This window comes from Amborella trichopoda, chromosome 3 (assembly GCF_054954075.1).
Source record: "Amborella trichopoda isolate Santa Cruz 75 chromosome 3, AtrichopodaSantaCruz75HAP2 v2.0, whole genome shotgun sequence".
NCBI classification, from domain to species: Eukaryota; Viridiplantae; Streptophyta; class Magnoliopsida; order Amborellales; family Amborellaceae; genus Amborella; species Amborella trichopoda.
Window position 1 is genome coordinate 47,605,910 of NC_142338.1, and position 60,925 is coordinate 47,666,834.

At 35.1% G+C, this 60,925-nt stretch overlaps 3 protein-coding genes across 13 annotated transcripts in view; all 3 read left to right on the forward strand.

Annotated features, from left to right (window-relative positions):
* LOC105421400 (bark storage protein B-like) overlaps nucleotides 1-2,592 on the forward strand; it is a 10,888-nt gene extending 8,296 nt beyond the window's left edge. Inside the window, exons 3-6 of one of the 2 annotated variants that reach the window (XM_088861005.1) lie at nucleotides 491-687; nucleotides 1,897-2,062; nucleotides 2,293-2,298; nucleotides 2,356-2,592. In XM_088861005.1, coding sequence (XP_088717131.1) covers nucleotides 620-687; nucleotides 1,897-2,062; nucleotides 2,293-2,298; nucleotides 2,356-2,571 — 456 coding nt within the window. In that variant the 5' untranslated portion in view covers nucleotides 491-619 and the 3' untranslated portion in view covers nucleotides 2,572-2,592. Of the gene's footprint in view, nucleotides 1-490; nucleotides 688-1,896; nucleotides 2,063-2,292; nucleotides 2,299-2,355 lie in introns of those variants that run through there. The other variant, XR_016051385.1, reaches the window with a different exon arrangement.
* Nucleotides 2,593-21,259: 18,667 nt separating this feature from the next.
* Nucleotides 21,260-40,254, forward strand: ATS1 (phospholipid/glycerol acyltransferase family protein). 9 transcript variants are annotated; one of them, XR_016051386.1, is made up of 13 exons: nucleotides 21,972-22,911; nucleotides 28,272-28,369; nucleotides 29,365-29,451; nucleotides 29,616-29,713; nucleotides 30,236-30,293; nucleotides 31,707-31,808; nucleotides 31,906-31,967; nucleotides 32,305-32,415; nucleotides 37,360-37,438; nucleotides 38,523-38,894; nucleotides 39,256-39,375; nucleotides 39,618-39,731; nucleotides 39,967-40,254. XR_016051386.1 is itself a non-coding variant. In XM_088861008.1 (12 exons), the coding sequence occupies exons 2-12, from the start codon at nucleotides 22,773-22,775 to the stop codon at nucleotides 40,099-40,101; spliced, it is 1,083 nt and encodes a 360-aa protein (XP_088717134.1). In that variant the 5' UTR covers nucleotides 21,260-21,415; nucleotides 22,673-22,772; the 3' UTR covers nucleotides 40,102-40,254. The 9 variants fall into 9 exon arrangements, 7 of the variants coding, with proteins under 7 accessions (XP_088717134.1, XP_088717133.1, XP_088717135.1 ...); XM_088861008.1 differs by lacking the exons at nucleotides 38,523-38,894; nucleotides 39,256-39,375 and adding an exon at nucleotides 21,260-21,415 and having other exon boundaries at nucleotides 22,673-22,911; XR_016051387.1 differs by lacking the exon at nucleotides 30,236-30,293.
* A 4,000-nt stretch (nucleotides 40,255-44,254) lies between these two features.
* LOC18443832 (Target of Myb protein 1) lies at nucleotides 44,255-56,109 on the forward strand. Of its 2 annotated transcripts, none has more exons than XM_011628620.3 (4): nucleotides 44,255-44,467; nucleotides 45,686-46,218; nucleotides 46,574-46,846; nucleotides 55,404-56,109. In XM_011628620.3, the coding sequence occupies exons 2-4, from the start codon at nucleotides 45,697-45,699 to the stop codon at nucleotides 55,809-55,811; spliced, it is 1,203 nt and encodes a 400-aa protein (XP_011626922.1). In that variant the 5' UTR covers nucleotides 44,255-44,467; nucleotides 45,686-45,696; the 3' UTR covers nucleotides 55,812-56,109. The 2 variants fall into 2 exon arrangements, with proteins under 2 accessions (XP_011626922.1, XP_011626923.1); XM_011628621.3 differs by having other exon boundaries at nucleotides 44,255-44,345.
* Nucleotides 56,110-60,925: the final 4,816 nt, after the last annotated feature.

The following is a 60,925-nucleotide window of genomic DNA, read 5'->3' on the forward strand; positions in this document are numbered from 1 at the left end:
CAGATCATCCAGTTCCTAGACAGAACCGACCAATTATGTTAGATAACCAGTTAGTTATGTAGAGGACTGGCTGATTCCTAATTCCGAAACAGACTTCTGCCCCATTGATTCTCAATCCAGATTGGTTTTTGGTTCCTTAGTGTACTCCTTTTTATTTAGCCATATAAGGGCGCTTTGTGAAGTTTCTTAAGGGCAGGATTTCACTAATTGAGACATTTTCCTCCTGCTTACAATGCCTGGGGCGTTCCAAGCTCTAGATTGCCTGACCTATTTACCAAAATGCCCTTGAGTTTCTTGTGGGCCGATGTGTATATTTTATTTTTGGATAAATCGTCATCATCATAGTTGTTTTTCAATTAATTGGGGTCGGCTCTTTTTTGGATAAATATGTTTCAAAATTTGTCAGTTAAATTTTAGTTTAGTTTTTCTTTTCTTTTCTTTTTTTTTTTTAACACCACGACCAAGTTGTGATTATTCATTTATTTTGCAGAGATCTTCTTCAGATTTTGAGGATCAATTGCCACAATTAAGGTTTGGGGAATACGATTTGCCAACAAAAGGAGAGAGACTATTAAGTGGTGCAATTTAAATCTGAGGAGTTTTATGAGAAAACAGAGAAATGGAAGAAGTATTTTGGCTCAAAATGGAATCGACATGGTTGGAAATGGGAGAGGAGCTGAAGGTAACATTTACAAAAAATAAAATAAAAACTAGTGATTGATTTTTAAGTAACTATCACATTAATGGCCATTAGCAAGCACCCTTTTTTTTTCTTTTTTTTCTTCGTTTTTGTTAACATTAACGAAACTTTTATTGTCAAAGGCTACACGGCGAGAAAGGTAGCAAACACATTTTTTACTTTGTGTGATTACAATTTGAAGAGGGTAAAAAAGCATAAGAAATTTTTCTATATAAAATTCCACTGTGTTTAAAATATTTATACTTTTAACACAAGAAGGTCACAATCACTCATGTCTTTTAGATTTCAAATTAGGTGGTTGTGAGCATATCCTTTATTAGACTTAAAGTGCGAAAAAAATAATCGAATTTTATGGTATACCTTAAGCCATCCAATTTAACATCTAATGGCTAGAAATAATCGTGTCCTCCTTGTAAGAAAGATAAATTGTTTCATAGTATACAATCCTTTTACTTTATCCAATATTTTTAGGATCTCATTGGGCCAGGAACTCCCCACCAGGTCGAGGCTCGGGTGCATGGAAAAAGGTTAAAAAATAAAAAAGAGGCGAAATAAATTTCTAAAATCAGCAAAAACTAAAAGAAGCAATAGAAATCATTAAAATAGAACTGATGCATAGAAACATAAAAGTTGGAAAGCGTGACAAGAAAAGTTCCCCCAATTAATATTAGAAACCACTCAAATCATCTAAAACTATATTTTTAAATATTTTTTATTTTTTAAGCTAAATCCAAGTAGACTTTGCCAAATAGTTCTTCAAGGACTTTACCTTTTATTTTTAAAAAATATAAAATATTTATTAAGAGGTCTTTAATTAATTCGATTCTTTTTATATATTTATAATTAAATAACCAAGGAGGATATTTATTACAAGAAGGCATCCAAAATGAATTGGATTGTAGGGTAGAATAGCCTAAATGCCATCTCATAGAACCCCCTCAATATGCAAGCCAACTTAAAATAGTTTTTTTTCCATATCCTGTAGTTGCATGCTACAGGCCCCAACCCTCCACTATGTAAATGCAGATAAATTGGCTAAAATAAATTGTTAAAAAAATGTGTGGAATTTGTTATTTCATTATAGAATAATAATTCACCGGACTAGCTAATCAAATGTGTTAATTCGAAGAACTGGCTAAAATAAATTGTTAAAAAAAAAAAAAACATTTGGATTTATGGTATTTTCAGGACTTGGAATTGCAACGCTGCATAAACGCGACGTTTTGCCTGCCTAAAACTCCAAAAGTGGTGCTTGGGCTTAGGGCCTCAACAGCTGATATCTTTGTTGATAATGCGGCATTTCGGAATTTCATGTTTGACCAATTCGGGGTCTCCACTGTCGATGAAGAGAGCTTTGTTGTCGTTATGGATCGTAACAATTTCAACTCTCCCCCCTCTCCTCCCTTTCTTCATAGGAACCACCTGGAACCGGACTTATTTCTTTAAAAATCAATCTGGATTGGGCTATTCTGATCCAAATTAGCGTTTTTTAAAAACATTGATATTTTTACAACTTGATCAAGTTCTTTTTCCTTGTTTTTCATGCATGTTCTCCATAATTAGATCATTTTATTGTTCCTTTTCACTGCAAGTTAATGGTTACTCAATTAATGGGAGGGGTGCTCACTAGCTTCATTACCGCTGTTTTTTTGTAGACATGTATGTCAAATAAAGTGCCATCAATTGTATTTCGAGGGGGGTCGGACCTAGCAGGAGGGGGAGGTGAGTCATGGTCATCAACAACTCTTAGCTCCTTGGCATCCATTAATGCTGTCAAAGCTGCCATTGAATTCATAAAGCTCATTAACATTTCAAAGTTGAGCAATGAGTTTGAGTTTTTTAGTGAGTTTTCTTCATGGGAAGTTCATTAAAACAAATAGCTTTTGAATAACACTCCCCTCTCATATTGGGAAATGATATCACGTCACCATGTCACTATAGTATCGTGAAACCACACTTCTAAACCATGTTTATGGCATTTGTGTGACCTGAAATTTTTCACGCACACTTTCATCATCTCAATAATCAGTCTCAAATAATAATAATTTGCATCCTATATATGGTCAAAATGAGTCCTCTCCAACACTGAATCTAGACTGTTCATTTGGTAAATTTCAAATCTAGACCTTTATAAATTCAAAATCAAAATTTTATTTTTTAATGTTGTTAATCTAATGATAATAAAATTATCTAACAAATTTGAGAAGAATAAAGATCATTCTAAGGCTTAGATCTACACATCTCACTAAAATGGATGGCCTATGTGAATTGTACTAACAAACACTTTTTGGGTTGTGTTTTCATTTTTTTTTTTGTAATAGTTCATTAGAATGAAAAAGTGTATATTTAAAAAATTGGGTCAAACAAACGGCCGGTCTTTGTTTCATTATGTTACCATACTACAACAATTGCGTGAAATTACTCTCCTTTAATAGTTTATCCTTTTTCGACTATTTCAAATATTGAATATTTAAAAATTAAATTAAATAGAGATTGTAGCATGCTCATCTTTAGGCAGACGGAGAGAGATGTCAAACCATTTAGAGAGAGAGAGAGTATATACCTATTTGATGAGAGCAAAATTAGAGAGAAAGACAGTATCTATATTCAAAGGAATAGAAATATTTTTTTTATGGAATATTAAGTTATACTAAAATAAACCCTAAAACATGCGTATCGACGGTAGAGAGAGATGTGAACGATGCATGCACAAATACAAATAGGAAGAGAGAGAGATTTTATTTCCTACAATATCTATGCATATAACAAGTATCCTAAAATAAATAGTAAATCACTCTCCAAAAATATTTCTTAACATATTCAAAAGGTTTAATATTAAGCACTCTAAAGTTGCATAAAGGTGTTGGGCTTGACCTATGTCTTTCTCTCTCGGGCCTGGTAAGACATTGATCCCTCTCTATTAAGCGTAATTTATGGTTTATCTCTCTTAGAAACTCGATTCCGCGATATTCAATTGTCCAGTGCTCTTGATTTCCATATTATCATATCATATCATAGTTTTTTTTGTTTTTTAAAGAGTTTCATGCAATCAATTTGTTATCAAACGGGTGTTTCATGGTGTTACTGATTTTTGTTCATGTGTTTCGGCTTCATTTGATGCTTTAGTATGTTATCAAACAGATGTTTACATTCCCAGTTGTTTATAGTTTTATGGCTAATGTAGATAAAATGTTTATAATCAATCTCTTATAAACATTTTCATAAATTTTCCCATCTTTTATGAATGAAAAGATTAGGGAAATTTATAGGGACCTTGAGAATGGGGGATTTATAGTGGGGTACATCTCTAAATCTTTAAAGAAGTCTGACTTGTTTCTCATCAAGCCAATGCAAGCAGCCTTCATAGGAAAGGGGTTAGGTCGAGGTGGTAGCACCCCTATACCTGGTTACCATTACCTAAAAAAAAAGAAGTTTATTTTAATAGTTGTTCTCTCTTTCCTATATTGTCTATCCTTTTTCGAGTTTTCTTAACCCATTTCTAATATTCTTTCTCGCAACTCATTTTTTTTGGAAGATTCATTTAATAGTTTGCCCCTTTTTAAGTATTGCAACTTGTGATCACATGTATTTTGATGGATGTTTTTTTAAATTAAATCAAATAACATGTATAAATTACTAAATAATTGATCTCTTATGAGTATTTTGACAATAAATTGTATACTATAAGACCATTTACCTTTCTCGTAAGGATGTCACAATCACTCGTAGTCATTAGATGTTAAATTGGATGGCTTAAGGTGTGTCACAAAGTTCGAGAAGTTTTTATTTTTTTAACTTTGAGTCTAATTAATAACACACCGTAATCACAAGATTTAAAATCTGACGGACAATAGTGATTGTGACCTCACAAGATTTAAAATCTGACGGATACCAGTAATTGTGACCTTTTTTTACTTTAAATAAATGATCTATTTGTATTTTTCCCTTTGATAAACTTCCCTTTTTCTTAAGGTTAGCCTCTCGCGGTTTCATAGGTTGTATTTCAGTCTACTTTTAGATTCACATCCCAAATCCAAAGGAACCTAGAATGGGCATCTTGTTTGTATCTTCTTCACATAAACACACCTATATTTAAAGAGGTTTGAACCTTTGACCTTCTTCATCCAAATTGATGTCTACCACTTGGTTCAAAGAAACCTAGAGATTAAAAAAACATGGTTAGCACTAAAATGATATGACTACCACTAAGCAAATGATGGGGATTATCATTTTCTCCAACCTCACAATGGAGGTGACATAGTTGTCGATTGGATGGCCTAGATTGAAGCATCTGACGGCCCACATTCACCAACAATGATTGGCATTTTTATCCCTTTTTTTTTGTGCAGGACTACCTTAGTTATGGTCCTTGTGCATCTTGCTTCAGTGCACCTTTATCCAAATTTTGAGTTTAAAAAACTTAATAAAAAATATAAAAAAAATAATAGAAAAAATGCCCACACATGTCCACATTTGGATTTATCAATATTAAATCTGAGCTAACCAACTTATACTGTTCAATACCACCTCTCGAGCATATTTCCTTTTAAATTGAGTATTGGGCTCTTGGCTTAGTAGTGGGGGTGAAGTTGCAGTGGACGTCTAGGGTTCAAATCTCAACATTCTCCCAACAAAAAAGCTTTCTTATTAGCAAATGAGTTTTGAGAAAGTGAGGTCCCAAATCAGTGGTGAAACGTTATCTTTCAAATAAGATTTGATTTGAATTTCCAAAAGAGGTTCGCATCCATTAGATTCACTATCCACTTAAAATGGAGCATACACCCATTTATTTCATGAAATATTTTTCTGGTGGCTTCCCTTGAGAAATTTTGACTTGGAACTCAACAGAAGCTCTAAATTCTTTGGACCATTCAGATTGGGAACCCAACTTTGAGTTTAGGGGTGGCAATAAATTTGAAGTATTTTTAGTTCCAAATCATTATGTGATTTTGGGTGTGCTTTTGGAGAGGATATTGATGTGGAGCCTTTATATGTTCTCACCCACCTAAAGGTGCCTTTTGAGGTGGGGAACACCAAATATCAGGATTGGACCATGTATTGAGGTGATAGGTCTTGTCCAACTAAAATGTTTTGACTGTTTGTTGGACTGGATTAAAAACAATAAAGACAATATCAAGAACAGTTTTTAAATATAAGATATTTTAAAAATTTGTTCAACTTTGTTTAAACCAGTATAACCCATCAAAATTGGCTAGTCCCTAAGATCAATCTCGCATTGGTTTTTAATCAGTTTCAAGTCAAATTTGTTTTTTATTTTGGACTAGACTGATCAAAGCATTTGTAAGCGGTCCGACTGATTGGACTAACCGATCCCGTCTAGATGACCATAGTAAATGTTCTTAAAGATGCAAAAAGTTTACCTTCTCCAACAATGCAATATATATGAAAAATACACATATGGGATAGATGTTGAGAACTTTTCATCTTATTTTATTTTATTTCAAACAATCAAATATCCTAACAATGATAGGTCCACGAATCTTTGTGCTGTAAATTTCCAAATCAATATATATACCTCTCTCTATGCTTAGTAATTTTAAAAAGAATCTAAAATATTGGAAAAATTATCTTTTTAGTTTCATTTAGTTTTCTTCCCCCCCCCCCCAACTTATATCAATCAAACTCACTCTTTGTCTAAAATTTTTGAGACATTTTTCCAAATCATCACATATCATATATACTTGTGTCACAAGGTGCACCTATTGCTGTGCACGTATATACCCTCTTTTCTTTTGAATGATAATGCTGTGCATTTAGATTTGGAAAAAAAAATTATATAGTGCCGAAGCTCTAAACAATCAAAGTAGAGCCCACCTCCAAATTTTCATTAGAAGAGGTTCCCAAATATCGTCAAACTGATCATCTAGACATCAAGATACATGGTCATGAGAAACAAATGGATTTTAAGTTTTGAAAATAGTGCATCTTGTGATGCATTTTTAGACCGTCAATTTTCAAGATTTTGAAGTTTTCATAGATCTGCTCAATCTACACCATTTTTTAAGCTTTAAAGATGAAAATATATTTTAAGGCTATCATAAAGATTTCTAGTATTGAAACCACATTTCTCACCACTATTTGAAGGAGGGATTTACTTGGATTGTTTAGAGGCTCGGCTCTATACAAATGTCACCCTTTAAATTTTGGAAACTATGAGCGGGAACATGGATGTTCATTACACTAAGGCATAGATTTACAGCAATTATAGTAGTAGTGGCGATTTCTAAACGTTTGTTTCCTTTCCTCTGTGCATTCCATGTCTCTTAGGATTGAGACTTTTGGGTTTGCTTTGGGATTAAGAAAACTAGTTCTTAGAGGAGGAAGAAGTGTGTGGTATTAGGTTTCCTGGCGTTTTTGGTATATGGTTACTATTTGGGTAGTTTTGAAACTGGTAACTTGGTTTGTCCCATTTTTGCATGCATAGAAATTGATTTCCAAAGCAGTTTTTGTGGAAGTGTAAATTCAGTAGGTTGACTTAATATTACCAAAGTTGGTGGAATTAATATTTTCAAAAAATTGAAAGAGAGTGATGGGACCCAAAAACTTGTCGTAAGTTATATTTTATAGAGGAGGTACAGGTCTCATAAAAAAGAAAAAAAAAAATCCTCAATAATAATGATAAGAATTAATATATTAATTATATGTAATAATTCTAATAATTATTTATAGTTATAATATTTATATATATAATTAATTTGTATATTATAATAGAAATGCTATACATATATAATGTAACATATACTATTCTATTTTATAATATTATAAAAAATTAATATATATAATAACTAAAATTAATTATATATAGTAAGTATATAATATTATATACATTAATTAATGTATTATATACAATAATCAATATATATTTTGCATATATAATACTATATAATATTATAATATAACATAATATAATATTATATTATTAAATAATATTATAATATCGTAATATATGTTTTTTAGGATGCATATCTTCTAGGCAATCCACCCTCTTACGGACATTTACTATGTCTCCTACTGGATGCTATCCAAACAACAACACCTATACTTTAGGAAGAGATGCGACCTTTTGGAGATACCAATTTCAAGAGAGGCATTTTCCGAGGATACCGATTTCTATGAACCAAACAAGGCCAAGGAAAACCCGATTTCATTTCACTAATGAGCAAATTAAATTGACAAGAAAATAGTTAAAAACTTGGAATCTTGTTACTATTCTTGTTCATAATAATTTAATGTTTTATATCACTATATATCCTCAACATTGTTTTCACAATTTTTTTTCTTTTAAGTATGAACAATTGTTTCATGAATGCATTTGTACAATATACGGTCCAGAGGTATAAAACGTCAATCTTAAAGATGGATGCAAATAGGTGGTCCATCTAAAAACAATTGTAACTAACAGTCCAAATGGTTTTTTAATATAATTATTATTTATAGTTTTCAATTTTTTTTTTTTTTTCATATTCATGATCTCCATGGTAAAGATTATATATTCTCTAAAAATTAAAATCAAATTATATTTAAAAAATCTATTTATTACCAAGCCTGCATTTCTACAATATGCAGGCTGGCCGCATGCTAACCTCGTCCTTTAAGTATACGGGCGTTATTTGTAAGGAAAGTATAGAATGAGACCATGTGTTTTAAAAATTGGCGACTCCATCCGGAGTTGGGTGATCTTGATTGGTTATCGGTTGGACCGTTCCGGATCCAGCAATAAAACGGGATCTAGGCTATTAGCTACACGAAATCCAGTTTAGTCACCAATTGCTTGCCTACAAACCACATGTGCATGGGTATGGCGCTTTAATAGATGTTAAACGTTTACTTACTCTTCGATGTGGAACAATTCTCCATTCCTCCCATTTCAAATAATCCCATATTATCTTTCTCTCTCTCTCTCTCTCTCTCTCTCTCTCTCTCTCTCTCTCTCTCTCTCTCTCTCTCTCCCGTCGCCACGCCCACTTTATGATAACATAAACTGGCTACTCTCATCGATGACGGTGGAGGTCACCGTTTGTTTACTTTTGAAATTCCATTGCGGAGGAGTTGCTCTTCTTTGCCATTAGATACAAGGACGAATGGTAGATGGCTGGATATAAAATCAACGGTAGATGGCCATTATATTATTTTCATATTTAGTTTAGATTGTATTTATAAATAATATATTTTAACTTTTGCAAATATTAATAAATAATTTATTGTTAATTTGTTATTATTGCAAAAACTAATTTTATACAACAATAAAAATTTAATATAATTTTCGAAATGTTATATTTAAATTCTCGAATCATGTTTATTATAAATAATAATTATACACCCAAATCTGATATTATGTTTATTAATTTATTTGCAATATAAATTATGTAATGTATTTTTTTTCCTTGTACTTGTAAACAATATTTTTTAAAGGAAAATTGTTTCATGCGGGCTGGACGGCATTTCTACAATGTGCAGTCCAGAGGTATAAAGCATTTATCTTTAAGATGGATGCAAATAGGTGGTCCATCTAAAAACAAGTGTAACTAACGGTTCAAATTTTTGTTAGTATAATTATTATTTCTAGTTTTTCAATTTTTTTTATTTTTTATTTTTTTATATTCATGATCTATCACGACCCTGCCTACTACCCCCTACCGTATTTGTCGGAGGACAATAGGGTGTGAGACCGCGACCAAATGTAGCAACTGCCACTCAAGTGGGAGAACGCTCAACGCTTCAAGAATAAGGAATCAAAGAAAATCACAAAAGAAAAACAAACTCCAACCACCAAAAAAACTAGAAAACCAAGTTCCGGATATATATATATATATATATATAAAAGAGATCCAAAGGTATTACAAATATGTCAAAGGCTTCAAGGGCCCAATAACATTTACATGACTTCAAAATAGACAAGAACTACATGGCCACTGCCATCTAAAACAGAAAATTGAAAAAGACTTCCACAAAAAGCACAGAGCTCCAACCGCCAACCGCGATCACCAAGCCGCTCGTCCTCCACCTGCGGCTTTCGCTCTACATAGATGAAAGATGAAAGAGTGAGTTGTAAAGCCCATTAAATAGATCAAGTTGTCATGCATTCGTGCCTATGAACATTATCTCATAACAATATTCAGGGTGTTATGCAATTCTTATAAAACATGAGCCATGTATCAAAATCATCTCTACTAGTGTGTAGTGCATAAATCATAGTAAAACAATGACAAATCAAATCAATCATATATGATACGAATTAGAGGTCAATTTAGTCATTCAACTGTACAAGTCTTAACAGATCGACGTATTTAGGCAAGTAACAACAATTGTCAACTAACTCACTCCCTAGTTCCCTTACTTCTGAAGTAGAAGTCATATCCATCAGGCCAAGCCAATCTCATTGCTTAAAACTTCTACCATCACTTAAGAGGGAAAACAATGACAAATGGGTAGCCCATTTCGTAATGCCTTCACACACACATTCTCCATTGCACTTTAGCGCTTTTGATAGGCGGAGGCATTGCAACACACGACTCTCAATTGTTCTCTAACTGGAGGGCGTTACACTACCAATTGATGACCAATTGCATAGTGCCCTACATGCTTATTAGGGGGTACGACCATCCCATGTGACTCACATCCTAACACCCTTTCTATCATTGGGAGTCAGGAAAATATATCAACTGTCGATACAATTTTCTCATCATATCACATTACACTACCAACGGATGATCCGTTGTGTAGTGCCTCATACATTTCTTATCATATCATATCACACTACCAATGGATGATCCATTGCATAGCGCTTCATATCACATTTGTGGCATGTCTTATTACAACCATGCACAATCATCATTGCATAGGCATGTCTTATTACAACGATGCACATTTATCATTTCATAACAGAGTAGAAGTTCATTTCATGAATTTTTTCCATAACAAAGCATGTCTTATCATAACATAGCATATCAAAACAAAGCATAACTCAAGCACACATATCATCAAGCTCATTAGCTCAAAAGGCATCATTAGATTATTTTTTTGGTGTTTCACAGTGAACACAGTCCACCTTTAATGGCATAACATGAGATTCATAAGTCATTTAGACCCAATACAACATTCACAACAATCTCGGCTCATGAAAACACAATTTTTGTGAAGGGGGTGACCCTAAATTTTGGCTTAAAACTTATCAAACTGTTTGATATTATTTGAGTATAGTTCCTTGTAACAATCCCAAAAAAAAAAAAAAAAAAAAAAAAAAAAAAAAAGGAGAAAAGATGCTTTTAAATAGGTGATGGTCTGTTTGAGTATGATGGTCCTTGGGGACCATCACTATTTTCAAAAATTTTACTTCGTTTAACTTTTGTTTGCCTGTTTTGCTTGCTTGCTTTTGCCTCCTGCTGCTTGCAGCTGGCAACGTCCTTTAGCGGACGTCGTTTTCGTACGATAAAAGTCTGCTTTTAACGCGACATCTCAGGTATGAGGTAGAGCGTAATAAAACAATATAATAATACGTTATAAGAATTTAAATAGGGGATGTGAGCACTCCCACCCTAAAACAAAATTTTGAGATCTCTCTCTCTGGTCGAAACACAGTGAACTTCTCTCTCGAACCGAATTTTTTTATCGGAAGCTCCCTCTCAAATAATTGTGGGTAAGTGACATCGTCATTCTGAAAAATAGTCTATTTTTAATAAATAGTGATATTTCCGTCTAGGATCTTTATTTTATCAGTTTTATGTGTAAGTGACCTCATTGTCTCGAAAATTAATCCATTCTTTTTAAAAATAAAATGAAATAATTATTTCTGCTTATTATCATGAAGTTTAGGCGCGATAAATTTTATGTGCACGTGACCTCATTATCTTGAAAAATAATCTTTTTAATAAAAATTGTGATATTTTATCTATGTTAGAAATTTTGAATGCTGTAAATTAGAAAAATAAATTTATTTATTTTTCTTGTCTATTGTTAGAAATAAATGTGATATTTCTGCTTTTAGTAAAATTGTGATATTTCTTTCTACTGTTTTGAAAATTTAGACATTGTAAAATTCATGTGCAAATGACTGCCTTATTATTTAAAAATTGACATTTTTGCAATTGATTATAGTATTGTTATGAAATGTTTATTTGTGAATTGTTATTCCATAAATTGTGATAATTCCGTATTCTTGAATTTTTATAAGAGTTTTTCTATACATATTAAATTGGCAATTATGCTAGAATGCCTTTACAAACTGCTACCTTTCTAAATTTGAATATTTGATTGGTTATTTTTGAAATGTTATAGAGAGTGACTGTTATTAATGGTTTAAGTGAAATTCATATTAATGGTTTCAGTGATATGTTGAGTACATGATATTGCTGCTTTCGAATGTTTAAAGAGATTTAGAAATAATTTAAGTATGCAAGTGGACTCGTCCGGTTCGCCGGTGAGGTATAAGTGGACCTATCTGGGACGCCGGTAGGGTTTAAGTGGACTCATTCGGTACGCCGGTGAGGTATAAGTGGACCTGCAGGGATTAAGTGGACCTATCCGGGACGCCGATAGGGATTAAGTGGACCCATCAGGACGCTGATGGGGTATATAGGTGACCTACTTGGGACGCCAATAGGGTATTTTGTGAAATCCTTTGAATTATGTACTGTCGTTAAAAGTGTTATAAGCATTTCAATTACTCGGATTAGACTTAATTATGCATTTATTGAAAGTGAAACTGTTGATGCATTTCTGTTAATAGATCTCATTTTGGAAAATATTGATATCTTTCAATCATGATTATTTTTAGGATTATGATGATCACTTACTGAGTAGCCAAACTCATCAAACTATGGTAAACATTTTTTCAGGATAACTGCGGATTCATTTTGAGTGATAATCAAGATCAACCTTGGAAGATACTGTTGTTATACAAGCTTTCTTTATTTACTTTGTAAGACCTCGCCACTGTAAATTTGTCCTATCAATAGATGTATATATGTTTTGTCCGTCACATCTCAGGAATAATAGTATTGTAAATTCTTGGGGTGTGACAATTATGGTATCAGAGCAATAGGTTTAAGATCCTTAGGAAATTTAAAAAGAATGTACTTAAAATCACATTTATTGTGTGTACAGACCGTGATAAAGTCAGGATCCAGAATAGCTGAAGCCAATATGGAAGGAATTCACAAAGCCTTGGAAAATATGGTTGCTCTAATGCAACATCAGATGGAAAACAACAATCCACCCAGGCAGTCAGTTACAGGAAATGGTGGGAGCAATATCGAACAATTTAAGAAATTAAACCCATCTTCTTTGAAGGGTGCTGTAAACCCACTGGAAGCCGAGGGATGGATTATGCAATTGGAAAAAATATTCGAGGTTATGGAATGTCCTGATGATAGGAAGGTGGCCTTGGCGGTTTTTATGTTAGAAGGTGAGGCACAACACTGGTGGCGAATGGTAAAAGGAGTATTGGTCAAAGAAAATAAAACCTTGACTTGGGAAGTATTTCTAGAAGCAGTTAATGAAAAGTATTTCCCATATTTTAATCGAGACAAAAAAGAAATGGAATTTCTAGAATTAATCCAAGGAAATAGGACAGTAGCACAGTACGAGGCCAAGTTTACTGAATTGGCCAGGTTTGCACCACATATGATTAACAATGAGGCAAGAAAGGTGAATAAATTTGAAAGGGGTATCAGGCCAGCCATTAGAAGCAGAATATCAGTCTTGAAATTAAGAACTTATGCTGAAATAGTGGATCGTGCCCAAATTGTCGAAAAAGATTTTGAAGATTACCAAAAGACGAAAAATCAGAACAGTCATGTTAGACCTACATCATCTAATCGACAACAGTTTGAAAGGCCAAACAAGAAGCCAAGGCCCTCGCCATTTCAAAGCCCAATAGAAACATGTAGAAAATGTGGGAAAAATCATGGATCAAGCCCTTGTTATTGGAATACCGGAGCCTGTTTTAAATGTGGAAAATTGGGACACCAGATTAAACAATGTCCTAGCTTACAGACACAACAGCTTCCAAAGAAGGGAGAGATAGCTCCAAAGCCTCAGATGAAGGGAAGAGTATTTGCGATTACCGAGCAAGACGCTTAGGCCTCAAAATCAGTGATCCAAGGTACTCTTACTATCTTTCAAAAAGTAGCTCATGTTTTGATTGATCCTGGATCTACTCATTCATTTGTGTCACAACACTTTGCATGCCACTTAAAGGTAGAACCAGAACAATTAGAATATATTCTAGAGGTAGCCACACCGATGGGAGATTCAATTAACACCAATATAGTGTACAAATCATATGTAATAAAGATGAAAGAAAAGGAACTGTTGGTTGATTTAATACTCCTAGAAATTCAAGATTTTTATGTAATCTTAGGCATGGATTGGCTTTCTGCATACCATGCAAGTATTGATTGTTATAAGAAAATTGTTACCTTTAGTATTCCGAATCAACCGGTATTTTACTTCAATGGTGTCAAAGAAGACTCCCCATCATATTTAATCTATTGTATTCGAGCTAATCGCCTCCTTCGAAAAGGGTGTCAAGGCTTTCTTGCCTATATCAAAGAAGATAGGAAGGAAGAAATTAATTTGGATACCACTCCGGTTATCCGAGAATTTCCCGACGTTTTTTCTGAAGAATTGCCAGGATTACCGCCTGACAGGGAAATTGAATTCTCCATTGAATTATTGCCAGGGGTAGCACCAATTTCTAAGGCACCTTATAGAATGGCTCCTGCAGAACTTAAAGAACTGAAACAACAATTGGAAGAATTATTAGATAAAGGTTTTATCAGGCCCAGTGTGTCACCTTGGGGTGCTCCAGTACTGTTTGTCAAAAAGAGAGATGAGACTATGAGATTGTGTATTGATTATAGACAATTGAACCAAGTGACAGTGAAAAATAAGTATCCATTACCTAGAATTGATGATTTATTTGATCAATTACAAGGATCACAAGTATTTTAAAAAATTGATCTTAGATCTGGATACCATCAGCTTAAGATTAAAGGTGAAGATATACTCAAGACAGCTTTCAGAACAAGGTATGGCCATTATGAATTTTTAGTTATGCCTTTTGGATTAACTAATGCACCGGCTACATTTATGGATTTGATGAATCGAATCTTTAGGCCCTTTTTGGATAAATTTATTGTGGTATTCATCGATGATATTTTAATTTATTCCAAGAATCAAAAGGAACATGAGCAGCATGTAAGAATGGTATTGCAAATATTAAGAGAAAATAAATTGTATGTCAAACTTAGTAAATGTGAATTTTGGCTTGAACAAGTGACATTTTTAGGACATGTCATATCAAAAGAAGGTCTATCAGTTGATCCTTCAAAGGTCGAAGCCGTTGTTAATTGGAAATAACCAAGTAATGTGACTGAAGTTCGAAGCTTTTTGGGATTGGCAGGATATTACAGAAAATTTGTAGAAGGATTTTCTGGAATCGCAATCCCATTGACTCGATTGATACAGAAAAATGTCAAATTTGAGTGGACAAGTGAATGTGAGGAGAGTTTTCAAGAACTAAAAGTTCGATTAACTTCAGCATCTATTTTAACTATTCCTGAGGGCAGTGGGGGATTTGTGATTTATAGTGATGCTTCACATAAAGGTTTGGGCTGTGTATTAATGCAATATGGGAAAGTATGGCATATGCATCCAGACAGTTGAAAGAATATGAGAAAAAATATCCAATTCATGAATTGGAGCTAGCCGCAATAGTATTCGCTTTAAAAATATGGAGGCATTATCTATATGGTGAGCAATTCGTAATATACACGGATCATAAGAGTTTGAAATACCTTTTCTCTCAGAAAGATTTAAATATGCGGCAGATAAGATGGATGGATTTCTTAAAAGATTATGATTGTACAATCCATTATCATTCAGGAAAAGCTAACGTTGTGGCCGACGCTCTAAGTAGAAAATCTACGGGAGTCTTAGCTCATTTAATGATCCAAGAAATACGATTGTTAGAGGAAATAGTGGATTGGCATCCAACTCCGTCCATTAATGGTGTGGTAAGTATGATTGCCAATATTAAGGCGGAACCCTAATTAATCCAACAAATTCGATTGGCACAAAAGAAAGACCATCAGCTTATAACAATTATAGAAGAGGTGAAGTAAGGAAAAAGAGATGAATTCTCTATATGTAGTGAGGATTTGCTAAGATTCAAAGGTCGGGTTTGTGTCTCGAATGATGAGAGTGTTAAGAAAGCTATCTTAGAAGAAGCACATCATTCTCGTTATACAATACATCCCGGAAGTATTAAAATGTATCAGGACCTGAAGAAAACCTTTTGGTGGAATAATATGAAAAAAGAGGTAGCACTATTTGTGTCTAAATGCCTAACATGCCAGCAAGTAAAAGCTGAACATCAAAGGCCCGCTGGGTTGTTGCAGCCTTTACCGGTGTCAGAATGGAAATGGGAGCACATCTCTATTGATTTTGTCTCTGGCTTGCCTAGAACAAATTCAGGACATGATAGCATTTGGGTCATTGTGGACCGGTTAACCAAAGCTGCCCACTTTCTACCGATTCGCACGACGTACACTTTGGATCGACTGGCTCAGCTGTACATTAAGGAAATAGTGCGGTTGCATGGAGTTCCTGTCAGTATTGTATCGGACAGGGATACTCGGTTTACTTCTAAATTTTGGGCTAGACTACAGTCAGCCATGGGGACGAGACTCACCTTTAGTACTGCCTTTCACCCCCAAACTGGTGGACAATCGGAGATGACCATCCAAATCTTGGAAGATATGCTGAGGGCCTGTGTTATTGACCTTGCAGGAAGCTGGGATGACCATTTACCCCTGATTGAGTTTGCTTATAATAATAGCTTCCAAGCCAGTATTCAGATGGCACCATATGAAGCCCTGTATGGAAGGAAATGCAGGTCACCCATATGTTGGGACGCGGTTGGTGAAAGAAAGCTTTTAGGGCCCGAAATTGTCCAGGTAACCACAGATAAAATAACATTAATTCGTGAAAGGCTCAAGACAGCTCAGTGTCGGCAAAAGAGTTATGTCGATAACCGAAGGAGAGATCTTGAATTTGAAGAAGGTGATCGAGTTTTCCTAAAAATCTCACCAATAAAGGGTATTATGAGATTCGACAAGAAAGGAAAGTTGAGCCCACATTACATCGGACCATTTGAAATCCTATAAAGAATTGGAGGTGTCGCTTATAGACTTGCCTTACCACCCGAATTGGCAAATGTCCATAATGTCTTTCATGTATCTTCACTACGAAAATATCAGCCCGACCCATCCCATATCTTAAAATATGAACCTTTACCAATCAGGAAGGACCTATCTTTCATTGAGTAGCCAATTTTGATACTGGATAGAAGGGTGCAAGTGTTGCGTAACAAGGAGATTCCTTTAGTTCGTGTATTATGGCAGTACCATTCAAGAGAAGAGTCGACTTGGGAACGAGAAGACGAAATCAGAGAAAAATACCCCTATCTTTTTCAGTAATCAGGTACACAAATTTAGAGAACTAAAGTTCTTTAAGGGGGGAAGAATGTAACAATCCCAAAAATAAAAATAAAAATAAAAAAATAAAAAAAAGGAAAAAAGATGCTTTTAAATAGGTGATGGTCTGTTTGAGTATGATGGTCCTTGGGGACCATCACTATTTTCAAAAACTTTTACTTCGTTTAACTTTTGTTTGCCTGTTTTGCTTGCTTGCTTTTGCCTCCTGCTGCTTGCAGCTGGCAACGTCCTTTAGCGAACGTCGTTTTCGTACGATAAAAGTCTGCTTTTAACGCGACACCTCAGGTATGAGGTAGAGCGTAATAAAACAATATAATAATACGTTATAAGAATTTAAATAGGGGATGTGAGCACTCCCACCCTAAAACAAAATTTTGAAATCTCTCTCTCTGGTCGAAACACAGTGAACTTCTCTCTCGAACCGAATTTTTTTATCGGAAGCTCCCTCTCAAATAATTGTAGGTAAGTGACATCGTCTTTCTGAAAAATTGTCTATTTTTAATAAATAGTGATATTTCTGTCTAGGATCTTTATTTTATCAGTTTTATGTGTAAGTGACCTCATTGTCTCGAAAAATAATCCATTCTTTTTAAAAATAAAATGAAATAATTATTTCTGCTTATTATCATGAATTTTAGGCGCGATAAATTTTATGCGCACGTGACCTCATTATCTTGAAAATAATCTTTTTAATAAAAATTGTGATATTTTATCTATGTTAGAAATTTTGAATGCTGTAAATTAGAAAAATAAATTTATTTATTTTTCTTGTCTATTAGAAATAAATGTGATATTTCTGCTTTTAGTAAAATTGTGATATTTCTTTCTACTGTTTTGAAAATTTAGATATTGTAAAATTCATGTGCAAATGACTGCCTTATTATTTAAAAATTGACATTTTTGCAATTGATTATAGTATTGTTGTAAAATGTTTATTTGTGAATTGATATTCCATAAATTGTGATAATTCCGTATTCTTGAATTTTTATAAGAGTTTTTCTATACATATTAAATTGACAATTATGCTAGAATGCCTTTACAAACTGCTACCTTTCTAAATTTGAATATTTGATTGGTTATTTTTGAAATGTTATAGAGAGTGACTGTTATTAATGGTTTAAGTGAAATTCATATTAATGGTTTCAGTGATATGTTGAGTACATGATATTGCTGCTTTCGAATGTTTAAAGAGATTTAGAAATAATTTAAGTATGCAAGTGGACTCATCCGGTTCGCCGGTGAGGTATAAGTGGACCTATCTGGGACGCCGGTAGGGTTTAAGTGGACTCATCCGGTACACCGGTGAGGTATAAGTGGACCTGCAGGGATTAAGTGGACCTATCTGGGACGTCGATAGGGATTAAGTGGACCCATCAGGACGCTGATGGGGTATATAGGTGACCTACTTGGGACGCCAGTAGGGTATTTTATGAAATCCTTTGAATTATGTACTGTCGTTAAAAGTGTTATAAGCATTTCAATTACTCGGATTAGACTTAATTATGCATTTATTGAAAGTGAAAATGTTGATGCATTTCTGTTAATAGATCTCATTTTGGAAAATATTGATATCTTTCAATCATGATTATTTTTAGGATTATGATGATCACTTACTGAGTAGCCAAACTCATCAAACTATGGTAAACATTTTTTCAGGATAACTGCGGATTCATTTTGAGTGATAGTCAAGATCAACCTTGGAAGATACTGTTGTTGTACTAGCTTTCTTTATTTACTTTGCAAGTCCTCGCCACTGTAAATTTGTCCTATCAATAGATGTATATATGTTTTGTCCGTCACATCTCAGGAATAATAGTATTGTAAATTCTTGGGGTGTGACATTCCTGTTTTCACAACAGAAATTTCAGTGTGACATTCTCATAAAATGATGGGCATAACTTTCAAATTATAGGAAAGTTTATCATAGTTTCAAGGAGAATTTTTAAAATAAATTCATTTATCTTTCATTTAGAAGTGGTTTGACCTCATTCTGATATATTTTGGTTAGTGAACAACTTCATACAAAAACACATAAAGTTTATGGAAATGCGTTTTACATTTATGAAAATGGCTCATAACTTTCAAACCAAAAGAGATATTGACAAGATGTATTTTTCATCTTAAAATAGATTTGAATGGGTACTTTCCCACAAAATTTCATGATCAACAGAGATGTTTTCAATACTTAATCGATTACACAAATGAGAATCACAGTTATGGAATTTTCATGTCTTCACAACCGAAATTCCAATGTGACATTTTCATAGAATGATGGGCATAACTTTCAAATTATATGAAATTTTGTCATGTTTCCAAAACTATTTTTAGAATAGACTCATTTATATTTCGTTTAGAATTGGTTTGACTTCATTCTGATATATTTTGGTTAGTAAATAGTTCCACACAAAAACACATAACAGTTCTGAAAATTTCATTTTACACTGGCATACTTTAGAAAATGACTAATAACTTTCAAACCAAAAGAAGTATTAACAATAGGTATTTTCCATATTAAAATAGATTCAGATGGGTACTTTCCCACAAAATTTCATGATCAGCAGAGATGTATTCGATACTCAAACTATCACATAAATAGGAGTCACAGTTATGAAAAACATGACATTTTCTAACAAGATTTCAATAACATACATCCACCCTCGTATTTACAATTACATCCATATTCATGCCTGAATTTCATACTTGATAAGCGAAGTAAACATGCATCAAACAAAAGCATGAAAATATGGACACTAAATCTACTTACATGCACTAAAATAAATTCCAAGATTTCAAGCTTAAGGTTTTAAGTCTAGAGAGGGAGGACGTGGGTGAGAGAGGGGAAAACTCATGGAGGGGTATTAAGGAGGTACAAATAAGGAAAAAAAGAAAGGGGGTGGCAGCAAGCAACACACAAATGACACATACAAGACGTATGCATGTGTCACGTGGTACACAAGAGGTATGCAAACAATCATGAGAGAGAGAAGAAGAAGAAGTTCCCTTGGACTGCCACGCTCAGCAGCGTCGTACTCGACAATGTCCTCGTGCCGATAACTCGTTGGTGCACCACAAAATGCCAAAAAAGTTCTAGTCCTTACATGATCTCCATGTTAAAGATTGTATATTCTCTAAAAACTAAGATCAAATTATATTTTAAAAATATATTTATTAAAAATATATTTGTGAGGGTCGTACCTTTGTTTTTTGAGTCATGTTTATTATAATATTGTAATTAATAATTATACTAATTATAATAATCATCAAATATTATATTTTATTTATTAATTTATTTACATTATAAATTATACAATATATTATTTTTTGTTGTAATTGTAAATTAGATTTTTAAATTAGATGATATTATGAGCAAATTTCATTTTTATTTTTATTTTTATAGTAAAATGATGATAAAATAATAAAATACAAACTAATATTTATAATTTCAATATATAATATTGTATTTAGTTTAGGTTTAATAAATATTTGATGAAAATTTTCAGAGAGGAAAATAACATCTCAATATCAGTATATTAATGCCAAAAAATAAAAATTATTAATGTAGTATTCTCATTGCTTATTAAATTGTTAAAAAATAATATTTATAATAATTTATAATAAATTTTTAAAACTAAATCTAACCGATTCAGACTGATTTATGACTCAAAATGCCAATTACCGATTCTGATGGAATTTTAGGCCCGACGCCAATTCGTTTTTTAAACCAATTTTTTGAACGATGGTTTCAATTAAAATTGAAACTTAGGGCCTTATCCTTACAAAATCACTACTCCCTATGCACACGCGCACTGCTCTTTAACAAGTGTCTCCTCCTAATTCGCCTAGCAGATTTCAAAGACAGATAAATTTTCTCTCCAAAATCAGACATGAGAGAATAAAAAAAATTAAATTTTGTGCGGCCCTATGAAATCCAGGTGAGTGGCTCAGGAAGAATGAGTACAAAGAAGCCCATATCCAATGCACACGTGTCTTTATGGGAATCAATCTTGTGTACAATCAATCGCCTATCTGCACTTGTGGACCAGAGAGAGAGAGAGAGAGCGTACTCCCCTCTTCAAATCTGAAGGGCGAAAAAGCTAAGCTCACTTGCTTGATTTAGTAAGTCACGAATATTGAAAGAGAGAAAGTAAGTGGAACGTCCAAAGTTTTTATTCAATCGATTGAGATCGGCTACACGGTAAATTTAAATTTTTTTAAAATTAATTGACATCAATATTAAAAAATTTTAATAAAATTTTAAATTGATTGTATGCCTAACCATTTAAGGCACAGGACGAGTCAAATGAAAATTTAAGATTCTCACTCTTCAGCTATATTTTTTTCTCCATAAAAAAATCAAGTGGTTGGAGCTTTGAATTTAGACCCTCTTTGCAAAAGGCTATATTTTTTCTCCGTAGAGAAGCAGAGTGGTTGGAGTTTCTAATTGAGAGAGAGCATTTAGACTGTTTTTTCCCTAGGGGAAATAAAGTGTTTGGAGTTTCGAATTTAAAGAGAAAAAGAATTTAAAAAAGACGTTAAACCGGCACACTATTAGCGTATAAATGCAACTCATGTTGCACTGAGTCCACATGATAGAAGAGGGAGAGGATTTTTTAGCCTTTTCTCTCTGTTTCTATAACACTGTCAAATCACCACCCTCTTTCTTGATTTTTTCAATTTCTCGTTTTTCTAGATCTTTTCTTAATCACACAAATTTCACATATAAATGGTTGATTGAGGGAGGAATTTATCCCGTGAATAATGATGCTTTTTAGAACAAATTCATGACCGCCTAATACCCGCCGATAAATTTCCCCAAATTCCAAACGTTTCCTTATCTCTCATCTCTCTTTTGGGCCTGCAATTTCCATGGTTATTCCCTGTTATTCTTTCTCTCTCATCCTCTGTTGCTTTTGCGTAGTTTCAGTTTTTGATTCCCGTTCGTATAAGGCATCCTCTCTCTCTCTAGTATTTTGACGTTCTCGCTCTAGTATTTTGAGGCTCGCTCCAACTCTCTCTCTCTCTAGATATCTTGAGGCATTCTCTGGGTTTTTTTTTGTTTTGTACTCTCTCTCTCTATCCATGGGAACATGAGGCTTTTCTCATCTCTCTCTGTTACCTTTCTATTTATCTTCTGCACAATTTTCAGTGCCTTCCATTAAGGCTGCGAACTTTGTGATCAGTAGTTAATGGACTTCTCTATTTCTCTTACCACTATGGGTCTCACTAATTGGAAAATATCTAGCTAAGCCACGGCCATTTCATCGTGTTTCCCTCTCTAGATTCACGGTCATTTTCTTGTGTTTTCTCTCTTGATTTTTGGGGGTTCTCTTCGGATTATGTTGATCCTCTCTGCTGCAACGCCGGTGGTTTATGGGCTTAATTCTAGGTCTAGGTTTTCAACTCTCTTCTATTCTTTTAACACTTCTTTTCACTCCCTTTCTCTCTCTTCCAGCTTGCTGTCTCTCTCTATCCAATCAGGGGCTCGGCCTTCCCCTTGCCTGGTCTTCTCTGCTTTAACTTCTAGCTCCAGATTGAGGTCAAAGGTTAGGGCAATGGAAGAGCTCATCGATAATAAGAACACAGGTGAGCGTGCTTGCAATGCAGGAGCAAGCTCAACTAAGAGCTCCGCTGTTCTTTCTCCAGATTTTAGTGCAACAGAGGCTGGATTTCTTCATGTTCAGAGTGAAGAAGGTAGGGTTGCATGAACTTTTCTCAAGTTGTGTTATTTATTATGATTTACCAGTAATTATCTGATTTTTGCCTTATTAGTGGTACATGTTGGTGTTACATGACCTTATACATATGCACACACGCACGCATGTATGTTGTGTGTGTGGAAGCTCTAAACCAGATGGATTATTTTTGGCAAATAAACTACAAGAAAAACAGAACTGACATCAAGCAAGAAAAATAAACAGAACTGACATCAAGCAAGAAAAATAAGGAGGGAAAGAAATAACAAAACAAGAGAACTTAAAAGATTTATACGGTTCGTCGCAGATGTAACTATATCCACGCAACAAACTCAAATCCACTATACCGATGAAAGTTAAGTTAAGTTAAAGATTTTTGACATTTAGCCTCAAGATACCTTTTTCGACTAAAAACTGAAACCACCCAAAATCTCCATGGGAACCAACCAGCCTCTCAATCTACTACTTCTCTACAAAAAAATCAGCCTCCCAATCTAAAGGAGGCACCATCACAATGTTTCTCCCTAAGGAAGCTCTCTTCTCTCTAAAGGCAGGAGGCACCATCACAATGTGTCTCTCTATAGGAAGCTCTCTTCTCTCTAAGGGGAGGCTTGGCCTCTCTTCTCCAAGGAAGCTCTCTTATTTCTAAGGGAAAGCCTAGCCTCTCATTCGCATGAATTTACAGGATTGGCCTCTCATTCATAGGATTTCTCTATAAGAAGCTCTCTTATTTCTAAGGTAAGGCCTGACCTCTCATTCACATGAATTCACATGAAGCTCTAGCCTCTCATTCATAAGATTGTCTCCATAGAAAGCTCGCTTCTTTCTAAGGGAAGGCCTGACCTCTCATTCACAGGAAGATCTCTTCTTTCTAAGAGAAGGAACATGAAGCTCTCTTCTTTCTACGGGTTTCTAAGGGAAGGCACATAAAACTCTTTTCTTTCTAAAGGAAGGCCTGGTCTCTCATTCATAGGAATTCATAGGAAGCCCTTTCATCTATCTTTAGAGGAAACCATCTTTTCCATATGGTGACCCAAATAGGGCATACACATTCTTTTCTCTTTCATTTCATCTCATATATATAAGATTAAGAGTACACACTAAATAGGAAACTTCTTGTAAACGTTACATATATCTCAAAAACCAAGAGATATATCCAAGAGTCATAATCTTTTTGGATTTCTATTGCTTTAGGAAACTTATAAATATCAATCCCAATCCCAATTCCACATTATGTGGGATTTCTTTATATGTGAGTGATTTTGGATATCACCAAATCCAACAATCTTCACTTTAATATCAAAATTACCTGCTAACTATTCCAACATCCAATGGATAGCTTTCCGAATTCATCATATTTTACCAAATAAATTTCTTCATAATTCTTGCAAAAAATAGTGCTTGCCATCATCTTTCTCCACCTCAAATAAAACAACTCGCATACTTTGCCATGGGTGTTTCTTCAATCGAATGCCCAAACACTAGCCTTGTATTGAACCATGTGCTCTGATACCACTTGTTGTGGGTGGAACCTATAAATCCAATGGGTTATTTTTGAAAAATGAAGTATGAGAGAAATAGAACTTGCGATGAGAAAGAAAAATAAAGCAGGAAAGAAATAACAGAAAAAGATAATACAAGGATTTACGTGATTTGTCATAGATGTGAGTACATCCACGGGCACGACAAACTAAAATCCACTATGTCAATGAAAGTTACATCAAAGGTTTTTGGACATAAAGTTACCTCTTTAACCCTTGACAAAACCCAGTCGAACTATCCATTTTAGACCTGCTCTCTTGACCGACACCATTGTTGATCTCTCTTCTCTATTTCATAGTTAGGCCAATGTCCAGTAAGAGAACCTTGAGAGCAACCGAGACTTTCTTCAACTAAAAGGGGAAACCACCTAGAATCTCCATGGGAACAGTTTCTCTACAAGAAACCATCCTCTCAATCTACATGAGGTGCCATTACAATGTTTCTCTCCATAGGAAGCTTTCTTCTCTCTAAGGGCTCTCAATCTACAGGACGCACCATCACAATGTTTCTCTCCATAGGAAGCTCTCCTCTATAGGGGGAGGCTTTGCCTCTGATTTACAGGAAGCCCCTACCTCTCTCTCTAGAGGAAACCACTTTTCCCATAATAGTAACTCAAATGGGGCTCACATGTTCTTTCCTCTTTCATCGACCACACTAAATAGGAAACTTCTCATAAATGTTATATATATCTTAAAATCCAAGAGATATATCTAAAAATCCTAATCTTTTTGGATTTCTATTTTTGTTAGGAAACTTATCAATATCAATATCAATCCCACATAATATGGAATTTTCTTATATGTGGGTGATTTTGGATATCACCAAATCCACAATATATATATTCTAATATAACGAAACCACACTTGTAAAAAACCATGTTTGTGGCATTTGTTAAACCCCTGATTTTGTACTTGCACTCTCCTCATCCCAATAATTAGTACAAAAAAATAAATCCAATTTAAACTTTGGATATGGTCAAAATGAGTGATCTCCAATAGTGAATCTAGAATAATAGCGATATTTGAAAAGATACGTAAAATACCAACATTTTATTGTAAGCATAATTTGTCACGTCCCCACCCCCTACTGTACTCGCTGGGCCCGTCGGAGGACAATAGGGTGTGGGATTGCGACCACAAGTAGCGAATGTCACTCAGGTGGGAGTGCGCTGAACGCTTTGAAAAGAAGGAATCAAAGCCAATCAAGAAAGAAAACAAAACACAAAGCACGTAACCACAAAAAGCTGGACAAACAAGTCCCAAACTACATATAATATACCAATGCATTTGACATCATTATGTCATATTATCGTGCTCATTAGTGATAAGAACAAAAAGATTCATATAACATGACATTTGTAGGTAATGACGAGGAAAAGATTAAGATAATCCTAGTCATTATTTGTAAATCGTACCAGAAAAGGATTCATGTAACTAATGAGAAAAACATTTCAACTAACTCAAATATTACAATGAATCTAGAATAATACTGATATTTGAAAAGATACATAAAATACCAACATTTTCTGGTAAGCAACAAGAACAAAAAGATTCATATAACATGTCATTTGCAGGTGACGGAGAGGAAAAGATTAAGATAATCCCAATAATTATTTGTACATCATACCCGAAATGGATTCATATAACTAATGAGATTTTTTTTTTCAAATAACGCAAAAATATTTACAAGTAAAAAAAATCCCTCTAAGGCCTAGATCAAAGTATCTCACTAAAATGGATGACCTATATTAATTGGGCTCAAAAACACTTTCTGGAGGGTTTTTTCAATTTTTTTTTTTTTTTTGTGATTGTCCATTAAAATGAAAAGAGTGTATATTTAAAATTGAGGTCCAACAAATGGCCCTAACATAGTTTTTGAAGATTAAGTATTTAATTGTTGGTGTAATATGAATGTTTTTCTAGTGTTATCTATATGTATAAATGTTGGAGTTATGAGTGTTTAATTGTTGGTATAATATGAATGCTTTTCGTATGATTATTAGTAATTTGGTGGCATATGATTCTCTTTCTTATTCTTACTTGTAAATATTTTTGCGTTATTTGTAATTTTTTTCCCATTAGTTATATGAATCCTTTATTGGTATGATTTACAAATGATTATTGGAATTATATGAATCAATTTGCACCCTATCCGATCTCTTCCTTGTTTTCTTTTTATTACCAGAAAAAATTGGTGTTAGATAAATCTCTTGCGATGGTGGTGTACATGAATCGTTTTCATGTAATTTGCTAGTAATTGGCACCATATGAATATTTTTCTTGATATTAGTGTTATATGGATCTTTTATGTTTTACTAGAAGTTATTGTAGTTATGTGATTGTGGTACATGAATCTCTTTCTTGTTTACCAGTATATGTTGGTGCCACATGAATCTTTCTTTTTTGTAAAATTTCCCATTAAATTTTGGTGTTATATGAATCTCTTTCTTGCTCTTACCAGCAAGTATCGGTGTTATATAAATGTCATATACTCAAATATATTATATACCTATATTTTTATATTTAATATATTGGTGTTATATGGATCCTTTTCTTTTTATGTACGATTAAATATCTGCAAGAATGTATTCGTGTTGGATGAATCCTTTTATTGGCATTCAACTTATATATTAGTGTTATATGGATCATATATCTTTTTCTTATTGTTTTCCATTAACTATTGTTCAAACTAATTTTTTATTGTTATTCACTAGTAGATATTGAGTATCAATGGTTTTTCAGTTGAAATATGGCATACATGGAGTTTTTTATGTATATTATTTCTTAAATTGTGGGGTTTTAAATAAATTTGGTGCTATCAGATGTTTTTTTTTGTGATTTGCACTCTTTGGTTGATGTGTTTTTCAGCTGGTTACAATTGAATCTTTTTGTGAGTGACATCTGAAATATAAATGAGATCCGGAGAATGGAGGGAGCCTGTGCAATTAATTTTCACTTTTGGTTACTTAGTGAGGGATTTGATGCTGAAACCTTGGGCCTAAGAGTTAGGCTGCAAACTCCCAGTTTTGGCAATATTACAAACCTATAATTCTATAATATTTTTTATTAATTTTTTTCTTGATTTTTATTTTTTGGCTTGTGTTTCCTTGTTTCCCTATAAGATATTTAGAGCATGTTTATGTTATGGTAGTTGTTTTTTTTTTGGGTGAATTAGTTGTGATAGTTTCTATATTTAGGTATGACACTGTTCATCTAACCTTTTGAGAAAGTGCATGTGTATGAATGGTATTTCCTAATGTCTTGCTGTTTTGGATTGTTTTATGATATTTTGTTCGATAAACTTGTACGATAATTGTGTAGCTATATCTATTAACTCATATTGGATTTGTGAGCTTATAATCTGATCCATAAGATAGTTTTTCTCATGATGATAATTAACTTGAGATTCGTGTCTTCTAGAAACTGGTTTTGATGTCTTCGAGCAATTGACCATGAATTTTAGATTTCCAAGGAAGATGCTAAAATGAGTAAAATATAATGAAATAAAAATATCGGCTATCATGTCATCATGCCCCATAAAATGATGGACAGTGATGGAAAGAGAGTGGGAGCTGCCAAGGGATCATTTCTTATTCGTGGCTCTCAACATCGTCACCCATCTTACTGATACTGATGCAGTAGTCCTTCATTACAATGGATGGTGATGAACTAATTTACTATGATTTTTGCATATTCCATTGGACTATAGTAAATTTTCCCTTCTCAAAATACACACTTGGTAGTTCTTAATTGAAATCATAAATTTTTTTATTAGCAACACTCTAATGTTTTGTTGTGACCGAGATTTTAATTGCAGATATGCTGTTGCGTATCAAAAAGGAAAAAGAAGCCAATAGACTGCCTGAAAATGTTGCTGCTGTGATGGAGGAACTGTATCATAATTACCGGGATGCAGTAAGTAAATAATTTGTAAGGCATAAACATTTGCATTCAGCATATGTATGTTATGTTAGTCTTGCTGATTCAATAGTCCGAAGGGAAATTATAATTCCAGTGGCCCATGCTATGTGGTTCTCTGAGTAACATCCACTTTCCATTCCAGCTGATGGATGGTTGGAGCTCTACTATATGTAGATAAATGCCCTTGTAGGCCCCACTCTGGTTATTCTCCAGCAATCCACGTTGTGATGAATGAATTGTTATAATGTACTCAGATCTTGCTTACTGACTAGCATTTTTCAGTGCATACCTACTTTTCTGATTTCTAATGATGATTTATGTAAAATTAAATCTGATTTTGGCATTATGGTTAACACATGAACTAATTAGTTAAAGACCTGATGAATTCCCTAATGGTGGTTAGAGATTTAGCATATGTAGATAAATATCCATGTGGGCCCCACTCTATTTATTCTCCAGCAATCCCTCTTATAAGGAATGAATTTTTGATGCATTTGTCAATGCATATCCTCATTGCTTTCTGATTTCTAATTATGATTTGGCCTAAAATTAAATCTGATTTCTGCATTATGAGTGACACTTGATTAGATTTGCAATGGGACTTCAGGTAGTGTTAATATAGGTGTGTGAGTTTGTTTTCAAGTGATATATACCATAAATTCTTTATGTATGGTATCAGACTGTGTTATACATGTGATACATTACCCCAGTTCATACTTTTTTTCAAGCAGCAGATGAAATTTCTTTTATTGCTTCTTTGTAGATGCTAAAAATGTTACATTTTATTTGATATCCGCTGTCATCTTTTACAATATCCTGCTAGGGCATGTGTGATGAGCAACTACCCTGATAATTGCAGGTGCCATGAGGCTATTGAGATTCAAAGCTTCTTCGTAGGGATATGCCTAATGTTGCATTTTTGTGTGTTCTCAGTGGTGATGAATTTTGCATTTCATGTTTATGTTCTCCATGAAATTGTGATTTTCCAGGTTTTTCAAAGTGGAAACTCCAGAGCTCATGAGATTGTGCTAACCAACATGGCTTCTGCGTTTGACCTCATTTTGTTGGACTTAGAGGTTTCAATTTTCTCTTTCTTTTTACTACCAATCAACTTCACATCATCAACTGCACATGCACATCTAATATTTTTTAGTATTTCCCTTGTTTTGCAAGCATTGTGAACACGATTCATCTGAATCTCATTTTCTGTGAGATAACCTCTTTGTTTTTCTGAATGCAGAAGCCTTTTACATTTCCACCTTTTCACAAGGCAATAAGGGAGCCTTTTGACTACTATGCATTTGGTCAAAACTACATTCGACCTTTGATTGACTTTAGGTTGACCCCTTTTCCTTATAGGCTCAAAAGCTTACTTCTTTTGTTCTCTTGTGAGCGATGATTACAACAAGAAGAGCTCTGTTTTCTGCTGCCTCATTGAACATGACTTTATGGGATTGAGTTGTTTATTAAAAGTTGTTTGCTCCTCAAGTAGCACTAATTTATAAGAGATGAGTCTAAATAGAATGTTTACAGTTGCTTCTTTCCTTTTTCCTTCATTGCTTTATGAATCTGGAAATAAAAAGTACTTTTAGTAGGAAAGAAACTGGAGAGGCATTTTTTTTCAATAGTAAGATGTATGTATGCATTTTTACATGGTTTTAAATTTATAATATCTTTGCTATATTCATATGCCAATTAGAATTATAAAGTTTTAAATATCCTTGGATTCTGTGGTTGTGGTGCAGTTACATTCCATGTTTAAGCAAAATCCCTCTATGCATATATAGATTATCAGTCATTTTATGCACCAGGTCTTCAGTGCAATTAATTGGTGTTTAATTTATAACTATTTTTTCACAGAGAATCATATGTTGGAAACATATCCTTATTCTCTGATGTGGAAGAGAAAATTAAGCAGGTATATAATGCATCTTTTTGTAGTTCTGGTTTCTGAGTTCATTAATACTTCTGATTGGTCACGAACATGTCATTTACTGGTCTTAAAAGTATTGAGTTCAGAAATAGTTTCCAGAAGGATTTCTGTACAGTGACACCTAAGTGAACGTCCCAAATGCTTTTTTCAAAAGTAGAGTAAATTGGCATTACTAGACATTTTCTGTTAATTATTTATACCCTTTTTTATGTTTTACCTTATGAAGTTATGTAATTTTACACATACGACAAGCTGAATCCAAAGTTAGAGAGGCTACAGATAAACTTGCGACAAAAGTGGATTACTTCTTTACTAGGATGCAGGATAAGTCAGGCCTGACTTGAAGCCAGTATAAATTGTCTGCCTTGGGTGTGCTTGCAATTTCCATATCTATGTGTATGCTTTAGACTAAAATGAGTTGGGATCAAATCCCAAACCCCCACCCACTTGCCAAGGCAATATCAAATTCACTTAAAATTAAAAAACAAGAAGTGGCTTTCTTTGCATGAATAACTAAAGGATCTAGCTAATACAAAAATCTGAAAGTAAATTGCCACCGAGATTTATACCCAACTTTAGGATCGTAAAATGAGAAATCTAAGCGTTTTGCCCTTTCTATGTGGTGATTCCTATCTGGGTAGGTCCCCATATTTGATTTCTCTTGCATTTGATCCCCATATTTGATTTCTCTTGCATTTGATTTCTCTTTGTTTTATTCAATCTGAATTTTGAGTGTGGTATTCATGAAAGTCGCCAATTTATTTCTTTTCTGTACAAAACTTCTACATCATTTCATGTAAGGGTCTTTGCAACAAATCTCTTCTACTAAACACTTGAACTTCATCGAGGTTTATTTCTGACTACAGAGGATAAGAACTATCTGCTTTACCGAAAAAGATATTCTATGTGTGTCATTGAATCATGGAAACATATTTTGCATTTGTTTGAATAATTTATTTTCCTTGATATTTTTACTAATAAGTTGATCTAAAAAACTGAGTTTCTCCTTAAACTCATCTCAAACACTTACAAGACTCTGATTGGTGGTTAGGTGGCATTAACACCTAGCTGAGGGGAAATCAACTTGAGCAGATACAAATTTGTTCAATTGGTTGCACAGTATCTGTGGCGATGTAAAACTTCTACATTGGAGACAATGCGCCCAGATGCTTGTTTGGAGCATATTTTATTACATTTCTTACTTAATGTGCTCATGGTTGATTTGAACTTGTTTGGTTTTAGTTGGTGCTCTGTTTGAGTGTTTACTTGTTAATAGTGTTTTTTATGACATATAGTGTGGGTTTAATGGTTCCGCTTTCCATGATACTCAAAAGATGTTTACATTTTCATTTTATTTTCTATGAGAAGGATGGCAACTAACTTGCAAAACCAAATTAGGGCCACAACATTGTGTTCATGTCCAACCATCAGACTGAAGCAGATCCTGCTGTTATTGCCTTGCTGTTGGAAATAAGTAACCCGTTCCTTTCTGAGAATTTGGTGGGTTGCTTGATACGTGAATTTGTTTGTTGCTTTAATGAATTAGACATTTTCTTGCCAGAACCTGGATTGCTAAACAGTCAGTTTGATTTTGCAGACCTATTTGGCAGGAGATAGGGTTGTAACAGATCCTGTTTGCAAGCCATTTAGCATGGGGAGGTTTGTTTGAAACTTTGAGATGTTGATTTAAAAAGGAAAGTATACTATAACCATCAGACTATATGAAAACCACAGCCCATTGGTTCATCACTGTCTAGATGGTTAGAGAGATTGTGGAACCCCCAACCAGAATTAGACGTGACCACAAGGTGGGGCCTACGATCTCTCTGTCATGATCCATTTTTCTATCAAGTCTAATGACCCCATGGACTACGGTTTTCTCATGGTGCATTGGATTATAACATAGTTTCCCAATATTAAAAGTTCCATCAAGTAGGAAAATTATTTTGAGCTGGTTCATGATGATGTCATTTCTTTGTCCTGTGCACTGTTGCAGGAACCTTATATGTGTGTACTCAAAAAAGCATATGCATGACGTTCCAGAACTTGCAGAGATGAAACGAAGAGCAAATACCAGCAGTCTAAAGGAGATGGCTTTACGTTTAAGGTATATCTGATCTTCTTCTAGAAATTATAGTTTACAACCATGAGATCGGCATCTCAAGATTTGATTGTCATCCCATGGTACATTTTTCTTGAAATTTCTAATTATGAATTTTTCTTAATGCTAACTGTTTTCATTAATAAAAAAATGTTTGTACATATACATGTTCCTATACAAATCGATCTATTTACAGAAGACTCTGCCATATATAATACTTTACATAATCAATTTTTCTGTGAAATCAAGTTCCTAACTTGAAAGTTGTTATTGAGACCAAGGAATCAGCTAAATAGTTGGATTCACTTCACACATTTTGGAATGTAGCGCTTATAGAACTTGTGCATGCAAAGATTTCCTAAAAATGTTTTGCTCGTGAATCCTCCCTTGTGCTCACACAAGCAATAACTGTAGCATAATCTCTTTGTAGATTAAATTGGCCCAACTAGGGTCTGGATCTCTCAGTGCTGTGAGCAATGCCCACACCCCTGCGGCATCATGCTTTTAATGGCCTGAGAAGCTAAGCAAGATCTTACCGTGGTCATTTCTTACCACTCCTCCCACCCCTGTCCCTTCTTGAATTGCCAACTGAGCTTCTGTCGAACTTCATAAATCCCATGGGAGGTGTTAACCATCTATTGGGTCAGCCTTCTCCGGTGAATTTGCCTTTCACAATCTCCTGCCATATTGTTTCAACTGCCTGTTTTTTGTCATTGCTGCGTCTTCCATTTCACTCAATGTAAGCCCTGAAATTGCCACCATTGTAAGCCTACACAAGATGAGGCCTCCTTTGGCAAAGCAGGGGCATACCATTTCTACCATAGGGTTCTATTGAGGTTGGGGTGATCCAATTTAAATGAAACAAATTCTGCGCAAAATCCTGAAATCTATTCTCATGATAGTGCAGCAATTGATGGTTAATTGTTTTTCAAGCATTCTTGCACATTAGACTAATGGTTGGAATAATCGTACCTTGTCTTTGGAGATGGTTCATAGTTGGACCTTGTCAATGGTTGCCAATTTCATGAAGCAATTTGTTATAGGGGGAGCGGACAACAGCCATACTTTTCTCGTAATGGGTTGAAGTTCGGCATTATGTAAGAACGTAGTGCATTGTCGACTGAGAAGTTTCCTTTAATGATTGGAGTGAGATCTTTTTATCATCTTTCCATGTATCACTTCTCTGACTTTAATGTTTGGGTCAGATGCTAAGACAGACAAGCTTGGGTGTCGGTCCTTGATATTTTGTGGCCCAAGCCATGGGTTCAACCAGAATCTAATCCTGCCCATCACTACCTGCATCCTTGTGTTTTGGTCAAAGCTACTATTTCTAGTTGCCACCTTCTAGACTAACCACCCTGTCTAATCTATTTTGTATTTGCTTCACAACGTGTGAGGAGGTGAGTCCGCATAAGCAGAACCTCTCCTCGCACACCGTTGCTGCCGATGGCTTGAGATCGCATAAAAACCTAGAAAAGAATAGGAAAACTCAAAAGAAACATAAACAAATCTGAAAGGAAAAGGATAGTACAATGTTAAAAGAAAGAAAAGAAAGAACTACTGCTTTGAAAGCCATTCCCCCAGGCCCAGCACTTGAAGTTGGTGGCCTGGATTAGACTAACAAGTGAAGTGACTCCATCCTCAACACTAGAGAGATTTGCGTGAATCTGAGGTGTTTTGGCCCTTTGGGGCTCGTAATTTGTGATCTATGGCTTTATGCAGCCTTATCCTGTTGTTCTGAATAAGATCAGATAGATTTGGATAAGATTTGGTAGTTAGAGGATAGGTCAAGATAGATTTAGTATTGTTCTAGATGGATTTGGACAGGTTTGGATAAATCTAGATAGACTGGTATGAATCAAGATGGATTAGGACAAAGCCTGATGGTTTTTGGATATCTAAGGATTTCCTAGGGACTATGGGCTGTGGACTACAGGTTATGGTGTACTAGGGTTCACTACAGTAGTATGGTCCCTATGGTTTAATGTTACAATTTTCTGAGAATTCCTTTAGCCAAAATTCAAGGGGGTGTCTACAATTGCCCCTCTTTGGCGCACCCTGTTATTTGAGGAACAGATGGACGACAAAGAAGTAGACACCAGAGCTACCAGAGTTTTGAAATGAAGAATTATTCTCTTGAATATTTAACACCAAAAAACAAAAGGTGCCACTAACAAGATCTATAAGACTTCAACTGCCAACGCTTCGAGGCGATGGTCATTTTTCGTTCAGCGGCCCCTCTGCCAATGCTTTGAGGCAATGATCAGCCAAGCTTGTGACCCATAAGACTTGAACTACTGCACTTTGAGGTGTAGCTAGCTGAGAGGTCTACCTACTAGTCATGTTGGTTCTCCCAGGTCTGGGTGTTAGCTTTCAATTGAACTTTGGATGGTAAAGAGGGCACCGCTATCAGAACCTGTTAGACTTGAACTGCCATCACTTCCAAGCGATGGGCAGTAGAGAGTTGTACTTGTCAGCACTCCCGATTTACCTTGCCTTAACAGCTTTTGTAAATTTTATTTATGGAAGATAACTTTGGCTAATTGAATTCCTATTACACCCTTGGCTCCTAAGGTTTTTCTAAGGTTGTGGGTTTAATTGTGGGCCTTTCTGAAATGGGTTTCGCAAGGGTTTTACTTACTTTTGGTTGATACATTATGGTTCAAGCAATCCTCTTGTATCTTGGGTTTGAACTTTTATCGACAGCATGCATGTCCTCATTTCCAGTCCATTGATCCAACTCCTTTGTTTTCAGAAGTATTTAAGAGAAATTTTTGAAAATGGGAAGATTTGTTTGAAATAGAGACTGATACCAGGTTTACGATTTTAGCGACAAAATGAAGATTTTTGAAACCACTAGACGCAAAGTTTGAAAGCAAATGGGTTGTCCTTGAGATGGAATTTGAAAAAGAAAATAAAAAACTAAAATAGAAACCAGAAAATTTGATGAAGGTAAGTTTTTTGAAAAATGATATGAGAAGAATTTTGAAGTAAGGGGATACTTTGTGAAAACAATGTGATTAGCCTTTTAAGCTTATGCAACGATGGAGCCCTCTAAGCAGTTTTCCATCATGCAGGGTTGGCATATTGAACTTTAAAACCTTTTGAAAGAGCTTTCGAAAGGATAATTTTTTAAAAATTCCTTTTAAGCTTATGCATCCATGGAGCCCTCTAAGCAGTTTTGCATCATGCAGGGTTGACATATTGAACTTTAGTAACCTTTTGAAAAGGATAATTTTTTAAAATATTTTCAGAAAATTTCTTAAAAGACGTGTCTTATAGTTTTGTTGCCTATGGCACTTTTGGGTGAAAAGTGAAATTTTTATGATATTTTTCTTTTTAGTTTTTTTAGGGGCTTTTATCTACAAGAAACCTAACCCAGAAGCTAAATTTTGGAAAATAAATTTTCCCTTGTATTTATTTGACATTTCTTTTCAAAGCTGACTTCTTGAAGGTACCTCCTTTATAAGATGAGTCTTACAGTTTTACCACCTGTGACTCCTTGGTGGAACTTTGAATTAGGGACTTTCAGGACTGGGAACCATCAAGTTCTCCCTCATCTTCAAATCTTAGTCCTTGCATCGCCATTCAAATAATAGTTCTTCAAGGTTTTGGAACTAATCAGTGTCCTGGAAAGTACAAGATGGTGCCCCTAGTGTTTGTTCCTCCACTACCAACACTTTGAAGTTTGGATGGTCGGGGTCCTTCAGGTGAGTTTCTTACCATGGTCAGTCAGGCTAATGGCCCTTGAGTGCGTTTGGTCACCAGATTGATATTAACTCTAAGAACTTCTAGGCATCTTCTGATTTTTCTTTGAGATTTTGCCTTTTTCTCTTTTCCTTTTCCTTGTTCCTTTTCCTCCTTTTTTTTGTTGTTTAATCGCACAGGGTTCCTATTGGAAGTTCAGGCCTCTGTGTATGTGTAAGACTGCAGTGACTCAAATACTTTTTTTTCTTTCGATGAATAAGCTATTTTTCTTTTGATGAATAAGCTATTTTTCTTGAGGAGATTGGCAGTGCTTGGAGGTTGTTGTATTCCCCAGTTTCTCATGGTTGACATGGAAGATTTTGTGTTGGGCCCTGTCATGTACAAATCTCAGTTTATGTTTTTTCGCCTGCAAACCGTTTGGCCTAGTACTTGTTAATTTAATTTAGAGTGCTCTGTTGGCTTCTATTGGTTCATGTTGTACATGAAGAGGTTATAAGTTTTAATTTTTGTTGGCCATTGAACCTTAGAAGTCTTTCACCATTGTCATTGTACTTGGCCATTCAGTGTGTTGATAAAGTTGGTCTATATTGGTATGTCTGCAGGTTGTACCCTGTATGAAACATCTATTTATTTGTTAGGTTTGTACAGTTTCTTATAGATTATATGAAAGGTCAGCAATAGTTTTGAGAGTGATATTGATATTCTATTTCATTTGCTTCCTCTTTATATGCATTCCTAACAATCATTAACAAGCATGCTTCTTAATGGTGAGCCAAACTTTCTTCTTTTGCTCTTGCTACTCAATTGTGAATTCATTTGGTTTCGTCTTTCTTTGAGGACTGATTGGATGAATCAAGATGTCTCATTGTTATTTGTAAGATATGGGTTAATTGATGTCTTACTTTTTGAATGACACTAGCAATTTGATGTGGAACAAGAATTTAGTCTAGGTAGGCTTGTGGAACCACTTTATTGGTCAATTTCTTACCCACTACCTGTTTTGGATATTTCAAATGGGGTTGGTTTTCATTGGACTGGTTCACTTATCTCTTTTTTGTCGTATTATGGAGTCAAAATTGACAAGTGTTTCTACTCGAATATTTAAAATTTATTGCTACTTCCTTCTTTAATTACCTGTTCTGCTTTTCACCCATACTAATCTTTTTCTCTTTATATGATTGAGCATGATTACTTTCCTTTTGGATTTTCTGCATGATTAAGCTGAGCTGAATGAAACTGCAGGAGTGGGTCACAGATAATCTGGATTGCACCGAGTGGTGGCAGGGATCGTCCAGATCCACGAACAGGAGAATGGTCTCCGGTATGTCGCTTCGTCTAATGCATATACTGTTTTTTGTTTTTATAACTTTGTGCTTGAGGAGCAATTTATTTTGGACAATTGGGTTGAGGTTGGCCCACTGTTGGAAATATCGGGCGATCTAACCGCTAACTGCCCGGATAGATTGGAACTGGCCATTGGCAGTTTTGGTGATCGACCGGTATTTTTTTAAAAAAAATGCAAAAAAATCCATTTTTTTCCCATTAATTTTCAACTTCATTTGAATGTGTTTTGTTTTAATCATTCTTTATATGCTTTTCATAGTTTAGTAGATTTTTTTTTGTATCTTTTTTATTTTTTTCAACACTTTTTTGACGGCCCAAGACTTGCCCGGTTAGAACGGTTTAATCGGCAGGTTTACCGGTTGGATCGGTTAAACCACTGCCAGGCCTATGAACCGGTCCTGCTCGATCTTGCGAACATTGGGTTGGCCCACTTTTTTCTTGGGAAAGAATACCACAGTCCACTGGACTACATTAGGGTCATTACAGTCCAATGAGATGAAGGAATTAGAAAAGTGAATGGAGAGAGAGCTATGTTTAAGATATTTGTGTCTATGCCTTGAGTACCTGCTTAAGACCTCATTAATATTACATGGCTTATGATGTCAAGCTCCTGGCTTTGAATGTGTGCTTATCCCTTCTTTTTTACGCACTTCAGCTTTTCGAACGGCTGAGAGTGATAGAAACATTGTAACTTTTCAAGGCAGAGACTTGTTGGATTGCTACAAATGCGCTTTGTATTTCACTTTTGGTATTAAAACATCAGATGCTTGATTACTATTCTGTCTACCTCTGTAGAGTGCAATCTCTCACTGTTTTCACTTGCTCAAGAAGACTTCCATTGGTGAGCCTGATAACATATTGTGATATTCCTCTCTGTGGACTTCCACAGCTTTACATGCATTGATTTTAGCCCTGAAATCTAAAACTACTCATGAAAGATCGACAGTGGAAGAATATTAACCTTTAAATAATGTGTCCACCATTTTGCTGCAACCCAAGGCAGTTCACAGGGTAATCTGGTGGAGGGTACTACGAGGCTAAGTTTTGATTGATGTTCACAGGGTAATTTGGGATAGTAGGTATGGGCAGTTTGTTTAGCGATGAGGAAGGTTGGAAGCTTAAAGCTATTTGGACCCACTAGCATATGTGATTCTGCATTGGCGGAGGCTCGTGCATTGCTTACAAGTCTATGGCTCTGTTCCTTCCATTTAAGTAGTAGTAGAAAGGGCTTGTCTTGATGCCATAAGATGGGTCGTAAACTCCCCTCTATTGTGTGGCTGCCCTCTATTTCGTGGAGGTTTTACATGATATTTGGTGAGATCTTCAACATTTGTGACACTGAGAATTTGACTTTTATGGACGTTCTTAGGAGCTAACCAAGGGTCTAATACTCTTGCCGATGAAGGGGGTTCTTTGTGAATCACTCTGTTGATGTAAGTATTGTGTTGTAATCCTGTGATATTGTCTTGGCATCTCTTGACCCATGTTTATGTTTCTATTTCCTTCGTAATTTTATTTTAGAAATAAAATTTATTGTTAATTATTAAAAAAATTAAATGAACCCATCTAGTTTGATCATATAACTTTGTTTTCCTGATTGAGTTTTTCATCTTCTAATTTGAGATTGATCCTCTGTACCTTTTCTCAATCATTAACCATATTAAGAGAACTATTACCACTCCCCAATTGCATTTAACTGTGGAATATAATTTTGCATTCTTGTTTGCTGGTGATCACTGCTTTTTATTTTGCATTACTATGATTCTTGTTTTGAGAGGGATATAAAATGAGCAGGCACCCTTTGACGTAACCTCAGTGGACAATATGAGGAGGCTGGTTGAGCATTCAGGGGTTCCAGGGCACATATATCCCATGGCAGTGCTATGCTATGACATCATGCCGCCCCCACGTGTGGTATATGTTCCCCTCTCTTGATTCACGCACTTTGAACGGAAAAAAAAGTATACCATAATGATAATGGAAAACTATAATGTGTTGGGGTCGTCATTGGGAACTCATTAAGAGTGAAATCCACCATAACAGGATATTGTTCCAATGTGGTTCCCACTGTCTCCTTGGTCAGTCCTTTGAGTGGATGATGATGAATGACTGAAGGGTTCAACACTTGTCAATTGTTTATTTTTTTCAAAATTTAGGTCGAGAAAGAGATTGGGGAACGGAGGGAAATATCATTTCATGGAGTTGGCATATCGCTGGGTCAAGAAATGAACTTCAACGACATTACTTCTGGCATAGAAGACTCTGAAGATGTGAGTGTTTAGTTACAATCAGTTATTGCTGTCCTTTTTTTTTTTTTAATAGGCCTTGATAAATGATGGGAAATGCACCTATCCAAAGTGTTTTTCCCAGCAAGGCCATGCATTTTGATTTGATAACCATGCATGTGAATTCTGCCTTGTAACTAAGATTTGTCCGAGTTTGCATGTTCTTCTCTTTTGTTTTTTTAATTGGTTTTATTAGATGAGACTTTTATGATTATTGCAGGCTAAATCTGCTTTCTCTAAGGCTTTGTATGATTCAGTCACTGAACAATATCGTGTGCTCCAATCTGCCATTCATGGAAAGAAAGGTACCTCTGCATCAAGCTCGAATATCACTCTCTCTCAACCCGGGAATTGATAAGAGGAAAGCAGTGTCCCACCCTTTTTTTTGCCGATATGTATATTAAATTCGTTGAAATCATCTGTTTTTGCATTTGAATAATCCTTGTTCACTATTCTTCACCATTTGTAACAGTAACATTGAATATAAAGGAATCATGAGATTCTGCAATTCATTATCTCGAGATTAGCCTCAATTTCATCAATGAAGGCCAGAAAGTAACAGCTCTTTATCTCCTGAAATTCGCTTTATCTCCTGAAATTCCTGTAATATTTTAATTTCTTCAAAATCGATGCTAAAAGTCCATGATTTATCTTGCCATGAAAGGATAAGCCATCTATGAAATCTTGGAAATGTTTGTAATTCTTCAGAATTGATCCTAAAGGTTCCTGATTTTCATCACACAAAATATGTAGTTATATGCGACTCGTTCTTTAACAAAAAGACATGGGATTCTTTGAAGGAAAAAGTTTATATAGAGTTGAGGCTGATGCCCAAATATCCTTAAGTTCATCTCGACAGCAAGATGGATGGATGGATGGATGTGAGAAAAAATGGATTTCAAGTTTCGGAAATGGTGCATCTTGTAGCACATTTTTTGGATTGTTAATTTTTAAGATTTTATAGATATGCTCGATGTGTACCCGTTTTGAAGGTTTAAATTTTATAATTAATGATAAAATATATTTTAAGACTATCACAAAGATTTTCAGTATTAAAACCACATTTCTTGACATTATTTGAAGATGCGTTTTACTTTGATTGTTTAGAGCCTCGGCTCTTTATAACTCGAATCATTCTTTTAATATTATAAAAAATGATCACTAAATTTATATGATTTATCTTGCATTATTATGATCGTTAAAGCTTTTTTCTAACTAATTGAGGTCGGTTATTATTTATCTTTCATGAAAAGGATGAACCAATATTCCTATGCAGTGCTATTAAACAATGGGGTTTCCCCTCCACCCCTCTCTCTCTATGACCTCACAGAAATGAGCTAAAGATTTCAAGCCTTTTTCTTTTCATTCTTTCCCTTGTCTGTATTTTCCATAATTCTTAATACTTTTTGAAAGCAGTGCCTGATTAAAATATTCTACAACTAATGGTCGACTGTAGATGAACGCGGTTTCTCATGTGGGTTAGTTGAAGAGTCATCATGGAAGCTTTTATCACCACCAAATCCTCCCAAACAAATGTCCAAAATATCTCAATGCTTACTAAAATTACCAGGGACCCCAAGCCTTTTGGTTGGCTTTGCGAGAAGGGACTTTTTTGTTTTTACCAAATATGTGAGATGTTCCCATGCTAGGTGAGTTTATTGTAACTTTTACATATGTTTGTTTGAAATGTCATATATTTCCCCTTCCCTTTCCAAATGGGGTAAATTTGTTTATCCCTAGCCAAGTTTGATCCATGTATGTTGTACTTATGGATTAGATACTATATGATTATTTACTTTTGGTATAAGGAGGTCATAATCATTTTTGGCCGTTGGATATGAAATTGCACAGCTTAAAATATATCGCATAGTTCAAGAAACTTTATTTGGAATTTTGTTGTCAGTCAATGATACACCCCTAGCTATCCAAGTTTTACGTCTAACATCGATAATGATTGTGACTTATACCAAAAGTAAATGGTCTTATTGTATACATTTCCTTGTATTTTTGTATTGGACACATTAAAATTGTAAATGGCAACAAAATGGGCGTCATTCTTGTATAATTATCATGTGCTGCTTTTATTGAAAGTGTTGTGCTTCTAAATTGATTTGTTTTAGGTGTTGTTGGCAAACATAACATCAAAGATTCGCTTCTCATTGTCTAACAGAGCTCAATTATAAAGGAAAAAGCTGGTGTAGGCCTACTAGCCTATAGCTACATTTGAGCCCAACGGCTTATATTCAATCTGGATCGATCTGACGGTCATATTTTAATTTTAATTCTCTCTACAAATTCAAATCACATAAAATTTTAGATATATATTATTCTCATCAAGGTACATCTAATAAAAATATTAAAAAAATAATTCATGAAATATAAATTGATCAAAATACTTTTGAAAGGTTTTGAGATAATTTAATCAATTTATTTTTTATAAATTATGTTTTTAATATTTTTATTAGATTCTCCTTTTTTTAAATAACATACGTTTAAAATTTCAAGTGATTTGGATTTATAAGAAAAATTTAAAATCAAATATGAAATACAATCATGATCATTGGATCGGTTTAGATTAAATTTGGGCTGTTGGGCTTATATGTAGTTATAGGCTAGTGGGCCATCGTTAGCTTTTTTCATGCTTTTTTCTTGGCGAACTTGGAAAAAATAAAATAAAATATTTATGTAAAATTAAATGATCAAAATGGCCCTACAATTTTCAAGGGTATTTTGATAATTTTTCATCATAGGAAATATTTTTTTAATATTTTTATCGTGTGCGCCCTTTTTGGATCTATGCATGTCCCAAATTTTGCTTTAAATTATTTGTAGAATAAAAATAAAAAATAAAACACCATAAGCCGTCTAATCAAGATCTAACAGTTAAGTGCAAGCTTGTGACATTGTGACCGAAGCCATCAAGGCTAAGAGTCACATTGGTTAGGGTCACATAAGAAGCCCTCTATTTTATAAAGCCCTTGATTTCAGGCATCTACACATCAAATCTTATAAAAAAAAAACACAATTACGGTGCTGAAATAAATTATAAGTGATTCATTCCACTTTAATGATCTTGGATCTAAAAGTAAATAGATGTGAAGCCCTAAAAATAGTCCACTTTACAGTACCTTTTATGAGATGTTAATTATAAAACCTTTATAAAATTCCCAAGATTCGGGTCATATTTGAAGTTTCAATTCCATAATAAGGGCGAAGATGGATTTGCATCCTATCACAAAAGTTTTTGAAGTGGAGGGGTTACGAGCAAGTCCCCAAACAAACTTGGCCCTTGCACAAATGGAGCTTTATTTATATTTGAGAGGTGACAATTAATCTTGACTATTATAAATGAAAATGGGGAGCTTCATTTGTTTTATCGACGAGGCCCAAAGTTCAAAATAAATTGTGCCGTCAGATTTTATATTTGATAGCTATAAGTGATTGTGCCTTGTTCATATCTAAGATAAATGATTTTGTAATATACAATCTAGACAGTAAAAAATTATGATCTTTAGGATCATCACCCTTCATTACATAACTTTGTCAAAAAAAAAAGAAAAAAAAAAAGAAAAAAAAAAAGGGATCATCACCCTTCATTGTAATGACATATGGTAGTCAAGACTCGAGAGTATGAGACTTATCAAAAGTACAAGAAAATTTGTTGTACCTTGTATGCATCTGGATCCCAAGCCTAAAGACGGATGCAAATAAGTGGTCACTCCAAAAAAAAAAGTTCAAACCGATAGTCTAAATATTTTTTTATAAAATTATCATTTTTAGCTTTAAAAACTTATTTATGTTTTACATATGGGTGTGGTTTCTATAAAGTTGCAACGTTAAACAATCAAATTAATGTGCACCTCCAAATTTTATCATAGCATATAATTTTGATGTAAAAAAATCTTAGGATTATATGAATATCTATTTTTATCTCAAATTATAAAATTTTGAACTCAACAAATAGTTAAAATCAAGTAGATCCATAAACATTTGAAAATCTTGAATATGGATGGTCTAGATAATGTGATGCAAGATGAACTATTTGTAGGACTCAAAATTTTTTTTATTTTTTTATTTTTCATATTCACATATATTGATGTTGAGATGATCAATTAAAGAGCTTTTCAACATTAAAAGACTTTTTCCCTATAAATTTTTGATGTGCATCTTTAATTCTACATTTTAAGGTTGCAACCTTACGTATAAACTTTTTCTTTTACATATTTATGATCTAGAAGTCTAAAATACATGTGGTTTCCATCTATTTTTGGTTTTTTGGTCATTATGCACAAAAAAAAAATAAAAAAAATAAAAATAATAAAGAAGAAAACAAGCCTCGTGGGTCGCTCGTCATTTTCAATGACGTTTACTTTTATTTAAAGAGCAGAGAAATGATCCAACGGTTCCACTGAAAAGTATACGTGATCCAACGGTCCAAAGTTACTATTCTTCATTAAAAGGCCATTTCTTTTTGGGTTATTTCAAAGTTCAGCAATCGCAAAGAGAGCGATCGAAGTAATCAATCCCTTTCTGTCTCTAATCTTCAAAGTCTTTCTCTTTCTCTCTAAGCTTCAATCTCTCTCTCTCTCTAAAATTAAGGTACGTATCATCTCTTTCTCTCACTAATAACGAAGGCTTAGAAATCAACATTTTTGTCAGCTAATTATGTTCTCCATATTCTTTTCAATTGATTGGGGCAATACTTGTTCATGGATTAATTGGTTTGTGATTTTATACAAGTACTTGATGCCTGAATTCTTGCACTGCATATTTTAGCTTTATTACCCGCAAACATCAGCTTTGGTTCTCTGATGTTGCTTCATTTCTAAGGTTTCTTTTTACTGATAAAATTGGAGAAATACTTCTCTGTGATGGTTGGATTTAGTTTGAGGCTGCGGTTTTTGTTTTTGAAACCCTAGGATCATGTTGCCTTTTGAGCATACATTTTGATTTAGCATAGATTTTATTGAGATTTAGATTGATCGTTTTTTTTTTTTTTGGGTGGTAATCTTTGATCATTTATTCATTTTCTTGATCATGGGGTTTACGTGATTATGTTTAATTCCTGAATTTTGCTTCAGTCTCTTTCTTTTATAGCTTTGTGCTTGAAGGTTTTATCAATAGAAATTTCTTTTTTGGAGTATATTTTTCAATAGCAAGGTTTGTGAATTAAATCGTATAATTCGAGGGGTTTTCTGCTACTCATTTATTTGGGTTTCTGTGGATATAGGTTTTTGGGTTTTATTTGAATTTATATTCATTTCTTTAATGGTTACTTCGTGGGGTTGTAGTCATTGAATTTTATGTTCATTTGGATCTGATCTGTAGTGTATTGTGAGGCTGTCTTGGTAAAGTAGTTACATCTGAAACCTATAATTCAGCTGTTTGTTTGATGATGGGGTTTTTCACTTTTTCCTTTTCAGTTTTTGTGGAATTTTCTCAGTAGCTTTTGAGGATCTAATGACAAAATTTGTAAACGTCGATGGCAATTTTTAGTGGAAACTTTATTGTAAAATATTCTGGATTTTGGGTTTTTACTTGTTACGTTACCTTGTTGATTTCACCTTAAAGTTGCAACTGAGGATGAAGTTTTATTGATTTTGTTACACGTGTGACCCTAGGATGATGGGGCTTTTCCCGAGCAAATGATAATTGAGATCTCATTTTGAATTTCTAAACATTTCTGGGTTCATGTACGTTTATGCTTGAGAGGATTTTCTCATCAAATATTGCTCTCTTGTATGATTGATTTGAGATTTTCATGGAAATCGGCATATTTGGAGCCCTAAAATGTAGGGATTTCCTGCAACTGATTGTGTTTGAAATCTCATAATTCTCACAGTACCCACCTGTTCACTGAACTTGGTTCACTCATTTATGGAACCTTGCTCTTTTCCCTTTGGTTATTCTGATATCCTAGACGTTTGGATTCAATGTAGGGTTTCGAGAAATGGGGGATAACAATTTGATGGAGAAGGTTAGCGCATTTGGTGAGCGCTTGAAAATTGGGGGATCAGAGGTTGGTCGTAAAATGAGTGCCGGTATGAGCTCCATGAGCTTCAAGATGAAGGAGCTCTTCCAAGGCCAGAACCAGGCCGAGAAGATCGTAGAAGAAGCGACAGCTGAGACCATGGATGGACCAGATTGGTCCTCTAATTTGGAGATATGTGATATGGTTAATGGTGAGAAAATCAGTAGCCAAGATGTTATTCGAGCTCTAAAGAAGAGGATCATGCTTAAGAATGCTAGGGTTCAGTATTTAGCTCTGGTTCTTCTTGAAACATTAGTGAAGAACTGTGAGAAGGCTTTCTCAGAGATTGCTTCTGAGAGGGTTTTGGATGAGATGGTGAAGATGATCGATGATCCTCTGACAGTTGTGAACAATCGAAACAAGGCTTTGATTCTTATTGAAGCATGGGGGGAGTCTTCAGAGGAACTTCGGTACTTACCTGTTTTTGAGGAGACTTACAAGGTGATTTTCCTCCTCTTATGGTTGTTGGAACATATGTTTGCCTATTTGAAATGAAATGTTTGTTTACCGAAAGTTTAAAGTGAGCTTGCACATTTTTATAACCTTGGGAACACCATATATTTTCTCAAGAGCATGTCTCTCTAGTGTGAGATGCTTCCAACATTATTTTGTTTTTCTCTTCTTTTCTTTTCCTTTTTCTGAGTGGGGCTTTCCCTCGCATTGATATAGTTTACTCATGCTGCAATTTGGAAAACTTTATGCATCTAATGCTCTCTATCTATCATTGTATTTACCCAAAAAGAATCTATCTTTGTCGTTTCCTTATATTCCTCTCTTTTTCTTTATGCATTTGTAGAGCTTGAAATCTAGAGGTGTACGTTTTCCTGGACGAGATAATGAAAGTTTGGCTCCAATTTTCACCCCACCACGTTCAGTTTCTGATGTGGACTTGAATACTGATCCTCTTGGACATCAGCACCCTCAGTTTGCACAGAATGAGAACTTCCATGATGTTGTTGCTCAAAGCTTTACCCCAGAGCAAACAAAAGAAGCATTTGATGTGGCTCGGAACAGCATTGAACTCCTTTCTACTGTTTTATCCTCTTGTCCCCAGCAAGATGCTCTCGAGGTGATTCACATAAACTTGGTTACATGTTCTTTATTTGATGCACTCGGTAGATTTTTTCTTTCCTTTTTTTTTCCCCTTAAAGGTCTATGAAGTAGAATTTGACTGGTTATTAGATGGTCATGGTTCATGACATTTTTGTTTGAATTCTTCAATACAATAGTCGCAGGAATACTTGAACTTGTCATCTTTCCATTCTAAACAAATAATGATGGCACTATAATTTGTCTTTGGAATAGTTAATGTGTAATTTTGGGTTATGAATTATCGAATTATCTAAAAGAAAGAATGAAGTTTTGTTTGAAATGGCTATATAAGACATGGGTGAGGTGCCGATGGGTTTAAATGTTTCATGGAAATTTTGGTAGAGTATGATGCCTAGAGCTGGAATGCTGAATTGATGCAATGTGATGGAAATACTTTTTTCTATAATAATTGAAATTGAATTACTGTCATAGGTGTTTTTTAAATGGATCGCATTTTCTTCCGATAGGTACTACAACTATATATCTTAATTTGCTGAATGGATCCCATTTGATGAATTTGATCTTTATTTGCTATTTCCTTGAAAATTATTCAACTGATAGGTTTTGTGTGCCTTTGCTTTGTAGAGTCCATCCTTAAGTAATTTCTTTTCTATAATAAGAAAAAAGTTCTATAAGGTCTTCGCTTTGGGATGATGTCCTTAAAATCATACCATCCGGTCAAGTCTGGGCAGCCAGTTTCTCAATTTATGCTAGGTTTCTAATGTGATTGGTGGTAGGTGGTCTTACATGTATCTTAATTATGGTTTATGATTAGTTATATTTTATAAAAATATAATATAACTTAGATGTACATGTACTATGCACATAAAATAGGAAAAAGCTATTTAAAAAAATTGAAACTTCTTTTTTCAGTTTTAAAGTTGTTGGGCAGTTTGAGCAATAAACTACCAACCCAAGAAGTGTTTAAACATTAGGTAAGCCAAGCTTTGTAGTTTTAGCTACTGGATATAGCCAGGCTAAGTCCACACAAGTGATGAGGTGATGGAGAGTCTTTTTGAGTTTATTTTCCAGGAATATGAGCAAAGCCCTAACCAATGTTATCATATGCTCTTCTCTTCGGCCCAATCGCCTGAAGTCCTTGGCTTCAGCCCCTAAAAATTGAATTTCTCCCTAATAATTTCAATATTTCTGAAAGTATTTTTGAGAACATCTGACATTAAAAAAAATGCACCTTAAAAAATTCAAAATTTTGGAGAAGTGCGACATAAAAAGTTAAAAAATATACCTCAATATATTGAAATATTAAAGATATCTTTTTACTCGGTTTTTTTGGAATTTTTATAAATTTCATTTTTTAAAATACACCTGAAGACTACCCCCCTAACCGGCTAAAGAGGCGAAGCGCTTCCCTTTCCTTCCCAAAACAAGGAGCTTTCAGAATCAAATCTGATAAGATTGACTCAGGCAAGTGCCCCTTCAGAATCTAATAGTTAGAATTTGGAGCTTGATGCTATTGAGTATGTGGCCTCTATGATGTCCTCCGCACCAATTTTCTATGCTAGTCTTGGTCGACCTATTTGTGCAGCATCCTTTCGTTTCATTGTCTTTGGTAGGCATGAATAAATGTTTCTATTACCGTGGAAATGAAAAAGGGGATTTTAGGCTAGAATGCTCTTTGTGTGTGAGGTATCTAGAAGCTTGTGAGCTGGATTTGTTTTTAAGCCAGGTGAAAGTGCTGAGGCAGGTGAGCTGAAATTAATGGTGTCTATGCAATGCAAAAGAATAATATTTTAAATGATAGCCATCTTTGAGAAGCAGTTCGTGAGGTATTATAGAGCAGGTCTTTGAAGTATTTGTTTTTGTTGAAGGGTGGATCCATCCAACAAATGCCCTGAAAAGCTTGAGAATTTCTTAACTTTGTCGAAAGATATGAATGACATGCAGAAGGAGCGGGTAAAATTGGGGTTATTTGATCTTTTGAGTTCTTTTTGGTTTCTTAAGGCATATATGTCATTTTCTGTTGTGGATGATTGAGTTGTACAATTGGAAATTTTAATCTTGATAAGTTGTAAAAGAGCTAGGATTTAATTATGATTGGGGTTCTAGAGGAGAAAGTTAGGTTCTAAGGTTTATTTTGCTACAAAGTAAAAAATATTGGACAATGAAATGGAGAATAGAAGAAGAATTGGTTTTGGGTCTTGTAAAAAAGATCTTTAGGGTTGGATTCCCCTACAATTAGAGAGGGAGTCAAGTCTCTCATCCTTTCAGTCAAGAGATTTTGGGGTGAAGTCCCATGTAGACCTAGAGAGAGAGAGAGAGTCAAGTCTTTTAAACCTTTTGATCTATAGAAAGCTTATGATAGACTACATCGAGATTTGATTTGGTGAGTGTTGGAAAAGAAAGGAGTCTACAGGCACTATATCGACTTGGTGAGAGATATGTATAATGGAGCGCTAACTAGTGTACATACAACTAGTGGAGAGGCGAGTGAGTTTTCAGTGACAATAGGTCTACATCAGGGGTCAACATTGAGGCCATACCTCTTTGTCTTAGTTATGGACGACTTAACTAGGCACCTTCAAGATGAGGTACCGTGGGGTATGTTGTTTGCAGATGACATAGTTCTTGATCGATGAGACCTGAAATGACGTCGATACAAAGTTAGAACTTTGGAGCGATGCTCTAAAATCTAAAGGTTTTACAATTAGCCAGACTAAGACAAAGTATAATGTCGAATGCAAGTTTGGTAATAATAGGAGCATAGACAAGGAAGTAGTTAAGATCAATGGTTAAGAAATACCAAAAAGAGTGCACTTTCGATATCTTGGGTTGATAATCCAAGTAAATGGAGAGATTGAGGAAGATGTACATAGAATTAGAATTGGGTGGGCGAAGTGGAGATGTGCGACCAAAATTTTATGTGATCACCGCACACCAATGCAGCTGAGGAGTAAGTTTTATATGACAATTGTGAGACCAATTTTACTCTATGGGGCGGAATGTTGGGCGGTCAAAAAATAATATACCCATAGAATGAGTGTGGCGGAGATGAGGATGTTGAGATGGATGAGTGGCAAGACAATAAGGGATAAAATTCAAAATGAATACATTTGGGAAAATTTTGGTGTGGCATCAATAGGCGATGAGATGAGAGAGAGTAGACTTAGGTGGGCTGACCATGTGTGGCGCAAACCCAGTACAACACCTGTTAGGAGGTGCGAGTTATTTCAAGTGGAAAGCTAAGAAAGGGCAAGAGGTAGGCCCAAAAGGACATGGTTGAAAGTGATGAAAAAAGATATGAAGACTTATGGCCTCACTGAGGTATGTCCCTTAATAGAGTAGAAAGGTAGACCAAGATTTGTGTAGCCGACCCCAATTAGTTGGGGAAAAAGGCTTTGACGATGATGATGAGGGTTACACTCCTTTGTTGAGCCAGGGAGAGGGTATATTACTCTCATGAATTTTTATTTTATTTTATTTTTTTAGTCAGATTATTTTCTCTCACCGTTTCCCTATATCTATTGATATTATGGCTTCAAAAGATTTGTCCATTACAATGCCCCCAAAATTTGCTCTTACAGTCCAGGATATGCTGCCAAAATCTTAGAGGCTATGAATCATAACATAAATTGAGTAAATTGATGAACTTCAAGGGGAGATCAGTGAAAATACTGGTTACCAAGAAGATCTAACAGCAATTCTCACCCCACCCTTGGGATGAACAAGCCCAACAATACATTCCTAGGGCTGATCCCATATGTAATGAGGAAATTTTGAGGCAAGAACCAGGACCTGTAGAGTGCCCACGAGATCTTGGCATCAAGGTTGATCTCCTCAGGTTTCAAGGTAAGCTCATTGAGGGCCATATTGATTGGTCGAGTTTGGTAGAAAATTTATGGAAGAGCTCAAAAGAGAAATCAAGATCATGCCCGATATCATCTATTTCACGTTTCACATCAAGTGTTTTACTGATTGGCTGGTTGAAGTGAAAAAACCCGTGCGAATGGTCAAATGCCACCAACTGTTGGACGACCCTCTGAATAAACACAACAATCTTGAGGTTGAGCTTCTCCTAACCGTAGAGAATGATGCTATGGATTTTTAGTTTTTTATTTTATTAATTTGTTTAGGAGGCTAAAATTGGGTTTATTCAATCTTTTGTGTTTTTTGGGTTTGTTAAGACATTTATTTGATCTTTTGTTGAGAGAAAATAAACCAAATAAAAAAATAAAAATGGTGAGAAGAGAAAAGAATTAATTAAGTTTAAAATGCAACATGACAATAAAATTAATCTCTTTAACTCAATTTATTTATTTTATTATTGTTTTAACTTAGGAGTTTTGGTTTTTGAAAGAAGCTGTATTGAACAAATTTAATGGAAGAGGTTGTCAGTAGAAAAAGAGAGAATTTTAGTGGAATTATTAATGGAACAAACTTTGTAGAGAGATAGATAGATAGAGAGAGAGAGAGAGGTTGTTAGTGGAGAGAGAGAAAGAGATAGTAGAGAGAGACAGACACCAAGGTTGGGGAGGAGAGATAGAGAGTTATATAGTGGATTGGCGATTTTTAAGGTGTAGACGTTTTGGTTTTTAGGACGTCTTAAAAACAAGAGAGAATTATAAGAAGTAAGAACCAAAAAAGTAAAAAACAAAGGGCCACATCAGGGATCTCATGAAGCCAAGGGCTTTATAAAAACCTTAGGCATATTTATGAGTGTACGCAAGTTGCTTAGCTATCATCTCTTTTGATTGGGAGGTACATGTGGCGACTTTCAAAAAAAAGGAGGGTGGCTCTTGTTCTGTTTAAAAATATTTAAAATTATGCTGACTTCCAAAAAAACCATTTTAGACTGGTTTTGTTCTGCCATAACCGGCCGATTCCTAACAGGATCGGCCGGTTCTATCAGAGAGCTGGTTGGTTCAAGGGGGGAGTCGGCCGGTTCCCGATATATGACGGAATCCGATTGGCTACAACGATTTCCAATTCGGACTGCACGATTTTGATCTAGATGAATGAATTTTAAAACCTTGGATAGCCATGAAATCCTTGTTATGAAACATTTGGGGGTTGGGGGGAGTCAAATACGGGTCTCCAAAAGGGAAAATGGACTTGTCCTTTTCCGTAATCTCAAACAAGAGTTTTGAGAAGATCAGGAACATGAAGGTGTGTTGGTTACTCATAATGCTAGGTTTGAGTGGGAGGATCATTGCAATATGGACTAGAATTTCCTGGGGAAAGAGGATGATGCAAATAGATAGTTCACAATGTTGATTACATTTCAGTATGTGAAGGATATGGCTTTATTTGGCTGTTTGCAATGATGTACATTCTGAGCAATCTAGTTAGAATTGAATCATATGTTACACAGCTTGTAGAGGGGTGAGGATCACTTGCTGGAATTTTGGGCACGCTTAACATATATGATTCCTTGAATTCCATTGAGTTGCTTTGAAATGAATCCTCTCACTCCATGAAGTTTTGGTGGGGAGGGATTTGTGTGTGTGTGTGTGTGTGTGTGGGGGGGGGGGGTAGGGTTCAGGTCCGGGTCAACTTCGGTTGGGATTCAACCCTACTAGTTTTAAGTTGGACCCTTGCCCGACCCACCAGGTCAGTCGGTCCAGGTCTATAAATAAAAAAATATAGTATACATTTTATATTATATATTGAATATTGTTAGTTATTATTTGCACTAGTATATACTAGGCTGGGTCAGGTCGGGTTGACCCTGGCCCTGATTGGACAAGATCTAAGCAGCATCTGGACCGGATCGAATCTTGATCGGCTCAAGGTCAAATGGTCCCAGACTTGATCCGTTGGATCCAATATTCGAGTCCAGACCTTGACCTGGTCGGGTCAACCTCTCGGGTCCACCGGTCGACTTGACTCACTTCCCACCCCGAGGGATGAGTGACTGGGAAGAAAAGGAAGTACAGCAACTAAACTGTAGGGATGACTCAAAGAATGAAAATCTTGTTATGGAACATTTGGGGGTTACGGGGAGTCAAATAGGGGTCTACAAAGAGAAAAATTGTCTTGTCCTTATCGAAAATTTGAAACAAGAGTTTCTAGATGATTCGTAACAGGAAGGTGTGCTGGTTGGTACTCGTAATGCCAAGTTTGGGTGGAAGGATCATCACAATGTGGACTGAAATTTCCTGGGGATAGACGATGATGCAATTAAATAATTCACAATGTTGGTTACACTTCCGTACGTGAGGGATATGGCTTCAATTGGCTGTTTGCAATAATGTACATTCTGAGCAATCCGGTTAAAATTCAATCATATGTTATACAGCTTGTAAAGGGGTGAGGGTCATTTGCAGCTATTTTGGGCGGGCCTCAACATAGTTTATTCCTTGAATTCCATCGAGTTGCTTTGAAATGAATCCCCTCATCCATGGAGTTTAGGTGGGGTTTCAAGGAAATTATTTAGTTATTGTTGAAGTTTTCTATGAAAAGGCCTGGTTGGACGAGAATTATCTGAAACTAGTTCTCTGCATAAAATTATTTTCTGTTTGGCACATACCTTGTAATATATTTTAATGTTATTTAATTGTTTAACTTTTTGGCGATTTTGAGCCATTTTTAGTTAGTTCTAGTTAAAACATGTGATTTTTAATAAATTATTGAATAAAATGAAATTAACTTTTTAAAAGATAAACGTCTATGTAAAACTCTCTGCCTATAAGATAATTTTACGATACATACTGCCAAACAATAAATAATTCATTGTCTCGATTAATTTTATTGAAACAGTGAATTATCAGTGATAACAAGTACAACCAAACATGCCTGAACATTTACTTATGTGTCTGGACTACCATGGATACTTCTAGGGATAGCATGGATCAGTGGGGTTTCTGGCCTCTTTATATCCCTCCATTTTTGGCCAATCTGTACACTTACATATTTATTTGAGTTTTGTTATCTAGTAGTAAGAGAAGATAATCGTATGCTGTGGCAATAAAGTTAGTTGAATGATGATGTTCTCGACCAAAAATGGGTGAATCCATTTCCAATAAGCCTTTTATAGCATGCCATTCTCCAATTTTGGTAGGTTTCTAATCAGGTTATTTGGCGGCATTAAATGCTTACTCATAGTAGCATAATGTATATTGTGTCATTGAAGGTTCCTCTTTTATAAAGGATCACATACCAGCTATCTGTTTGTCTAACTTTCAGTTTTTATCTCGACAAACAAATGAAGTCTTATACTTGCAATTGACATAACGAGCTTAGCTTAGCTGTGTGCAGTGCATGCATAATTTCTCTTGCCGAGTTTTGATTATGTTCTAAGAATTTCCTTGGAGCATTCTTGAATCATCTCACATGCTGGTTTCCTAAATGAACCGCCTATCCTTTTCGTGATATTTGTTGTCAATACCCTATTGAATAAACTTAGAAGCCGAAGAAAATATTGTAAATCTTTTTTTCAAGTGCCACAACTTTATGTTGAAAAAATCTCTGCCTTGTGAGAAATATTGTATTGCTTAACTACTGAATGGGTTTTGGCCTTTGTGAAATTTGCAGCACTTAACTCTCCTTTTGGAGAGATTTTATTATATTTTAATTCTTTAGCGCTTAACGCTTTGTAACCAACGTATCAATCCTACCTCACTTGTTTCAATATCTAAAAACACTACGTGATCGTGGATGGTAATCAAGCATAAGATCTAGTCTATCCTTCCTAGTGTTGAAAAAAACGTCCGGCAACAGTGGTCTAGGCCGCCCAGCTCCTAGGCAGTTAGATTAGGTTCAAATGGGGGCAAAGGGTGTTCAGTTATCTTATTTTATGTCCAGATTTTGTATAAATATACATGTTCATGCATTTTTTATATATAAAAAAAAAACACCAAAATACCCCGAAGCGGGGGTCCCTAGGTGGGCGCCCAGGAACAGCCCGCCTAGTTGGTCTGCCCAGGTCTGGGTGATACCCCACAGCCAGCCTCCCCTAGCCAGCCTAGGCGGCTGCTAGGCACTAGGGGGCCGCTTTTTGAATCAAAGATCCTTCCATTCTTCCAAACCCCATTTCCTTTCAAACAATATCATCTCTCGTCTCATTGCTCTTTCTCCTCCCATTCTTCTGCAGTCCCTAACCCCGTAAGTTTTTGGTTCGACTTATTTGTATCCTCTCTCCTTCCCAATATTCTCTACGTACAAGATCCACTTATTTCATGCATTACTGTCTTGTCACTATGATTTGATTATCATCTTCTCCTTCTCTGGCTTCCATCCTTTCCTCTACTTTCAAAACCCTTTATCTGTTTCTATTCTAACTCTATCAAACTCCATTTGTTTTCTTTATTATTTCGGATTCTCATCCTCTCTCTCTATTCCCCTTCCATTTTCTTCACACCCATGTCCCATTTCTTTCAAAAGTACCATCATGTTACCTCCATCCAATTCTCATTTCCCTCTCTCCCACCTTCCATTCTTTTCTACTTTTCAACCGCGTCTCCTTTCACGCATTAGCATCACATGATCTCGATCCACTTTCACTCTCTTCCCCGCCCTCCCTCTCTCTCACTCTCATATCACAGCAATCTGATTCTTGTTTTCTCATTCCTATGCAGGACGACCTATCCACCACGCTCGTGGAGCAGCTGCGCCGCTCCCGATCGACCATCCAGAGAATCATTGAGACAGCAGGGGACAATGAGGCCTTACTCTTTGAGGCCCTTAACTTGAATGATGAGATTCAAAAGGTTTTCTCTAAATATGAAGACCTCTACAAGCCTGTTTCAGCTCCACCTGCACCAGAACCTGCTATGATACCCATTGCAGTTGAGGCTGAAGACTCTCCAAGAGTGGCCCATGAAGACCCACTTGTTAGAAAGCCTGCAAATTCTAGGTCGAGAAGTGGAGAAGATGATGATATAATGCATGATTTGGATGAGATGATCTTTGGCAAGAAGGGCGGCTCATCAGATGGGCAGGACCCAAAAAAGAATCAGAACAAAGATGATCTCATTAGGTTCTAGATTGTGACGGTGATCTCTCTCTCCCCCCACCCCAGGGGCGCGCCCGCATTCACACATACATACATCAGAACAAAGATGATCTCATTCTAGTTCTTGATTGTGAACTCTCTCTCTCCCCTCCAACATCATCAGAACAAAGACGGTCTCATTACAGTTCTAGATTATGAGGTCTCTCCCTCTCTCTCTTCTTTTGACAGGTTTGGAATAGGAGAATGGTTGGGAGTGTTATATTTTTATTGTTGACTGCAGGAGGACTCTTTGGATTTTCTTCGCATTTATGTAAATCCTATTCCTTGTAGAAGTGGTTTCTGTTGCTCCCTCTCCTTAACGAGTAATTTTTATTTTTATCCTAGTATAAATGAATGGAAAATATCCCCTAATCTAAAAACGTTGCACAGTGAAGGAAGGAATCCATTATTGTTCAAAAAAGGTTAAAAAAAAAGGAGAAATCCAGACCTAGGTGTTTAACAAGTTTGGATTGAGGGATGAATATTTGCTACCAAACCTTAAAATTGAGATTTTTAATGCTGAAATAAAAGGAAATAACTTGGGCTTGAGTTTCAATATTGTCAGTGTTTCAAACCTGGGTGGATGGTTCATCCCATGGATCTGTCTTAAATTGTCCTATTGCCAATCTGGATTGGTTCGAATTGTTGATCTGGAAAAAAAATAAAAAAGTACAAAAAAAAGATTTAAAATAAAGTTTTTTTTTGGGGGGGGAAGACGGCCCACTAAGGATACCTTCTTGGAACCTGTCCGGTGTAGCTCTTCATTTGGATGTGTTTCTCAATCTAGATTGTGGTGGCTTTTAAGAAACTGATTGGGCGTAACCAATGTTCCAAAATTTACCGCTCCGGATTAGGATTGGTGGGGATGGTCTTAGTTCCTAGCCAAAATTAAGAAAATTAAGAATCTCTCTGATTCCCATTGATTCGCCTCGTTCTGTCAAATAATCGGACAAGTTTGTGTGGGAATCAAGTGATCTGAATTGCCCAATTCCTACCTATTTTATTTTAGGGTGTGGTTTTTAACTGTGCATAAGGATGCAACCTTAAACGAACAAATTAAAATCTTATCATAACATGTAGTTTTGATATTGAAAATTATTAGGATGGCTTTTCATCTCTAGTTATAGAATTTTGAACTCCAAAAATGGTTCAAATCAAGTAGATCTATAAATATATGAAAATATTGAAAATGGGCCATCTAGATGATATGTTGTAAGGTGCACTATTTTTGGGACTCGAAATTTTTTGTCTTTATTTTTCATATTCATACATCTTGATGTGGAGATAATCATTAGAGGGTTTTTCAATGTTAAGACGCCTTTTTTTATGGATTTTTTGATATGCAACTTAATTCTATGTTTTAAGGGTGTATTTTTATTTTATTTCTTTTTTTTTGGATAAGGTTTGTATAAGGTGCCCTCCTTATACTGTAGAAGTAAGTCACACCTCTAAAATTTGCTTCGAAATATAGTTTCGGTGTCCAAAACTTGATAATAGTTTGATAATCTATCTTTATTCTTACTTATAAAATTAAAATTTCAAAAATAGTACGGAAACAAATAAATTTATAAGTACTTGAAAATTTTGAAAATAGACAGTTCAAAATACTCGTTATATATACACTATTTTTAGGTTTTGAAATTCTTGTTTTTCCCATATTCACACATCTAGGGGCTAGGCGTCTAGATGATTGATTGGAGGCCTATATGACTTCGGAACATTCTCTTCTATAAGATTTTTGAGGTGTACCTTACTTCAGTAGTACAAAGTTGCAACCTTATATAAACTTTTTTTTTTTTTTTTTTGGACTTCTTATTTTGAAAAAATTAAAATTATTATTTGATTTTTTGTGGACCGATTCTAACTGGGGAATTGGTTCGGTTTGCCAATTTGGATCTCTGGCTTCCTGATTTGGATTGGATTTTTGGAATGTTGGTTCACTCGGTTGATCCGGTTTTTGAGACACTAGGGACAGCCTCAATTCTTAATTAAAAAATCTTAATTTAAAGGGAAAAGATAAGGGTGCAACCTTATACTAAAACCTTCTTACAACTGATCATCTTGGCCTCGAGATGTGTGGATACACCTTAAAAAAAAAAAGAATCTCAAGTCCTGAAAATAGTGTATCGTATGATAAGTTATATTGGCTGTTTAGTTTCAAAATATTCGAGTATTTATAAACTTGTTCGATTTGAAACATTTTTTAGTTTCAAATTTCATAATTAGGGTTGAAATAGATTTTTAAACCATTGTGAGGTTTTTGAAACCGAAATTACCATTTTCCGGTAGAATTTAGATGTACGCCTTACTTATACTCCGGGGCACCTTATACTAACCTCATCCGATAGAAGGAATGACTTTTAAAAGCCATAAGATTTCATGCTGCTGTGGGAGCATACTGTCTATTTACTTCCTTAGGTAAAATCCAATCTAAAAGTAATTGTAAGACCACAAATTTTGGAGGTGTAAAATTTTTCAATTATAGATTAAACTCTATAAAATAAAATTTCCAATAGCTCTCTCCAGGCACTTGAAAAAACCAATACCTCAAAACTGAATAGAGACCATCCAACTTTTTGACAGTGAGTTAAGTGTTAGAAATCATTGAAGGAAAAGTGTTGTATGAGTCAGTGGGCACAAGAGCCTGCTAACTCGCAAACGTCCATCATAAAGATGGACGTTGTATAAAATGTACCTTCCGTAAATTCCATAAACGATAAACCAAAAATATAAAAATTTGTATTTTTAATTTTAAAATTTTATTTTTCTTTTGATATTCCTGATCACTTTGGCTACATGATGAATAAATAAAAAAAATTAGATAAAAAATTCATCTCTAAAATGAATTTTAGAAGAGGGCCTCATGTGTACGTATGAATCGGCTGACTCATAGAAACTCTATTCAACTTTAAATTCAAAATTTCTTTGCCGAAAATGATCTAGTGATTTTTAGGTGGATCCAGAATTTTAAGATTGAAACTGTCTCCCAAATAGGTCATCTAGTAGAGGGACTAGATGTATAATGCCCCCACGGGGAGCGTAGTATTTATAATTTATATGTGGATTATAATTCTTTTAAAATATATATATTAAAGCTTTCTCAATATTTCACATGAGGGTCTATGAAAATAGTGTACACTATGTGGTGCACGGGCATTACCTATGTATAAAGGAAAAAGTTTATATAATGTTGCAATTTTTTTTTTTTTGACAAGTGCAAAGAACTTTATTAATTATGAAAGGTACATCAACATAACAACTACAAAGGCAAAATAAGGATACGGGCAACATTAATCCCAAGTTTCGCTAAAGAATCCGCCTTGTCATTGGCTTCCCTATAAATGTGATGGAAAACAACCACTTGACTCTAACAAATATCCACCAGTTGAAGCAAACATTTTTTTAAACACCATGGAGGCCTTTCTTTTCCAGAGCACCAGTTAATTACATTCAATGAGTCACCTTCCACCATCCATCCCTCATTAGCACACATAGTCTTTAACAGGTTTACACCATTCAAAACTACTAGCATCTCGGCACAATTAGCTATAGCACACCCACAAGGACCCCAAAAGGAGAAAATCTTCTCACCCTCCAAACCCTAACGATTCCACCATAACCGGTTGGACTTGGGTTACCCAGAGAACAAGAGGTATCTATCTCCCAAAAGGTCAAAATAGACTGATAAATCAAAGATTGAATACTTAAAAATACATACTTCTTTGACACCCCAAAACTATCTTTCAAATTGGAGTACCATAACCAAACATCATGCTCCGAACTCACCACCTCAAAGGTTCTCCTATTCCTTTCAAGCCAAACTTCCCCATAAGAAAGATGCCCTAAAGATCTTTTAAATATTTACACTTTTCTTAGGCAAAGTTGGAAGTGATACCTGATCAATAATGTCGATATATCTCCACGGCAGAGAAAAAGAGCACACAACTAGTTGAAAAACCCAACACCATAATCCAAAAGTAACTAACAATGAATAAAAAGGTGATCCCCACTTTCTTCAGCCTCTTTGCAAATGATACAGATATTGACAATTACTTACCTCTTCTCCTCTGATTGTCTACTGTCAATAACTTATCCCGAGATAGAGCCCAAATAAAATTTTGAATTTTATGGAGAATTCTCCACTTCCAAATAGCAGAAAGATTGGGTTGCTCTTATCTCAACCTACCATAAAAAAGAAGATGATAAGCAGACTTCAGCCGTTAGCTCCCAAACAACCTCGTCATCTTGAATATGAGAAACATAAACATTAAATAACTCTGCCATTAGGTTTGAATATTGTGCAATAAATGAATCCAACAATCTATTATAGATAAACCAAATGTCCAAAGTTTGTCGTTGTAAATCCCCCTAAAAAACCTCTCCAACTTTAATATTCTGATTCGCAACCTTCTCATAAATATCAAGATATTGTAGCTTTAGTACACTATTCCCCAACCATTTGTGCTTCCAAAAGTCAATAAATACCCCATTTCTAACCTCCCATCTAATATTGTGTACAACCACCTCGTTATTTTGATAAATACCCTTCCATAACTAACACACAACATGTCTACCCCTACCCTTACCAATGAAACCTGAGTTATCAACACCATATATTGAAATCAGCACTTCGTTTCAAAGCTGATTACACCCTAACATAGAACTCCACCACCATTTGGAAAGCAAAGCTTGATTTATCAGTTTCAACTTACGGATCCCCAAACCCCCCTTCCACCTTGGGAGTATAAACTTTATCCCAACTTATTAGGTGATACTTATGCTTCCCATCAATAGTACCGCATAAAAAATTCCATATAAGCCGCTCAATCTCATTGACAATAGGAGCAGGCATATGTAACAGCAACATCAAAATAACTGGCATGTTGAACATAATTGATTTGATCAATGTAATACGCCCTCTAGGAGATAGAAACTTAGTCTTCCATAAATCCAATTTGAATGAACCACTTTTAACACTGATCCCACACATCTCTGGGTAGTCTAGACTTCGAAATAGCAATGCCAAGATACTTTATAGGAAAAGGATCAACCACACACCCCAAAGACACAGTCAACGACTCAACAACATGCCTCTCACATCCCACT

Bases quoted from the DNA above. Each gene is read 5' to 3' on its own strand.
- ATS1 (XM_006854014.4), top strand. From the start codon at position 22,557: ATGTTGATCCTCTCTGCTGCAACGCCGGTGGTTTATGGGCTTAATTCT. The intron at 29,452-29,615 runs GTTTCAATTTTC...TTCTGAATGCAG, and splicing joins TCATTTTGTTGGACTTAGAG to AAGCCTTTTACATTTCCACC. The intron at 30,294-31,706 runs GTATATAATGCA...AAACCAAATTAG, and splicing joins TGGAAGAGAAAATTAAGCAG to GGCCACAACATTGTGTTCAT.
- LOC18443832 (XM_011628620.3), top strand. From the start codon at position 45,697: ATGGGGGATAACAATTTGATGGAGAAGGTTAGCGCATTTGGTGAGCGC. The intron at 46,219-46,573 runs GTGATTTTCCTC...ATGCATTTGTAG, and splicing joins TTTTTGAGGAGACTTACAAG to AGCTTGAAATCTAGAGGTGT. The intron at 46,847-55,403 runs GTGATTCACATA...ATTCCTATGCAG, and splicing joins CCCAGCAAGATGCTCTCGAG to GACGACCTATCCACCACGCT.